Genomic DNA, 71,612 nt, shown 5'->3' on the forward strand with positions numbered 1-71,612 from the left:
ACTCCTGCTCTTGCTCCATGCTTTGGGACCATGCACAGCATTGCAATGGGCAGGAGCCATTCTGCCCACCCCATTTCCTACACACAGCCCAGGGAACGTGCATGAGCAAATGAGCAGTCACAGCAGTTGTGCTTTCCTGTAGGAAAGGCTCCCTGGCAAATCTGGTCACAGCGATTCAGGATGATGCAGCTCTGTGGTTCCCTGTGGCTTTTTACCACATGGAGGGGAAAGGAAAGAGTAATGCACTCCTTCCCCTCTGTAGAAAGAGGATGAGGCAGCTGGGCTGACAGCTCCCAGGTAAGAGCCATGGCAGCACTCACCCAAAGCCCAAAAAAAGAAGGTTTACAACAAACACTGCTACTTGCTTGTTGCTAAAGTCTCACCACAGAGGGAAAACATACAAAAATTACAGAGCTTTGCAGGTGTACAGGTTTTGCTTCAGGGAACTGATGGGAAACATGACCCACTTTGGGGTATAACAGGAGAAACACACATACTTACCCTTTCCTTTTTGAGGTTGCTAATTTTGTATGGCTAAATTAGCTGAGGAAACGAGATTTAAAAAATCAAGCACTGGCAAAGTTCCCGCTGGCTCTCGGAAAAGCAGGGCTGCGTTCTGCATTGGTTTATCTTTTGTTTCATTCACAGCCCTGAAGTGAGCAGAAGGTTTAGGAGCGCTAACCGGGGACCAACACAAGCCCCTAAATAATTTTATGATGATCTGTATTGTTTTGTGTGTGGAAAATAGAAAGAAAAAGAAATAGAAAAGAGCAACCCAAACACACACCCCCCACCAATGGCAAACAGGCACCTAATTCATAAATTCCAGTCACCTCAGACATTTCCTACTTTGGCAGCCTATGAATAATTCTCCAGATGAAGGATCAGGGTCCACTTCACTGTGAATTTGTTTTCTGGAGCTGTTATTAAGCCCTCCAAGTGCTTTTACTCTCTACAGTTGCTGTTACCCTAATACAAGCCATCATTTTGCCTACTGGTGTGACATAGGCTTAAGCATAGCTGTCCCTAGGACAGCTTTGCTCTCCTAGCTGAGTGTTGCAACATCTTATAAGCGGTGGCAGCCAGCCTGTAGCACCCAAGCTGCAATGTACTGCACCTTGGGCTGTGGAGGCAACTGTCAGCACCCAGGGCTGACACTAGCACCCAGGAACTCAGACACAGGATGCCTAAACCATCCGCCGCTTCTCTTTGTCACCCTATATCCCCAGCCTCCGTAGGGTATGCAAGAACAATGCTCCTGATGTACAGACACTTAGATACAGTGAGCTTACACTGTATTTGTGGAAGGTCTAGGACAGATTTCCTTCCACTCTTATAGCCTATGCCTCAGAGAAGACTTTTGTCTACTGCAGAAATCTCCCTGTGCCCTACAGTCAGGGGAGCAATAAAAAAGCTATCTAAAAATGTGTCAACAGTGCACAGTCAGCAGTGCTTGAAATCAGAACAGTCTTCAGTGAGGAAAGTGAGCTTCCCACCCTGGAAAAATTCCTGTTCCCCAGTTTCCCAAAAATGTGGTGGCAAAACATTATTATCTTGGCTCTTCCTATCTCTAGCATGTGTCATTGAAATGGCTTGAATGAAGTTGCTATTTGTAGTGTGTAGCTCATGCAAAACTTGTATCAATGAAGCCACTTAATTGCTCTTCTTTGGGATATTACGCAATTGGCTCTTCTGTAGTAGTTCTCCTTGTCAACGCAGAGAACTCGTGACTCAGTGTCATGAGGAAGGCTTCTCCTTCCTGCCAGCCAGCCATAATCGGCTCATTACAGAGTCTCTGCTTGCTCCTGCAGACTGGAGGACACCTCCTGTCTTTGATGCTAGCTTCAGGAATGCATCAGAAATTACTGTATTCAAATGAAAGTAGCAAGGTAAGGCCCCTTTCTCCTTCAGGAACCTCTGCAGGATGGAGGTAATGGTAGATAAACTTCCTTATGCTATTCATGAATATTGAGTAACTGGAAGTATTGCTGTGGCTTGATTTGAAGACTCTCTGGCCAATCTTGTGTTTCTAACAGATGCTAAAGTAGTGCCAGATAGTTCTGTCACCCAGAGAGGTCCAGCATTTCTCTTCTTACTGCAGATTTCTCAGGTCTCTCCCCTTTTGCATCCTCTGCTGTCTCCCTTTTTACATTCCTTCCTTCTAGGTCCAGGGGAGGTCCTTGCCTCCTCACCAGGCGCTGAAGCTGTGTAATGCCTCCCGCACTTCACAGGAAGCACTTTGTATTGGGTTATAAGCCATCTAGCAAAGGGTGTTTACTTCAGGCAGGCAGTCAATCTGAAACACAGCTTCTGGAGGAGATCTGGTTTATACTGAATTTTATAACAGCTCATGCTGTCTGCTCCATCATGGCTGTTCTCTTATGGCCAGACAGCTTCAGTGAGCCAGAAGGAATGGTAGTTTTGCCTGTGATGCTATCAGAGCAGCCTCTGTCAAGGCTTGCTGGTTTTGCCAGCTACCAGAGCCTATTATGCTGCACACCTATTTAAAAAACAAACAATCAAACAAACAAACAAGACAGCCAAGGAGCTGTTTTTATATGGGGTTGTCCATGAACCACCTTTACAAGATGCACATGATGCACACCCACCTCAGTGGTGGTGGAACAGAGCCCAGCAAAGCTCTGCAGGGCACAGATGAAATGCTACCTGGTGCATGGAGAGACAAAAAGGTGGTAATAGCAGCACCTGGGGAACATTCCCCTTCCCACCTACTGCAACTAGCTTCTCTCTCTCTGGAAAACACAAACAAACCAACCCAATTTGCATTTTCATAGCTAGGAGTAGGTGATTGCTAGATTAATGAGCACTGCCTTTTGTATCTAAATAATCACAGTCCTAAACAACTGCTGGAAGGTGAGATTCTGCACTGTGAGTTTAAGGGACTCAGGCAGTGCTTGTCATCAGAAGATAGAAGACACATCCGAACTACAAAATTTCTTTGCCATAGTTTTGACAAACTGAAGCAAGCTGGAAGAAGAGACCTGTGTGAGCAGTGTATGCAGACTTGGCTTGCCTACAAGCTTGGTAAGCTGGTCTTAACACTATACATCATGATTCCTTTTGCTGAACATCTTTCTTTAACCATCTTACATGCCACAACCCTGCCGGGGACTTTGGCACAGGCTGTACTGCCCACATCCATAGGGTACCTGGCATCATTCTGCCCAGGCCCAAGTGCGTGAGCAGTCTTTGCAAGCCAGCTCTCCCCTCACTGCCTCTGGCTGACTTTCTGCAAAGTGAATCTCTTGGCTCACTGCAGAGCTTGTGAGGCCACTTAAATCTCTCTGACCCCTTAATGAAGTTTTTAAAGGGGCTTCATAAATCTTCATCACTAAGAACTGCTTAAAGCCCTGCAGGGTTTCTCTAGTGGCATTAACCACTAAAACAAGTAGACAGGCTCAGGTATATTTATTGCATTCATCTTCATTATTCCATGGGTTTTCCTTCTTTCTTGTCTTTTACATAAGCTACAGCCAGGAAAGGGAGCACAGGAAAGGGAGAGCTGAGTCAATACTGCCTGTCTGGCAGCTTGTAATGACTGTGTCAGATCAGTCTTCTTCCTGGGAATGCTCTCTGTGCAGGCAGCGACTGTATGCTCCCCATTTAGTCTTCCATATTTAAATTATCGTGTTGTACCTCATTTGGGAAAGAATACGTTTTTTGCATTTCCTCTGAAAACATGCCTCAGGTCACAACCAGACAGCTCAGAAACAGGCTAGAAACCTGCCTGCCTTCCTGGTTTTCACTTGAAATTTTGGCAAATTTTGGTAATGGCTTTTGTTGAGTAGCATGAGTCTTCTCTGCAGTAACAGCCAGCTTGATGGATACATGAGGATTACTAGGAAAACACATGATTTAAAAAAAATAAATGTTTACATACCATAATCTGCAGTCTCCAGACAAGTGTGTAGATTCTGTGCACTCTGTATGTGATGTCTGATGCTTCACCTCTGAGAAATGAGGACACAAAAGGCATGAATGAAGTTCACAGACAAACAGAAAAATACTCCATTGCAGGTAAAGTCACTGAAATCAGTGAGAGCATATTGTTCCTGTGTGATGGGAAGGAATTCAGAAATGATGGATAAACATGAAGTAGCTGAACACGTAGGAAGTTTATACCTCACCATGGTTTGAAGAAATGGTTCCAGGGCTAATTCTGCAGACAGTGAAGGACTAAGGCTCCACAGAGCTCTTGAAGGGTTGCAGGTCCTTGTGGTCCAACCTGGTCCAGTCAAGCTCGGGACACCCCATTACATCACAAAGTTACATTTTGCTGAGCTAGATGACATTCAAGGGTGACTTTTCATTAGGTATTTTGTTTATGCCATCAAGATACAGTAGAGTGCCATGGAAGTGCTCCTTTAAAGCCATTGTGATGTTATTTTATTGTAAATTCAAAATTTATTTGCATTGCAAGAATCCTAGTAACCTCAGGAAGGACTGGAACAGTGTGTGTGGAGAAGAAGAAAAACAACATGCTTGTGCAGGTAAGCGAGGTCTTATTGAAAAGTTTGATGCTGAAATCTTTAATCTGCCAAAAGTACAAATCATGAGTAGTAAAATCTTCTAGGTCCTTAGGCTAGGACAAGATCGGAAGGAAAAATAATGGCTAATGAACACAGTGGAGGTTCAAAACTCAGATTGTGATATGTGAGTTACCTGACACGTTAAAGGAGAGGTCCAAACCCACCTGAATTGATATTTCTTTCATTGACTTCAGTGGGTTCTTGGTAATGCTGTGCAGTGATGATGATACCTGAGAAAGTCAGATGATTGCTTTTAATACAGGAACTGTAGGATGGGTTGTAAGGTGTTCTGTGACGTTCTGCTCTAGAATGCATTGGTTAATAATGTGCTAGGGACACTTTTACCCTAATGGTGAGAAAACCAGATATTATCTAACTTCCTACATGCTAAAGGCTATGCAAGTTCGCCCCAGTACTTACATAGCTGTATGCAAAAATTCAAATTAGTTTGTAGCTTTTTACTCCTCAAGAGACAAAAATCACAAGCAGAGGACAGAATAAATCAAAGGGCCACCATCACCTATGATCCATGGAGTGGCAGGAAGTTGGGGAGATAAGAAAGGAGATTTCAGCAAGTGACTCATGGCCTGTGCTTTAAGTAAAGATGGAAGAACCCCAAATCCTGGCCAAATGGCCCAGCAGTTCTTACTCAGTCCTGAATCAGATATACAGCTTGATCCTTAGCATGTAAGCAAAGCTTGTAAGTCTATGATCAGAGGCCTACAAGTGAACACAGCTGAAGCATGTTAGGGGGCTGTTAGGGCACTGTCCCTGTTTATATGCCTGCTCCTAACCCTGTACATGTAAGCCTTCCGCAGACTGCAAGTTAGACATGTAAATAAATGTCTTTACTGATATAGGCCTCATGGTTCAGCTGAGGCTTTGGCTACACTATGTTTCTCCATGCTATAACTCAAGGGACTGCCAGCCTTTAATGTAAGTGAACCAAGCTGGTGTAAGAAAGCAGCCCTGGTCCAGCATTTCTGTACTAGGGATTTGTAGCAAGGAAAGCAGTCAGGAAAGGCAAAGTTTAAGTTCATACAATGAACTATTACACCATAGTCCCATGATGCGCTGCCTTTGGCAGCTAAGCTGCTGCAACCATCTCCTGCCCCAGATGCTTGTTCCCACCTCTGGCCTGCAGATTGTCACCTCCTCAGCTGTGCCAAAACAACTGCGTGCAGAGCAGTGCTGAAGTCAGAGCATTGAAATGGTGGAAGTTAAAAATAAACCATCTGTGGGAGAGGGAGAGCTATTTTTAATTGTAATCATTTCAATGGTCTTTCTTCCAGTGTGGTCCCACAAGGAATTTCATTAACAAGTGGGAGAGAGCACTGGATTACTGTGCTGGCACTGGGGTTAATCCTCCAGGCAGAAGAGTCCTCCTGGCAAAAGGAGAGGATTTCTTAAGCCAGGATTGCACCAAGACAAGCACGCTGTAGAACTGTACCTTCCGATGTGTAGAACTACGACTTCCCTCCCTGTGTTGAAGTCAGAACCAGGTCTCTCACGGTCTCCATTTGCTATTCTGTCCTCTGGATCCTCATAGCATTCATTTTAAAAATTATTGTATGCAAGCCAACATTATTATTAATAAAAACAAATAAAGAGAGACTGAGGTTTTTTCCTGTTTTATAAACAAATACTCCTTAAAATCATTCTGAATATTAGCCTCCTCCACACTTTGCCATAGTATGGCTAGACATCACCCATTAAAATCTATTCAGATACAAACTGCAAAACTGCACAGTTAACTGTGAATAAAATACATCAGAAGAGATGCAAAACAAACTATTTTATTTAATGAAGTTTGTTACATGATCAAAAAAGAAAGTATTTGTACATTCTTTAAACAGCATTAAACATTTGAAAATCATTTAAAAGGTTGCAGTGGAGCTACAGTTTGGAAATTCACAGTAACTCAGCTATTTGCTTTAGTTTTGGTCTTGGTCATTTCTGTGCTTTGATGGGCTTCACCATGAGTGAGTGAGTTATACGTGCACATGCTGGATTATTATGTCTTATGGTTCAAGCACCTCAGCTGTTTGCTTCTGTTTGAACGTGAAACATGTTCACTTACATCCAAATGCTTCTGCTGCATTACTGCAAAGAGGCGCTGCATCAGTGAAGTACCAAAAATACAGACACCCTTCAAACTGCTGTCACATTTTGAAATAAATAATTAAAATGGTGCGTGATTAACTCCATTAGATGTTTGCTGTGGTACTGACTGAGTTTCAAAGTACTTTTTGGCAAAATGGGGCAGTAGTTTAATATCCGGCGCATGGGAACATGAAGTAGTATCCTGAGCTCCACACCTCCTTCAGGACTCCTGATCCATGTGCTGGATCACACCAGTTCCTGGATGCTTGGGTGTACAGGCAGGGTTTAAATTTAAATTACTAGGCTCTGCGTATGTTTAGTATGTCCTTCAATTCTCTTCTAATAAATAGAGCCAAGGGCATAGTGAGTCAGTTTCGTAATTAAGTGATATAATTGTCTCACGAACTCTGTACAAATTACCTCTTCTCTGTATTGTTTTTGCAGTGTATTGTTTTTCTTGAATAATATGGCTCATATCCAGTTTATATTGCAGTCAATAAATTACCCTGGTTTATAGCTCCATGGCCCACAAATTAATAACTGACATCAGCAAAAATAATTAAGTCATTACTGTTGTTAGTGCTGTCAGTACTCTTCATTTAGATGGTTATATTTATTTGTAATTATTAACACATTTCCTTGAAATCATCTTTTTGCCTTTCCTTTTTTTTTTTTTTTTAACCAAAAGTTAACCACTTTGCTCAGCTTTTAACAAATTTGTGATTCTAAGGTTGACACTTGGGGGTAATGATGTAAAGGAAATTGCATTTTAATTAAATAAGTCAGCTTGTGTAGGCCTTTCTCTATCAAAACTCCCACTGGAGTCTGGTTCTTCATTGTTAGACTTTACTTACTCCTTGGGCTTCTCGCAGCAGGTTTCTGCTTTGCAAGTAGAGGGCTGATAAAATAATTTAATCCATTAAATGGTGTATTACTGACATTCAGACTGATAGATAGTGGGAATCTTCATAAAAAGGGGTGGAACTAGATGATCTTTGAGGTCACTTCCAACCCAAACCTTTTTGTGATTCTTTGATAATGTTGAATACCATAAAGGATATGCATTGTTATTCCTTTTAGTAAAGTCTAGCTCCAAGTGTGCTGGATTCTGCTTTTATGCAAAGAGTTGGGTGGGTTCAAGGCAGCTCTGAAACTCCATGGGGTTGTTGGCCATAGCTCTGTGCCTTCTTTCAGGGTATGGACCCAGAGTGGCACTTCTTCCTTTTGCTGACGAAGAGCACATCTTGATGCCTCCTGGGCCCTGCTGCCATACTGACACATAGGGGCTGGGATTCACATACCCTCCTCCAGGCAGCAAGTTGGTGGCTAGGTCCTTCTCCCTTTGCATCACACCCGGGCAATGGCACCCCCCTGTTACTGCAGCTCTGGTCTGGTGTAATGACTTCCTGACTCCAAACGTATTTCTTCTGTTTGCTTAAAAACAGTCATGGGGTCCTGAATGAAATTGTCCCCATCAGTCCCCCACTTCCTGACCACTTAGCATTCCTCTCCAATTCTACTCTCATTCATAATGAAATAAGCAACATATTCTGCTTTTGCTGTAATAACGCTGTCTGTATTCAAAATGCCCAGACAACATGAATAATTCAACCAAAATACATTTAGCATTCAGCCAAGCTCTTCTAGGGCCTGTCCTGCTCATTCGGTCCAACCCCATTAAATTCAGAGGGCTTCCTTTTCCAGTTGACATTTAATTGTTTGCTTTCCCATTCTGTCCATAGATTCATCCTAGTCAGCTCTATGCTCCACAAGTCCAAATGCTGAGCTATGGTTAGAATATTTCTGTACAGAATATTTTCAACTGTTAGTGGCTACAGCTCATAACCATTAGTTTCTTCTCTGTGCTTACTGGAGGAAATACTTGTGGAAGATGTGTCAACTTCTGGGCCTCAGAGACACATACAGTTCCAAGCAGGCACAAGCAAAATATGTTCTCTCTATTGCAAACAGAAATTAAGTTAATGTGTTTGGAAAAGTCCTGCTAAAGGAAATGTCATTGAACAATTCTGTTGAAGCTATCAAAAGCAAAATCAAGCAGATTTGAAAACTTAGCACAGGTCACAAACACATTTTGTAAATGAGTACTAATTATTCTCGTAGGCAGTGAGAACTAGAATAAAAGTATGGCTTAAATTCTGGTTTTAGGCTGAATTACTCCCTCCTCCAGTTCTGTGAATGAAATATCTTGGAGTATATTCATGTTAGCCCCTACATTTTCCAGTAAAAAAATGTTCAAAACATTCAACCCAAAGCACAGACAGCAGTCTAAGCCAGTTCAGGGGCTGCTGTTTTCTCTGTACCCTGCTGATCAGTTTCTGGTGGCTGGGCAGGGATGAGGTGCTGAGATTTTGGCTTCTGATCCAGGCATGAGAGACCTTTCCTGATACCTAAGGTGTGAGACCATTACCTAACTGAAAGAGAGGCAAATGCAAAACACTTTGTCTGCAATCTCAAGATGAACTTTGTTGCTAAATTGTGTCTAAGTTGATCTTTTTCTTTAAAGGGTTAAATAATTCAAAAACAGTATGAAAACTTTTATTTTGGATAAAAGGAAATGTTTTGGCTGATATGAGCATTTTGGAGGGAGTTTGGCTTATTTCAGAAGCTGAAACACTTTGATCTATGTAATGTTACATAAAGCTGTGGTCACTATAGAGGAGGGGGTGGTCTGCAGGGAGTGGTGCTGTATAGGTTGTCACATTAGGGCATTTGGGACAGGGAGCGCATCTGCATTATCTTCCCTATTATTAAGTTCATTAGAGGAACTACAGGAGGTGCTGAGTTAGTGCTGATTGTGTTTGTTTGGGACCAACAGCTCCCAGGCTGTAACAGCAGACAACTCTGTATTAGCTGTCCAAATATTCATCTGGGTTTTGGGACAGGATCTGCTTAGAGCCAGTTTAGTTAAGATGCAACCATGACTTGAAGGGCTAAGTAGCAATTCTTGTTGCTAACCTAAGAATTGATCCATCTACTGCTTCACAAGTTTTTTCCATGGAAGTCTGTTGAACTGGCTCTTCGTGCTTTGGTCATCGTGAATGAGGACAAACTCCAGCTGAATGAGTAACCTCAGACCACTTTAGGAACTGGACAAATAAGCAGTGACATAGAAGCAGGCTTTTTTCATAAGTGCTGGTTCACAGGCACTCAAATCCGTACCAGAAAAAACAACCTCCAGCAATATTACAAGGAAAACGTACTCCTGCAAAGCAAATAATGTACATAAACTTACAGTAAAACTTTCCCTATTACAGCTGTGTGTGGCTAAACTTATGTTTAATCGTCATCAGTAAATGCTAAGTGCGTGATCCAGCTACCATCCTGGTTACTGATGGGTGTTATCAGCAAATCCCCAAAGTTACCCTGTAATTCTGTTTCACGGTATTATGGTCAGAGTTTATTGAAAACACCTAGGTCTCTTTTTATTTTTCTTTGAAGTCGTAGTTACTGTACAGCATGCCACGGCATTGATTTCCTCTGAGGATTGGTTATTTCAGAAAGAAGGATGCTAACTTTATCCATATTATGAATACTGAAAAGAAAAAAACCACAAAAATATTGGGGTTACTCCCATATACTTCACCACTACTGTGTTACACATTTAAATACTAAAACTATTGTGCCCATCGAGGACGTTAAATTAAGAAATTCTGTATATAAAATATATGTTCAAAATGGAAGAAATTATTACAGCTTAAAAAAAATTCTTACGTCTATCAGATTACACTACTTTTTGTTCGTATTCGTCTGCTCGGAATTAAAATGAAGTCCTTAAAATTCACTTAAAATGACTCCTTATAATTCAGTCATCTGTGACCTTTTAAAATAAGACAATAGTTAATAACAATAGGGGAACAATAGGTGATAGCCACCTAGTTATAAGCATCTTTTGGGACAATCGGCTTTTCAACCGTTCTTTTTATTGCTTGAAAATACTGAGGTCCTTTAATAATGAATCATAAATTCAGCTGGAGCAGCAATAATGGCTTCACAAAAACACCTTTTCCTAAAGCAATCGAAATGTGCGAACTATTTGCACAGCCCCTTTGGTCCTGGGGTCTTAAGCGAAATGGATAAACACTGCCAGTGATTACACGAACGAAATGCGGTATTCACACTGTGAAAGTATATATTTATACTTTTCACTGCAAGCAGAGGGCTGTGTCCCCTAAGCCATTAACACCGAGGGGGGATAAATAGAATAAAACGACGAAAAAGGGTAAGAAAAGCATATAGAGAAGGGAGGCGTCTCCTCCCCGGAGGTGAATTAGCAGCATCTTATCCAGGGGCCGGTGGGGATGGGACCCACCCGGCCGGGACCTGCCTCCGCGGTTACTTCCAAGCTGTTAACTCTGAAGTCTCTATATCTGTGATGTGGTTGTTTTGATTTGTTGGGGTTTGTTTTCCAATTTAGTAGGACTTGCGTTTACAGAACTGGTCAGACTCGCTCTGAGGTACTATTTTAACGTTTTAAAATCAACTTTCATTCCAAGCAGCTACAAAATCCCAATTTTTTGACATTTCTGACGAGAGCAGCACCTGAAAATATTTTTAGTTCGGATCAAGAGAAGCATTTTGCTTAACACAGATTGAGAATTTCGTTTGTTTTATGTGGCGCTTGGTCTCCGACATGTCGGTAAGGCAGGTAAATGGCAAGGAAAACGGTCTCCAAAGGTAAGGCGAGGGGTTGCCAAGGTGCCAAGAGAAACGGAGCGGCTCCGCCAAGGCTCTGCGTGGACACGCGTGAAAAGCAGCTACCCCCACCAAATACCCCCTCAGGAGACATTTCTGTGGGAGGTTTTGACCGGTTCAGATAGTTGATTTTATTCCATGGGCACAGAAATAAGAAGACAACGATGCGCAGGAAGGGGGTTGCCGGGCGGTTTTCGATGCAGAAAACGGTATTTCCTTCCCGGTGTGCGGTACCGGAGACAACCGGCCCGGGAGATACTTGGTGATACGGGGTTACGCCTGTGTGGGGAGGTGTAAGTGAAAAAGAGCTAAATCTCCGCAACCGCTTCTGTGGGGGTGAGGGCGGAGGTAGGATACCTAGTTGCGAATCGGTTTTGAGATTGCCTAACATCCGTGCTAAGGACCGTGAGGGATGAGGAGAAGCCCTGCTCAGATGCGGTGGGGAGAAGTGCGTTCCTCCGCATCCACCTCTCTCCCACAACGAGCTCTCGCATCAAGGAGTCCGAGAAACTTTCCCCCGGGTTTTCCATGTCCGATCCAGCAGAAAGGACCCCTAAAAGCCTTCCCCGGCACCCAGACAGGAACGGGCAGGGTTATGGGGTCGTCCCCACGGGTCTCCCCGAGCGGCAGCGGCTCTCACCCGCTGCCGTGTCCCCTGCAGCAAGGCGGCGGGACCCTGAGGGGAAGGAGACTTTCCTTCTGGCCTCACCCTGCAGTTAAACATCACATATAATACCATATTCGTCACCACAAGGGATACATGGAGCACTGTCCCACCCCTTCCTAGCAAAGGCCTTGAGGGATCCGTTGATAAAGCATCAAAATTAGGCCACTGTAGTTACCGGCCGTTACAAACCTTTAAAACCGCAGAGCAGCAATAAACCCAAACCTTAGCTCCTCATTTTCAAAGCCTCTGTGTATGTGTTGGAAAGAGACAAAGCGCCTATGCGCCTGTTGGACAGACGCAACTAAATGGTAAACATGTTCCTTAGGGTGCTGCGTGGGTCCCGGCTGTCCCTCCCCGGCCACCGCGAGAGCTGGGGGGCACCTCCGTGGCCCTGCCCGCCCCGCCGGGGCTCAGTCTGCCGGTACCGTGAAGAGCCGGCTCCGGAAGTCAGGTTACGCGGCAACAGGAGCCTCTCCTCCGCGCGTTTTGTTGATTTTAATCCCTTTTAATTTTTTTTTTATTATTTTTTTTAAAGGCTGAAATCATTAACCAGGGGAGCCTCGGAGGGGAGAGGGAGGGCAAATAAAAGGAAAATGGGGGTCATTAAAAATCCATGCAGGCTCTCTGCTGTGTTGAAAGACAAGATGGAAATCACCCCAAATCACGGCGGCAAGCAGCAGGTCACAAGTGACGGGGAGGCCGCTTACTGCAGGAGGGAATAACCTCCTGCCGTGCTGCCCTCCGCCGGGCACGGCCTCAGGCAAAGGGGGAGCAGGGAAGTTTTCCCGGAGCCGGGGCAGGGTGTCCTGTCCGGGACGGGGGCAAGGTGGGGGCCCGGAGCCTGCCGTCTGCAACCAGCAAGAAAGGCTGGAGCTCAAGCCCTGCCTCTGGGCACCCGGCAGAGCTTCAATAGGAGTTTTAGGCAAAGAAAAAATATTCCCTCCTCATCCTTGAGTTGTGGCGGCTCCCTCCTTCCTACGGGACACATCGCGTCTCTGACAAAAGGCATCTTCAGCATGCCCCCTCCCTGCCTTGGTCTGGAGCAGGGGCTGCTTGGTCTGGAGGGGGCTGCTTTGAGGCGCGAGTTTCACTAACCGCCGGGTTAGCTCCCGAGGCTGGCCCGCGGGCCCGAGAGGGAGGTGACGGGCGGTGGCAAAGGGCCCTCTCTGTCGGCTGCTGCTGAAAGCCCCTTTTTCCTGGCTGACGCGGACCGCTCCGCCGGCTTTTGCCGCCGTGCTTGCGGCGGGGGCTTGAGCCCTTTGTGGAGGGCAGCAGCAGGCAGCCGGGAAGCGCGGAGCCGCCAGGGGGGCAGCTCCGTTGAACGCTGCCGATATCCCGATAGGTAAGTCCGCTTCAATGTCACAGCCACTGGGGAATGGAAACACTCCGTATCGTGGGGTGGCCTTGATAAAAGTATATTTTAAGTAGCGCGGATAAGCGAACGGGAGAAGAGAAGGGGAGAGCTGCCGGCACGTCGCCTCTAATAACCGCTACTCTTATCAGCCCGGCCTAAACTCCCCAGCAGTTTCTAAAGTACATTAAGTTACATAAACATGGCTCGGAAAAGAATACACTCCATCCTGCGATAGTCTCCAAAGTGACCCCTCAGTCCGCCTCGCACCGGAGCCCGCTAAGCCCCCACGGCCGCAGAGCCTCGGGGGCACCGGTGCCCGGCCCCAGGTGAATCCCGCTGCTCCCGAGGCTGCCTGGGTCGGGGGGAGCGGCGGGGATGCGGTCGGATCGGACCCTTCGCCTGCTGCCTAACGCACCCCTGCCTCATGCAGGGACCCGAGAGTGAATGACGGAGAAACCACAACGCCTCTTCACACAGCTTTCTCCCAGCCCTTTCCTTGGAGGCTGAAGTGTCCGAGTGCCCAGTGAGGGAATCTGCCTTAACCAGATACAAATTCACTTCTTTCCCACCCCCGATCTACTTCCTTCCCCCTCTGGCCACAGGGAACAGGAGTAATAGTTTCTTCACCGGCACCACGTCCCCAGCGGTGCCTTTCCCCACTGAATATTCCCTTCTCGGCTTTTCCCTGCAAAACCACCTTTGCACTTCCCGATGCAGATGCTCCTCGGGTGCCTACCCCGGCCATGGGGCAGAAGGTACCCGAGGGGTTCCCGGAGCCCCGGTGTGAAATTTGCGTCAGAAAAGAGGGATTTGGGAAGGGAGTGACATCATGAAGAGTTAGGGACCGAAGACTATATGATTTGAGTGATTCGAGAGCAAACCTGAACCGAAGAGGAGCGGAGAGGAAAGGGGTGATTGGGAATGGTTTCCCACGGTGGTTCCAGTTCAAGCTGGGTTTTCTTATCGGGTGTATCGGAGGAAATAAAATGAAACTTGTAGCCTGGCTGTAACGTAAACAGGCTAATCAGCGGTGAAAGAAAAAAACCCGAGGCGCCTGAAGTGTAAAACACTGGTCGCTTTGGAGCCAGAGAAAAAGGCGCCTGCCAGGCCAGCGCGGCCGCTCTTCCTCTCCGCCATCCTCATCTCCTGGGCAGGGGCACTGACAACCCCCTCCCAGCCAGTAAATCCGGTCGCTTCAAAACAAAACCAAACATCGACATTTCTGGCGTTATATCCACCCTAACACGTGTTTGAAATACCTCAGGGTTTAGCTCGAGAAGGGGCATCCAAAACACTTAGAGGAAACGCGGAGCTTAAAGCCGGTCGGTCGGCGCTTTTCAGCACAGAAATTTAGAGTGGCAAGCAGGTCCCCAGGCAGGGGAGAAGTGTATTGGGCATCGACACCCTCGACTTCCCCTGCTTTTGTCGCGTTTTTCCAGGTAAAAAAAAAACCATGGGGAAATGTTTTATACTGTAAGTTCGGGTCGGAAGGCACGCCGGGCGTTTACAGACAACGAGTGGCTGCTCTCGCTTGCAATTTTATTTTCTATTTAATATTACACCCACTAAAATCCATCTAAAGAGAGTAAAGAAAAAAAAAATCGTTTCAACCTGGCAGGGTGACCAAAAGAACGATATTATTTAAAAAGAACTGACAAGAAAAAAGTAGCGCCTTTAATTATACAATTTAATGGAGAAACAGTTTCTGGGGCAAGTGGTTCTTTCCCGAACAAACCCCGCCGCGCTACAGCACCAAAATTCACAAGCGCAATAAAACCTGGAGGTCGCAACCGGTTCCTCCCCCGCCATCAGTGGATGGCTGCAGCCGGGGTTCTACCGTACCCTCGGCACTGCGGATTCTTCACCTCTCATTCACCTTGCCTGGAAAGACGGAAAGAAAAGCCGTGCCTACCCCAGGAGCGACAGCACCGCGCACCAGCAGCTTTGGGCTCGGGTTCTGCCGGGAGGGCTCATGTCTTGCCGGCTGCCGAGAGCCGGGCTCTGTTCTAGTCCAGCCCTTCGCCGCAGATGACTCTTTCTGTACAAACTGATGATGACAGATATCCAGCTGATAACCTCTGGTGAACGAAGTTATTTTAATTTCCAGTCACTTTCCTGCTAAGTACCATATCAGTTTGTACACAGCTGAGATAAGAGGGCTGGGGAGGGGTGGGGGAAAGAGAATAAGAAAGAAACAGGAAAAATGCCTACTGCCTGCTTCTGGAGTAGACACATCCCACAGCTCTCTTTGGCTTCACCTGACGGTTCGGGCAACTCTAGGAGGAGCCACATTTTTTCCCCTCGGTTAGCTCTGGCTTTAACGAGTAAAACTAAGGAGAGGGTTTGTTGGTTTGGTTTTTTTTTTTAATGAGACATTCACCTGGTTGCTTAGGGCGAGAAATATGCATACATCCTTCCGGGCCGCTGCCAGGGACTGTCTGCTGAGAGGGCGGGAGGCAGGAGGAAGAACACTTACAGAAGGGGAATAGTCACCTTAAAGAAGATACGTGTGTGTGTGTATTATATATGAGTTATTAAACAAAAAGAAGAAGAGGAAAAAGACTGGCCATCTGAGAGGGGGAGTCCCCCTCTGCTTTTGCCCGAGGAGGGGGTCCGCCCCCCCCCCGCTGCAGGCACCCCGAGATGCCATCTCCCTGTCCCCCGCTCCGTTCTCTTGACCTCCCCCGCCCCGACTGCGCACTCTCCCGCCCCCAGCTGCGGGCCGGCTGGCCGCGGGACTGGCACCCCTGCGGAGCTGCGTGTTTGTTTAGGGCTCGCCGAGCCCAATCAGGGCCGGCTGCCTGCAGTTTTCCGGCAGGGCTGCGAGAGGCGCCTCCTCTCTCCTTTTTATACATGAGCCTCCGACAGCAGCCGCTGGACTCGCCGTCGCCTCTCGCTCCCGCCGTACTGGATTTACCGCCCGCAGCGGCCCCGCGCCTCAGCCCCATGTGGGACACTGGCAACAGGTTTGGCTCCTCGCTTCTCTTCTTTCTCCTTTTCCACCGCGATTTCTCGTTTTCTTCCCCTCTCTCCTGCCTACCGGCCTCCCCCGGAGGGAAACGGCGCGGCCGCCGCTGTGCCTGGTTGGGGAAGCCCAAGGGGGACTTTGCGGGCAAACATCCGATGCCGGTGCCTGGAGCCGTTATCTGCCGGAGCCTTATCTCCCAGTTATCTCGCAGGAGGGAGAGACGTATTCGGTGCCTATCAGTGAGGGGGCTGTGTGTGTGTGCATGTGTTCTGTCTTCATGTGCCTACGGTTATCTGGGGAGCCCCGAAGTGAGCTGAGAGCAGAGACGCTCACCGCCCGCTTCTCTTGCTGTCATTTCTCTGCATTCCCTTTCCCTTTCTGCCCCTTTTCTCAGTGGCTGGGCACCGGGGCTCTCTGTCTGTCTGTTTGTTCGGCCTCTCTCACGCCGCCGGCTCCGGACCGCGACCGGTCTCGGCGGGGGCCCCGATGCCGCGGCTGGCTGCGGGACGGATGCAGCCCCCAAATGTGCTCCGCTGGGGCTCGGGGCAGGCCCACAGTCCGGGCCGGCAGCCTGTGTGCTCCGGGCACAGCCCACCCGGCCCTTGCCCCGGCGCCCCAGCGCACACGTCGGGGCCCTGCCCGTGTGCATCTCCCTGCTCCTGAGTGCCTTTTCCTCCTCTTCCTCCTTTTCGTGACCTTGGGCTGGAAATTAGCAAACAAGCGAGACGATGCGCGGAAAGGCTAACATCGCTCTCTAGAGAAGTAACCTTAAAGGGATCGCCTTCCTGATTGTTTTCTCGGTGGAACCGAGTCAAATGACTCATTCATTGAAATAACCATAATAATAACAACCATAGCAGCCAAGGAAGGGGCTTAGGCACAGACAAGGGAAAATGCCCCTCTTCCCTCTCAGTCCCCTCTCTCTCCACGTCCTCTCGCCCACCTTCCTTCCCCCCCAGCGCGCTTCACGTTCAAATCCGTAGCAGGGAAGGCGGGATAGGCGGGGGGGAAGGGAAGAGGGAGCAGCTCCCGGCTGCCCGGAGAGCGGCCCGGATCCCGCAGCCCTGGTCCCGCGGGACCGTGCTCCGTGGCTGGCGGAGCACGTGTAGACCTGGGCTCCCTGATCCCATTCCGCCGGGGCAGGGGACACTAGCGCAGAGGGGACATGACTGACTAAGCGCTCAGTGGGTCCAGATAAGCCCTGATGAATCTCATTAAGGGAGGGAGACGGGCTGTCCTGTTTGCAAACTTTGTTATTATTTTTTCTCTCACCCCCCCTCCCTTTTGTGTCCTCCTTCCCCGCCCTGCCCTGCGGACCCCCCCACCCCCCACTCTTCCTCCGCCTCCCCTCCTCCCCTTCCCCATCCACACCCAGCGGTTGAAGGGGACCTGGATGGCCGTGGCTGAAGTCGGCTGGTGCACGGTGAAGAGGTGCGCTGCGGCCGCCGGCGGTTCCTCCTGCCCCTTCGCGACCAGGGAGCAGCGTCCGTCTCCTCCTTCGCCCCCTTCTTCCTCGTTGTCCTCCTCCTCAGGCGGCTCCTCCAAGACTCCTCTGCCGGAGCCCGACGGCAGCCACCGGCCGGCCCCTCCGCCGCCCCCCGCCACCGAGGGCAGGTCGCTGCTCGCTCCCTACGTGCCCTTTGGGGCCGCCCACCACTCCGGCCTGCCCAGCTGGGAGGACATCCTGCTCTTCGCGGATTTAGACCAAACCAACAAGCTGATCTGGTCCAGCCGCGGCCCCAAGCTGAGCGCCCTCGGCGCCGAGCAGCCCGAGGAGATGTACCAGACCCTGGCAATCTCGGCCGCCCAGGGCCCCACGCCTTACGACGGATCTCCGAGCGGCTTCATGCACTCCACGCCCAGCTCACCGGTCTACGTGCCCACGACCCGCGTGGGTTCCATGCTGCCCACTCTGCCGTACTTGCAGGGCAGCGGGGCGACCCAGCCCAGCCACCCCGGAGGCGGCCATGCCGTCTGGTCCCAGCCAGCTGCAGAGAGCCCCTCGTACAGCACCGGCAGCGGCTCCCACCCCTCGGGCCGCTTCCCCTACTCCCCCAGCCCGCCTGTGGCTAACGGGGCCTCCCGGGATCCCGGCGCCTACAGCAACAGCCTGAGTGCTAGGGACCAGTACAGCCCCCTGGCCCGGCCGCTCAACGGCTCCTACCCGGGGCCCTACACGTCCTACGTGGGGCCGCAGCTCACGCCGGCCTGGCCCACGGCGCCCTTCGAGAACTCCATGCTGCACTGCCTCCAGGGCCGAGCTGCCCCCATCCCCGTCCGGGCTCCCAGCGCAGGTAAGACCCGTCGCCGGGCGCGGTGGGGCGGGCAGGACAGCGTGGGCAGGAAGGGCGGCCGCTGCACGTCGGGGCTGCCCACTGCCGGGCCCCAGGGGGGAGCGGGGAGGGGGCTGCAGGGCCGTTCCGGCGCGGGGTTAGAGGGCTGCGTGATGCGGTGGCGGGACGGCGACCCCGGGACCGTGTCTTTCGTGGAGTGGAGGTAGCTTTCGTCGTTAGCGGTGGTTTGGGCGGGAACAGCCCCCCCCTTCCCTTCCCACCCCCCCCCCCCCCAAGAAAAAAACCAAAATGCAAGCGGCGTTGTTTGGACTCTGGCAGCTTGGGTTGCAAACTGCGTTCACAAAACGAATGGCCCAGTGTAAGCCGGGCTTTTCATTTTCGTAACTCTGTACATTCTCCCTTTCCCTAAATGCAGCAGTCTAACCAATTAATTGCGAATTCACCTTTCTTGTAGACTATAGGAAAAGCACAGGGGCTCGCTTAGCCTTTTTGCATTATTTCAAATTCAAACCGCTTCGCTGTTCCGTTATAAACGAAAGGAGCAAAGCAAAACCTCGGATGTGAACGAGAACCCCCGTTTATAAACTGCTGTTAAAACATGGCACCTCCTGATGGTATTTTACTTTCTCTTCCGAGGTGTCCCGTCCCTTTTTTTTTTAGTTTAGGAAATTCTCGGTGTCATTAAATCAGCCGTAGAAGTGGAGGCTGAGCTGCGAAGATATAATCATAAGTAGAAAGATTAACGATCTTCAGCTTTAAAGTCTCTTCAGCTTTAGAATATCTGTATGTATATATAAATATAGATGCACATAGAGATGTCTGTGTTTGTGTATTTATCTAGGTATATTTATAGGTATATATTTACATGTATTTATGCATATTTATATATACTTCTGTATATTTATGTATATATGTGTACGCATACACACGCGCACAAACACATTTGATCAGCATTTGCTCTAATCATAAACTACCCACCAGGTAGGTTTATTTTCTATACACTGTGATTTTCTCTTTCAGTAGTGTTGCAGAAAATTACTCGATGGCTTTTCTCTTCCCCATAGGGGTGTACACGATGCTCCCTCCTCCTGTCTCTCGATAACACCCCGGTAGATTTAGGCATTTTAAGCCTCCCACTTGGTGTTTACTAACATAAGAGAGGGAAGACGACTCAGTTGTAGTGGTGGTAGAAGAAGCAGAGAGTAAACCCGAGAAGCCATATTTCGGGGCGATATGAAAGTCAATTTCTGAGAGTTACAGTGTAAAAATAGGTGATGAACGAAAAAAAATAATAACCTTGTTATGGATATTATTATTACTTTTTTTCTTTTTTTCCGGGGTAGATGTGAAGTTGCAGAATCTGAAGGAAGGGAGGGGAGAGGGATGGGGCAGAAGTGGCACAGGAGGGAGCAAACAGGGAGCAGGAGGAGGCTGGGGCAGGAATGCCAAGCGTTCTGAAATGAAGGGCATAGAACTTCCACTTGCTTTGGGGGTAGTCTCACGTCCTCCCTTGTGCCTCTGGAGCTGCTGAACCCGGGCCCAGCTGGGAAGGAGCAGGCAGCGCAGGGAGTATAGGCAGCGTGAGCAGTCGCTGCGCTGGGGCTGCTTCCTTGCTTCCTCCTTTCCAATAATCCTGTCAGCAGTCAGGAAAAGTATAGCCGTGATACATACATACATACATATATATATATATATATAAAAGTATACCCGTGGTACATATATATATATATATTACGGCTAAATATTAGGCAGTTTGATACAGATTTCTCACCATTACTAAAACCGTGTGTAGCATTGAAACTTTAATTTGCTTTCCTTGGAGATAAATCTATTTCTCGCGCACTTAGGGGAAACAAAAAATATTTTTAAATGCTTGAGAAGTATTGTCACGGCAGGATTTCTTTCTGCAGACGTGGAGATAACGTTATAAAGCAAATAGCTGAGACAAATAACTGTTTAACTTCCAGCGTCCTTGAAGCCTTAAGCATTTTCCTGATTACAGCCCTCAATGGCGCTTTTAGTGCAAAGATTAATAAATCTTACCGATGAGCTAGAGGCTGACAACGTAAGCTGAACTGTGCTCTCTGGACTCTGCCGTGTGCCCATTCCGGTTTAGCGCCTAATAATTTCCAAACGAAGTGAGGTGAGAAAAGCATTTCTGTGGGTTCGGGCCTTTGGGCCCGTTCTATCTCAGCTGGGTACCTTCGTGTCACCGCAGCACTGTCCCAGAGCAGCCTGAGGTTAGCGAGCTCTATCCCTTCACAGCTAGTGAGCGAAAAGGAAAACTAACCCAGGGATGAATTAAAGCAGGTAGCGGAGGGAATGGAGGGAGCAGAAATATCAGAGGCGAAGTTGTGAGTGAAACAGACTTTCCCAGCCTCCACTCGAAAGCTACTGCAGAAATACAGACACCTACTTTTATTATTTCTATTTGTAAAATCCGTATTTATTCCCGCTGCCCCGAAATATGGAGATAATGAGTCAGAACAAGAACATAAGGATTCGCAGGGATGAAGCTGTTTGCTTTTATAGCTCGGTTATCTTAATTTTTTTTCAGTACTTTTAGACCCGTTTCCCTCAGTGTTCAGTAGCTACAAGAGCGAGAGGCAGAATACCACATATTTCCCCATTCCCTCCGGTTTCTACCACCCAGCTCAAATTTGACCAAATAGCCGAGGCAAAGTGCTTGCTCCCCGTCGCCGCCTTTGACATACCAGAGTCCCAAACGCTGTCTCTAAGTTATACTAGTTACAAGGCATTTGAAATGAGAGTCGGGGTAAAAACTCCTTGCCCAGCCGTAGCCTAGGGGAATGAATATTGGGCAAGACCACCGCACCCTATGCCCTTAAGTATTTATGTCTTTATATATATATCCATTATATCCTTATATTTATACATATATATGTTTATATTTTTATATATATATAACCGTCTATATCTTTATGTATTTATGTCCTCAAACCCTTACACGCCGTTCCTTACACCCAGGAAACGGCTGTTCTGGCCGTTACCTAACGCTCTCTGCCCCCTCAAAGGCAGGTACCCCCCGTACTGTGGGCACTGCGACGGGGGTTGAAACCCCTCGAGCACACCTCGGGTCGCTCCTGCGTCGCATCCCGAAGGGAGTGCGGGGTGCCGGGGCTCTCTGCTCCATATGGATGATAACACCCCTCTCCCTCCCGCCGCCTTCCTCAGCCTGTCCTGGGGAGCACTGGCTCCGGTTCGTGAAGTAAAAGTTGCACCGGGTCTGGCAGCGAGCCTGGTACATTGGAAGAAACTAAAAATTAAAAAAAAAAAAAATGTATATAAAAGTAAAAAAAAAAAAAAAGGAAAAAGAAAAAAGAAAAAGAGGACTTTGTTAAAAAATAAAAAATAATAAAGACGCGCAGTAGCGGTCACTCCCGGGGAATTGCTTTTCCGAAGCTGAACAGCGCCGGTTTCTTGCCGCCCGGGGCCCCTCTCACAGTGCGGCGGGGTCGGGGAAGCGCTCCGCGGAGATCCGCGGGGCTCCGCGCCCGCCGGCGGCCGAGCCCCACCTCCTGTCTGCTGCTACCCTCTAGAGCTGCTGGAAGACCTGTCCGAGAGTCGGGAGTGCGTCAACTGCGGCTCCATCCAGACCCCGCTGTGGCGGAGAGACGGCACCGGGAACTACCTGTGCAACGCCTGCGGGCTGTACACCAAAATGAACGGCCTCAGCCGGCCCCTCATCAAGCCCCAGAAGAGAGTGGTGAGTGGGGATAGAGAGGGGGGGAAGAACTGCGCTCCGCGGGGTCCCCAGTCAAAGTTTGCTAGGCGGAAAGCAGGGGCAAGCTGAGTGTGTTAGCTCTGTCATTCCCCAGGCTCCTGACCACGTTGTCAGCCCAAAGCGATCACCGTGAGGGGCGACAGCGCTGGTAGCTCTGTGCCCACCTCTGAGCCTTATGCTGGCGAAATCGGCCTATGCTCCCCGTGAGCCCCACACCGGGCACGGACAGGCCTGGCTGTTTGAGCTGATGGACTCTGTTGGTGAGGGGGCATCGGTGGCTTGGAATAAATTTGTGCTGCTGATGTTGGATGTTTCCAACCGAAAAAAAAAAAAAATTAAAAAAAAAAAAAAAAAATCAAGGTTGGAAAGTGTTTGTTCAGAGGGCTCGGAATTTCTCCAGACCTGCTTTGTTTGCTGAGAGCTCGATCCTTGGGAATGTAAGCAAGTTTTGTATATAATTCAAAGAAAACCAATTGTTTAAACAATGATAATAGCCTTTGTTTTGTTTCACTCCTAAGAAATGAGCGGCAATTTTTCTAAAAATATACTCCTAAAAGTAGGGGGGAAATAAATAGCACAAACCAGAACCCCTGTTTATAACTCCGGCTGGCACTGAATAGGCAAGGAGAAAATTTAACAAGCCAGAACTGCACATTATGTTTAGCAAACCTGGGTGGAGGTCAGCAGAGAGAAAGAATATGCTCTTCAGTAATGGCAGTTACTGAGCGAGCCACAATAAATCACGCTGGTATAATCCAAGCTGATGTTCGGACCCCTGTGTATGAAGACAGTGTATCAAACTCACTGGCCTTTCAAGGCCCTTTCAATCGACAGTTGCTTTGCTCCGTGCCTGATTTCTTGGCATTAAAATACATCCCAGTCTTTATTTCACAACCGTTTTAATTTAATGCCCTTACGGGAGCAGGGAGGGGAGCAAAAACCAAATGTGCAATGATCACAGCAAACAGTAAGCGCTCAAGAACGCACACCACCTTTCTTTAAGCCAAAGAGTTAACTTAACTGTAAGCCAGATGTTAATTATTGTTGGCTGCCCATTTTTTCTAGCTGGTGGTTCACTATATTTCACGACACAAGGTGTTATCTCATTACTGGGGGCAAATGCAGCAGACGCGCCAGATCTGCCACTTATCTGAAGTGTCAGAGCCTGCCTGACCGTGGCACCCTGGCCCAATGCAGATTTCAAGTAGCTAATACCCGGCTCTGGCATTTCAGTGTTCCTCCTGTTTTTTGGAAGGGGATTGGGGGTGAGGAGACTAAACCAGAGTCAAACCACAGCCTGATTTCAGCCTGACACCTCGGTGAAATAACTCTGAGATAGCTCTGTGTAACAATCCCTACAGAGTACACTGGCCATAACTATAAATCAAGCATGAGTGTGTATTCATACAATTGGAAATATGTAGGTGAGAAGGGAAAATGTTTTGAAAATGCTAAACATGTTTAGATTGCCTTGAAGTTTCTGATAAAGTTCCTGCAACAGAAAGTTGTTTTAGCTTCAAAATGTGCCAAAACCCGGTGTCTGTTTAGATATGGGAATGAGCAAAAGCTATCAAAATAGAATATATGGAGGTTTATACCAGACTGCATAAAAGAAAGATTTAATAGAATGAAATGTCTGATGGCATTTCATATGCAAAGAAAGAAAATTAAGCATATGTGTTAAGACCAGCTTTTTTACCCAATATATGTAAAACTTGCATTTAATCAAATCTTAATTTAATCAGATGCTATATGCATACATATTAATAGTGAGGTAAAAAATGTTTTTGTGAGATCTGTATTTTTAAGATTAAAAAGCATATGTGTGTACGTCAGCCTATATTATTCTTGGCTGTGTTGTTTTTCTTTTGCTGTGCAATTAATAATGGGTTACTGATTCAAAATTACAGAATTCATATTTAATCTAGATTTCTTTCTGATCTGTGGTGTAAGATGACGGCTTACTGCTAAAGAAACTCAAATGAGTAAAATTCACAAAACTGGGTTATTACTCTGGAATATTCTTCATTCTCACAACATTTTTATCGCTTTCCCTAGTGGCAGGCAGCTTTGCGGTATCAAAGGTGACCGAGTTACTTCTAACAACCCAGCAGTAAATGATTCAAGAGGAAGGGCATTGTACCCTTAAGCTAGTAGTTTCGGTTATGGGTGCTTTATAGTCAGAATAAGATTAATGCAATCCTCTAAAACTGACTTCTCCGTGTAAACTTGTTCTGCTGCCAGACACAGAGCTAGGCACAGATTTTTTTTTTTCTATCTTTTTTGACAATGCAATACTTTGAAAAAACTAGATTTATGATGTAGCTGGAATTCTTTGCTTATGATGAACGTAAAAGAGATCACTCGTTACAGGGACTTTTATAACCTATTCACCTTCATTTCACATGTTTATGAGGACTGCCTTCACTTATGATATACAGCCTGCAGCCATAAAGTTCCAGGTTATACAGTTATTCCTGATACAAGGTTGCTTCATCTTGGCTCCAAACTCCACGGAAGTGTGTCATAAATGGCTTGTTTGCAGTGGGGACCTTGTTGTCACCCACCACCTTTTCTGCTGGCCAAGGGGGAGGTCTGCTCTGTAAAACACACTCCCAGGACACGTTGTTTTTTAACGCAAGGATAGAATGGGTGCTCATAAAAGGATATTTTACAAAGATGCCGCTGCTGTATGATGCCCAGGAAAATTTCCTCTAGTTGTGGTGCTGCTGAGGGCAGGTGGTTAAAGGGGTTTATTTTTCTGATGAGTAGGAAATATTGCTGGCAGGTTCCGAGCTGCCTCAGCAGTTAGGGTTGGAAAGGACCTCATTGCCTGTCACAGAGGGGAGAGGGCATTGAACCAGCTGGAGAGGCGGCACAGGAGTGATGTGCTTTCTCCTCAGCTGAATGGAGGACATCCTAGCTGTCCTGCTGGAGGAAAAGTCAGTGCCCAGTGGTCTCAACAGAGGTCCAAGTGTCAGCAGCCTCTGCTGTGACTGCCCAGAGCTGCAATCTCACAGTACCTCTTCACACCAGCTTACCCATCTCTGAAATGATGTTAATCTCATTTTAATTCTGGGGTGTCACTGATAGACGGTATAAAAAAAGCTTCTACTGTCCCCAGTGTGTGTTAAATTACTTTTCATAAACTCCAAAGGCATCAGTCATTTGCTCCTGCCTGCTTGTTTGATGCCTATGTTTGCCTGTTCTTGCCTCTAGCCCTCGTCGCGGCGGCTGGGCTTGTCCTGTGCTAACTGCCACACCACGACCACCACCCTGTGGCGGAGGAACGCGGAGGGTGAGCCCGTCTGTAACGCCTGCGGCCTCTACATGAAGCTCCACGGGGTAAGTGGCTGCTTTTTCACCTAGGGGTATTCCCCACAGGCTCTGAATCTCCTTGGGGGAACGGGGTGTCTTCCCGCTAGCGGGTACCTGGTGGCTTTGAGGAGTGGTGTTGGGTTTCCTCAAGCTGGGGCAATGTTTCTGCTAATGCTAATGATCCTGGCTCATAGTATGGGCTGTGGAGTTAAAAAACAGTGAACAAAATGGATAAAATGACCAAAAAAGCGTGACGTTGGCAAATGGTTAAACCATTTTAGCAGTTATGCCTGTGACAAGTTATGTGTTTGCTATTGTGGCTTTCCTGACAGATCTGTGCAATGAAACAGATGAGCGGCAGAGGTCTTTTTGCCAGTGGGATTTAAAACAGCTCATCAGTGGTGGTGGGGGGAAAAAACCCTAGACCTCTAATAAGACCATTTTTCATGGGCAGACATAGCTATGCCAGCAAAAATTTAAACGTAATTCAAGTCATAGCTATGCCAGCAAAAATTTAAATGGGATTTCAGTCTTTGCTAAGCAATAATAGAGGAAGAAAATAGCTGTATCCTGAATGTGATGGAGTATGTTTTGTGTGAAATTCAGATCCTGTTATGCTTCAGTGGATTAAGTTACAGTCAAGCACAAGTGTTTGAAGAGCACAGGCATTAGGAGTGTTTGGGGCTTGTTCTAGCCCTCAAGAAAAGAAGTAAATTATATTGCAGGTTTAAATATTATAATGATAGTAAGCATATGCCTGAATTGTATTTTCCCAAACTCATGTCATCACTAAGTTAAAACACTTTTTTTAATCAGTGTTTTCTTATAATGATTATATTTGTGGAGACACAGAATACAAATCTGATCCTAAAGCACATTTTTCCTATAAATATAAATTTGGATGCTATAAAGCTGTATTATGGGCTGAACTGCTTATGAAAACAAATATGGCCTAAAGCTTCTTTCCTAAGACATGGGTGATGAACTGGTTTATGTAGTTGGTCCACTGGGAGAGTGGATATTTTTTCCTCTCATATGCATTCCTGGTTTCCAGAATCAGTCACTGAAGATAATTCCTAAATGATTGGAAGAAGGAATCAGGATTCAGATATACCCTGTTCAACACCTGTTGGCCAAGTAATGCAGTAATGCTGTTTTCCTCTAAAAGTGTGCTTTTTATCTGTGGATTGACTGCTCAGTTCACACAAAGAAAAAGGTTTCCCTGCTTTTGTTATTTAGCTAAAATACCTCCTGAAACAACCCACTGCTTTGCCCAAATAAAAGGCAAAGGTTTTTTTAATTGGTATTATAACAGAAAAAAATTGATGTGCTGTACAGGCATTGTGAATATCACCATTTGACCTTGTTGTGTGTTTTGGTTTTTGATATTAGAAAACGTATACAACTCTGTGATTAGTGTGCAAATCTAATTTTTTCAGGTTCCCCGACCTCTTGCTATGAAAAAAGAAGGAATTCAGACCAGGAAGCGAAAACCTAAGAACATAAATAAGTCAAAGGCTTGCTCTGGTAAATATAAAAAGATAAGACAGTTGAGCTGCAAGATTTTTTTTTCCCTGGTGGAAAATATTTGTTTCAAATACCAATTCCCTGTCTTTCAGGTAACAGTACTACTGCGGTTCCTATGACTCCAACATCCACATCTTCTAATAACTCAGATGACTGTAGCAAAACCACTTCTCCCGGCACACAGACTTCAGCCTCTGGGGTAAGCCATAAGCGGGTGTCTGTATCTGTAAGCAGGCTGATCACCGTGCAGTGTTATCAGAGCTTTTATCTTATCTGGCAGAACAATAATCTAAACAAACTTTTCAGTTTTGTTAGCTGATACTGGAACAAGATTTTCGGAGGATATTACATATAGCTGTAAACAGAGCGACAAGCTGAAGTACTTTACAAACCTCTTAATTAAGATCTATATAACTTTTATGATTAAGTTAACCACAGCTTAACCCCAGATACTTTGTTTTGAAACGTTCAGGTTGTTCCATTTCAAAGGTTTTCTTTTGGAGCAAAGACAATAAATCATTCCGGACCGATCCTTTCAAGAAACAATTCTGCATGTGCCCCCCTTCTTCTGAAGTGATCTGATAAGAATTTATAATTCAAGGCACTGCTGCTATGTTTCCCAAAAGCTGTTTAATATATATATATATATATGTGCATTTTTACACATTATCCCAAATTGCTGATAAACCCCAGCAAAATGTTATGCTACTGTATGAAAGGAAACATAAAGGCTTTTGTTTTAAACTAAGATATGCACTTAAACCATGACACAGAACCAGATGAAACCAGGGTGGCGTGCCCTGCTGATTGCAGTGCATAGGAGATTGGCGCTCTCCTCACAGAGGGTTCCTCTGGGACCAGATGCTCAGCATCTGGCAGCACTGATCTCCAGAGGAGCACCAGAGGAATGCTGATCAATCCCTTTAGTTTTGATCCTTATTTTACAACATGTAGTCAAAACCATCTCGAACTTCCTTTCTGCACTCAGTGTCTGTGATAACAAATACTACCGCTAAAGTTGTGAATCTTAATGTAGATTAATTTCTAACCCCTTGGCTATACATATCCATATCCACACTCACTCTTCAGGCCTTCTGTATCCTTTGCCCTGCCACATCATTTCTTTGAAAAGCTTTCCTAATGTGTCTTTCTCTACTCCTTTATTAATGATAAGTAGACATTGTTTATAATAACTATTTTTCAATATCTCAGCATTCCCAACATACAGATTCCTTTCAATAGTTTAATTCTTGATGCACAAAGTTTCATTGTACAAGGGGGAAAAAAACCCCATGTTTAGCAAACGCAACTGTTCATGAACTGACAGGGCCACCCAGTTTCAGAGGCATCGGGTTTTGGGTTTGGATGCTGCCGGACAAGGGTATTACTAAAAGGGCTTGTCTTTGACATGAGAAAATCCTGTCACTCCAATAAAATAAACAGATCACATCAAAAAAAGAGAAACACTAAGCAAAAAGTGAACTGTTACTGGGTTTCAGCGTCCCCCCAGTGAACTACTATGTACTCTTTTAGGCTCTCACCTAATATTTGCAACGGGAAGAATGCAGCCAGTTTTCCCTTAATATGTTGCTACATTGCCTTAAGCAGGATTACTGATTCTGAGGAATGTTGTGAGATTTATACAATGGACAGAATTGGAAGCACAGTCCCAGCTGAAGTGGAGGCAGTGGTGTAGGCTGTAGGCAGGACACTCGTGTGCTGGTCAGGGAAGGAGGGGCCATACAGACCTGTTATTAATAATCTTTGTGTTATAATATTAATAGCATCATTTGTAATATGATTTTGCCAGGTGAAGTTATGTGGGTACCAGGGAAGAGTGAGGTAGGGACACACTTTGTGAGCCAAAAGGCTGGTTGAGAGCTGCTTGCAGCTAAGAGCATTTCCCAGGGACCCTGAGAGTGCTCTTAAATCACCCAACAGCATCCTCCAGTGCCAGGACCTCAGTTCTCCCTGAATTTTCTGTAGTAGATCAGGCTGGGAGAGGGCACCTGCACACAGGCTTGGGAAGTCTGTCTCCTTGTACCCAGCAGGCAGCACAGTAACATCTGCACAGCCTTTTCACCACCATGATTTGATCAGATGTGCCCTGCATATGCAAAGCACTTGCAAATTACCTCTTGTGAAAAATTTCAATGAAAGGAAGTGATGGAGAGGCTGTGAAACATGCTGAAGCAGCAGAGACCAGACATCCGGGTATCCCCTGACCCTCCCTCCCCATGAAGGGTTAGTGCACCCCAGCCCCATATGTGTATAGATGAGGGATGGATTTTCAAGGAGCAGTTGTCAGAACATGACGTGGGCATGGCCACATCCTTCCTGGCTTTGCCCAAGCATCAGCAATTCTATGGGATGAGTGCTGGGGAGACTGGAGGTTGAAAGTGGAAGTAGTGGCTGTTAAGACTGGCTCGTGTTGCCCCAGACATCATTTGGGAACATGATCACTAGCTACAAAGGAAGTGAAATAATTTCTTATGGGCCTAAGTCCCGTGGGAGGGTCTAAGCGCTCATAAAGCCCATTGAAGTTGTCAAGAGTGGAGGGATGTCAGCATTCTGGAGCAAGGCAGCCTGTAATCTGATCACATGCTGAAGCGAAGATACTTTGCTAGAGTTCTGTTTTCCTTGATTATTTTTTCTTTTCCCATTTGAGTTGACCCATTGATAGCCTGAAGGTTTGTATTTATTCTTAGAACAGGCAATGGCTTTGCACAAGGAGAATAAACTTCTCCGGGCCATGTCAGGAGGGAAAAACCCCTGAGATTGATTAATCCAGGCTCTGTAATCTTTGGTCGCTTTAAGGGGAATGGCATAAATTCCTGCAAGCGGTGCTGCTGACATTGCCGAAACATGGACACCTGCTGGAAGAGTGACCTGGCTGATTCCCCATGCGTTACACAACTGGCATGGCAACTTGCTTGTGTTTTGCTCTGTTTCTACTTCTGCAGCCCTTATTCTATGAAAAGGGGAAAAATGCCAAACTGACATTAGGCAGAGAAATTTGATGACGTTTTAGAAACTGTTGTGTGAAATTCACAGCAATGTTGTTGCTAAATGAAACGGAGAAAACGAATTCCTCTACTGGTACAAAAGCAATTTATTATGCTTTTTATGGGAGGCTGCCAAAAGAGTTCCCAGTTATGTAGAAATCTAATGGAAATGAAATTCAGCAGAATTCATTTGTGTCAGTAATATTCACTTTTTGCCCTGCCTTTCCTTATCTCTTCTAAAGTAAAATAAAGAAAGGAGGGCAGAAAAAGAGAAGGGTGGCAATTACTCTTGGAAATGTCTTTGAGACTATCTGTTTCATGAAGAGAATCTTCCATGATGCCAATTTTGAGACAAATTAGCAAGAACCTTAAATGTTGATTTTATGTTCTGGGTGAAGTTTAAACATTTTAAAGATATGATTAATGAATTGCTGTGGATGCAAAGTTGATTTCAAACATCCCAAAATGTAGAAGTGTTTGGATCAGAGATATTTCGTTGTCCCATTGTAAAGGGGCTATTTGCCAAATTCACATCTGGATCTAGGATTTAGGGCTATTTCTGTTTTTTTAAGCACTGTAAGTACTGGGCGTCCTGTGTTACTAACATGGAAAAGGTCCAGCTGCATGATATATGAAGTTGCCTTACATCCCCATAAAAAGAAGATTTGAAGGTTTCAGACAGCCTGCATCTGCAGCTATACCTGCTTTCTCTTTGATGCTGCTGAAACTGTACAGGGAAAAGCAATGCGGAATACGTTGCTAAACAAAGGGCATGGTCTGTAGCGCACACCCATCCATTTCCATACAGGGGCTCCAACTACTGTGATTACTAGAGGGAATTTATTCCCTTATTAGGATAAAATGCAGTATGAAAACTGCTGTAAAATCTGCTTTTTATGGCAGGACATGGAGGCTCCTTGAGCCAGGACTGATGTCAGTAGAGGCTCAGCAGCACCAGGGGAGCTCTTCTTTCAGACAACCCCTCTTCTGTGCCCTTTGCCTTCAATTTGGAGCTTTCTCAGAAGTACTGTAACCACACACCATAGAATAACTTGGGATAGTTGTCTTGCAGGTAAAACCAGTGCTTAGTTTCCATGGAGATTTACTTTGAGAAGTTGTTCAGGACTGGATCTTCAGTGTTGTAGGGTGGAAAGTGAGAGGGCTGACTGAAATGGCCTTGGCAGGTGCTGAGACAGCAGGAAAATGCAGTTCTAGCCATCCCCCAAATGCCTGAAAACCTGGACTGAATTTTCTGAAGAGTGTCTCCTGTGTTTGCTTTATTTTGTTTTCAGAAGAGGGTTTGAGAGATGGTCAGAGGTGATGGTGTTTGCTCCTGTTTAGGTAGCAGATAGGTAGGGCATTCATGCAGACTACAGGGGAATCAGACTCCATCCAGAATCTCCCAGAGTCTGGATGAACCAGAAACTAGACCTCTTAAAAAAAGATCTTCTATTCACCTGGATATCAGAAAGTTGAATGTCTGAAGGGCTCTTCAGACTATTTAATGATAATATTTCAGTTGGTATAGAATAATTTCATAGCTGTTGGGACAGATTTTCCACGAGAAAGGTTCACCAGCATGGTTGGTAGGACTTTCACCTGGAAAATGGGAACACAGTGCCTCAGTCCTGGTATGAGTAAATATTTATCTAAACAGGTGGAATAAAATCAACAGGAGGCTTGAGGAACATGGCAACCTAAAATATCAAATAGTCTGGGAATCAGGGCATTATGCTGGGAGATCTGATACTCCAGTTTAAACCTTCTCTTGGTCTCCTACCTCTTCTGCAGTAGTCCTCACTCCTTTACAAAATAGGATGCTAGTTTCTTTTCCCCAGTCAGTTTCATGCATTCAGTCATTCATTTTCTTTGTTCCTTGTACACGTATCCGAAAGAGATAATTCCATTTTGTATCAAGCAGAATGAACCAATCCCTCTTTTTTGTTTCAGTGGTGAAATCGAAGATAAAAAAGAGTGGGTTTGGTTCTACCCTGGAGTTCTGTACGCATACAGACACATACATTTTGCTCTGTTTTGTTTTATTGCCAAAGCAATAAAGCCAATTACTCATACAGCCCTTGACAGCAGTGGGGTCATCTGCTTTCCCAAGCCACGCTGGAAGTTGCCTCCCTTAGGAAATTAATGCAGTATTAACCGCAGATTTATGTTGCTATAATACAAAGGAGAGATTAGAAGATATGTAAGCTTACACGTCTGCAATATAAACAAGAGGATCAATTGAACTGGCAAGAAATTACAATTTTTCGTACTAAGGGGGTCGTGAAATATAAAAAACAGCCATGGTTTTGCACTGTTGAGACTTGCCCTTCAGGAATCAGGGAGTGACAGTGGTGAGGAAGTGCTTTCAGTGGGGATGCCAGTTATCACAGGGAGGCTGAGGCTCAAAAATTAAGGACTCCACCACATTTTACCACAACACAGTTTCGCATATGCGAAAGAAGTTTTTGCAAGTGTGTTTCAGCTGACTATGGCTATCATTTAAGCACAGCAAAACTAAGCTAGGCTAACTGAAGAGGAAGAGAGTGTTAGCTGAGACTCAGCTTACTACAGACTCGGTGTAATGTCCAAAATTCATGGAGTATTTGAACCTGTGCAGTGGGTAGTGCAAAGGTCTATCTGATAGAGCAAAGGTCTTTGCCGCCCCTTTCAGCTGTTAGCACCGCTCCTCACTCAGAGCTTTTGCCTCCTCCCTGTAGAAGTGTGGGGAAAAGCTAAAGGGGGGTGTTCCTCCCCTCTCCCTGATCTTTGTGATGGGAAGACGATGCAGGAGGGATTGGGTGGAAGAAAGCAGGAATTCTTCAGCCAGACATGCTGATGCTCCTCCTCAAGTGCTGGTTTGATCTGGACCATTTTTAGGAGGGGGTAAATTTGGCTCCAGGGTGCTGACAGGAGATTTGGGCACGATGTACATGTCTAAGTCTCTCTTTGCTTTGACTGAGGTCTCCCTGTGAGCATGGTGGGCAGGTACTCCACACAAACACCATCTCCTATTCAGAAAACCTGCCTGGGGGCTGCCCCGTGACCAGCTTCTGCTAGTTTAGGTAAAAAGATACAGACAGATATATTTGGAGATACAAACTTCCACTGTTCGTTTGGGAGGCAAACTCTTCTCTACAGGCTTCATTCATTTTTCCTCAGGAAGTTGACCTTCAGTTGATTATCTATCCTATTATCAGATTTCAGCAATAAAAATAAATCTGTTACCTTTTTATTTATAGATCCAGCTGTTGTGAATTAGAAGGGCTCAATGACTTGAGCAGCATTGTTCAGATTATTTATTCCATCTGACAGATGTCCTTTAATAACTAACTGTAACTTCTGTCATCTTTCAAGCTGGAGAAGTATGAGCAGAGATAGGCAGGCTCAGAGCGGAGCTGTGATTCAGCTGCGTCCTTTTCATGAGCTGAAGTTTGTTTTCCATGTCTCAGTTTGGGAGCTGCCTGAGCTGCCTGAATTTGTCATGACATTACTGGGGTGGGGTTTCCAAGCCCAGCAGTCCTGCCCAGGACCTGCCCGCCCTGGCTCAGTGGGGCCAGGATCCGGCCTTGGTAGGGCAGGGATGGGCAGTCTTCAAACAGGACGTGCCTCAGTGTCCTCCCTTCTGGGGTGCCCGAGGGAGGGGTAGCTGATAACACCACATGGAAACTACGGGTCCCTGTGCCCCACCTTTGTATGGCTAAATCAGGAAAAGGGTGAATTACACTTTCCAAGCCCAGAAAAAACAGGTGGTGATAAGATATTTGCCTACCGGAACAACAGCAGCAAGTATGGGTAAATGGAAGCCTTTCAAAGCAGTTCGCAGTATTTTTAGCTCAGGTTGAGCAAACACTGCTGAGCTCTAATTTAAACCCTTCTTCCACTGTGGGGAGCCTCAGGCTCTTAAAAATTATGTCTTTTATGCTATGAGGAGTTTATTTGATGTATTAGTAATTAAAAATGCCTTTTTGGAAAAACAGGCTGATGAAAGACCAAAACTGGACCCAAAGGTTAGCATGAAAACTGCCTCATTGAATTTGCCACCTGTAGTTACAGGGAAAGAGGGTATGGAGATTCATTGTCACTGACTGATAAGCGTGTATTTGAGAGCGGTAAACCGTATTTCTTAGGACTAGAGCTATTTTGGCTGGTTTGGGGGGACAAGCAGTTGTTCCTTCCATGTCTGCATTTCTGGGTAGCACCTGATGGAGCTGAATCCTGGCTGATGACTAGGTGGAAGAATAGTGGCCATCAACCATTTTAATAAAAGCTAAAGAAAATACTGGAGTCCAGGTTGTTTCAGATGTGAATGACTACTGGCAATGAATAGCTCTTTCAGAAGGGGAGGTTTTCCCTGGGTTAAGCATGGCAACAAGAACCCTGCACCATTTGGATATTACCTTTGAATAGATGAAGCATAGCTTTTCCTATGTCAGGACTGCCAGGTTGGCAAGGCTCCAGGAGACCCAAGACCTCTACTCTTATAAAATGATTAAATATGTATACTTTTCACTTAAACAGCAGGCGGGAAGCTCCTGCAATCACAATTTAGGATAGTTTTTTTCCTTCTTTTTTTCTTTTTAAGGAATCTCATCTGAAGACTATACATTAACAAGTAAATTAAGGTTTTAAAGTTGACATATCCAAGAGTTAATTTTGCATGAAGTCAGCTCTTAAACATTTCCTTTATCAGGTGAAAACATTGCCCCTTCACTGTCTGGCACTGCAAATTTTTCCTCTTTAATGGATCTGCTCAGCCTCATGGAAAAAATGATGGTTTCTTTGTCTTTGTATCTCTCCATTTCTCTCTTAAAATAAATGGACTGGTTCCAGCACGGTTCAGAGATTCATCTTTGTGCCTATCAGGGCTCCCCTGTGTGTTGTCTTGTACGTGTAGGTGGGGGAACAAAAAGGCTCCTCGTTCAAAGGCATACCATTTCTCTACTTGAGAGGAAAAAACTCATCTCCTTTAGTGGCCAGTCTTACACAGATGAATGCTGTGGCTAGCATTTTGAGGGGCGAGGAGTGGTTTCTAGGCACTTCAAGGCCTGAGGGCCCCAAAGAAGGCTGATTTCCAGGAGGTGCTTCACATCTGCTGCTAGAGAATTGGGATATACTGGGGAAGAAAAACTATAGGTGCTACCACTCCTGGATCACCCTTTTGGTGTTGACATCTGTGTCCCTTCAGTAGGAGGGCAGCAGGACACATGCACGTTACCTTTCTCATCATGGTTTGATTTCCAGGTTTTTCTGCACATCCTAGACTTTCTTTTCCACCTTGCTGTGAATACAACCATGTCCCCATCTCCAAATACAGACACTGCTCCCATCAGCAGGGTTTAATGAACTAGTGGGCTGACCCTGAGGCATGTTTTCAGTTTCAGGATTTTGAGGCACAGAGGGCAAGCGGAGGACAAATCCTGGTTTTCCACCCAAATGCTGGGATAGTGGCTGTGCCCTGAGCTCACCACACTCCAGTTCCTTAACGCAACACCTTAGTGTGGGCAAAGCTTACCTGCTCAATAAAATCTCTCTTTACTCTTCTCCGACTCTAGGCAAGTTCGTCGGTGATGTCTGGCCCAGGAGAGAGCACCAGTCCGGAAAGCAGCAACCTTAAGTATTCAGGTCAAGATGGGCTGTACACAGGAGTCAGCCTGACCTCCACAGCTGAAGTGACAGCATCCGTGAGACAAGATCCCTGGTGTGCCCTGGCTCTGGCATGAAGGGAAGCTGGATCCTGGCACTGTGCAGCAGCCCCCAGACGTCGGCGCATGGTTTCTTCTGTGGAGCAGTGGCAGTGGCAGCAAGAATGCTGGCAAAGACTATTCCTCTGAAAATGTTTTTATGCCTTGGTGGCAGAGGTGTTTTTCAGCCTCCGAAAGAGATTCTGCCAAAGCATCCAGTTCCTCATCTATGCAAGCAAAATATATGGAAAGCAATTGCCCACCAGGGGACAGTTAATGTAGCTAATGCAGCCTTACATTCTCAAGGAGTAAAAAAAAAAAAAAAAAAAAGGAAAAAAAAGAAAAAGAAAAAAAAAAGAGAAAAATCTAGACCTATTGATAGATTCCAGAAGTACATCCTCAACCTGCCCAGCAGTGCTGCCTTTCTGATTGTGTAGTTGTTTTCACTCTCTCATTGCCTTCTCCCCCAAGAACCTGGCAGAAGCTTCCAGTGTCAAAGAGGGAGTAGCAAAGGCTTCAATTACCAGAGATAGCAAGATACCTTTTAACGAGTGTCAGAAGTGGGTACTGCTCAAGTCGGCGCAGACGTCTCACACCGAACATTTGATGTCTTTTCCTTGTCAGTCCTCTCCCCTGCGCTCTCCATCATCAGCGTGCCTTGCTCTGCTCCTCAGAGCCCAGCTATGCCCCTGGAAGAAATCACAACGTTTGGTACAAGTCTCTTGAGGTCCAGCTGGCTAAGGAGATTTTTGGGGTTGGTGGGGTTTTTTTTTTTGGTTTAAAATATTTACTCACTTTGCAAGACTGCGATATAACTTTTAAAGTACACTGTGACTGAGGCTGATGAAAGTTCGTATTTTCTGGCTGAACTGTATCAAGTCAGTCGATTTGTAAACAGGGTAGCAATCAGATATTTTTCTTCCATATATACAATAATTTTTTTAAAGAAGTGCAATTTGCGTTGCAGCAATCAGTGTTAAATCATTTGCATAAGATTTAACAGCGGTTTTTATACGAATGAATGAATGTAAACGTTTTAACTTAATGGTACGTAAATAATTTAAAAGAAAAACTTAAGTAGGCATCTTTAGGCTTTTTAGTGCAACAAAACCCCATCCACTCTCTGTATGTCCAGATGTTGAAGCAAGAGTTTCAAAGAACAAGCCTTCTCTCAGGAAAATCGCTATTTGCTCCAAAGTGTTGTACAAAAAGGCAAATGCATCCCAGGTATTTTTCTTTTTTGCCATCGAATAAGTGTGTGCTGGAAAGAAACAAATCACAATGAAATTTTACTACCTAACTGATACATATGTAAATACTCCATAAGATATTTAGGCATCTTGAAAATGTAAGATGCAATCTGTATAGTATGACTGACGCATAGTTAGGTTGGTTTCCATTGGTCTTCAAGCGGGATGTCATTTGGAATGTTATTTCATCAGAGCTTTACAAATAAAAGGGTATCATTTTGGGATATTTCTTTTTTCCTGTACACTGTGCCTTCTCCTTTGTCTCCAATGCAACTCTTAAGCTATATTAAAAGCTATGGAAATGTACCTGATATAGGCGGCGTGTCTGATGGCTGCAAGGAAGGTCTCCAGCTGAAGTCTAGCTTCTGTCTAGCTAAGTTTGCATTGCATGTGGCATTTCTGTAGCTCCCTTCACTGCGCCATCTGATGATATGTAAAACTAGGGCCTCTACCTACCAACACAAGCCCCTCATGGGTAAATGGGAGGTTTTTCCGATGAAAGCCCAGGGAACTGATCCAGTGCCTTGTGAGGACTGTCATGGATTTGCTCAGCCTTCACACCACAGCTAAAGGGTTTCACTCAGGTCCCCTGTGTGTGCAAATATCTGCTTGCCACCCACTGCAGATGTAACTGCTTAAGGCCAGATGGATGGCAGAGTTGTTTCATGCCTCCTGGCATCCTCTTGTGGCCAGAGGCATAGGGCAGCAAAAACTGAAGGTGCTGATGCTGAAAAGAGAACACAGTGAATTGAGGGGAGTGGACAACCTTTTTCTGGCTCTGAGGACTGGTCCTCTGCATTGCTCAGCTGATCAGAGTGAGGCTTACTGCCGGGTGTGATTTCCTGCTACACTGGCAATATTGTCAGACCAGGAAGCCGGGATGCCCAACCTCTGTACTCAGTGACATATGGAGTGGCTGCAACACATCTCTTCACCTCTCTGAGCCAGACCTTCATTTGGGCTGAACTGGATTAGCTCCTTGGCCTTCTGTGAAGCTACACTGATTTGCACCAGCTGAGAATCTGCCCCTTGGTTTTCGAACTGCCATCAGTCAAAGCCACTTCCTTATCCTGGAGGTGTTGTGAGGACTGTGGAATAGTGGTGCAGCACAGACCTTGGAGGGGAATGGCTTCTAGCAAAAGGGGATCAGGGTAAACTTCAGCTGGGGTTTGGGCTGTCCTGGCCAGCCAGGAGTAGGGATCCTTTTCCACTTGTGGTGGGGCCATCACACCAGGCTTGGTGCTGGGCCACCTCATATCCTTGCTCCCTGGGGGTTGACACGGCTGGGTACTCCAGCCCTGCTAGCCTTGGGGCCATGTGGGCTTCGAGCTTGCCATTGACTAAGAGAAATCATTATCTATGTGCAAAGTGAACCATGCAGACAAACACTGGGTTAAAGAAGAAAAAAGTGTGGAGAAGAGGGTGAATATCTTTCCTTTTGAAACACTTGTTGGCTAAAACACCCTTTTCTGTGATTTTCCAGTGCTAACACTTAAATGGACAAAAAAAACTGTTGCTAATGTATTGAAGTGTGTTCAGCCTTAGCTGGGGTCAGCATCCTTTCTGTTCCTTTTTGCCTTGCCAGGGGTGAAGTTTGGTGTGCCAATTCTGAAAAGCCTAGTGCAAAACTCACTGTCAGGTATGTCAGAGCTCTGTTGCTCGGAGTTACCATAAACCAGGAGGTTTAGACCAGTGTGTCCCAGTTCTGGGCTGCTGACCCAGCACTAAAAATCAGCTGGTTGCTGACACTCTTGCCAGCAGCCTGCGGAAGGCTGTGTTGCTTTGAAACCCTGCAGCACAATTGAAGAAGGCATCTGGGAGGCCCTGCTCCCTTCTCAGCAACACCTTAGCCCAGGGTCTGATTTGTGGTTGTTCCTGCAGATAGTAACTATTTCAGGGGGCATAAAGAGATGCCTTGTGTGAAAAGACTCCTCTTGTGTCTGAGGCTGAAAATGGTTTTTTTTAGGCTATAACAGGAAAAGAAAAAAAGAAAGAAAATATAAAACCGAGTATTTCATAGGGAAGGTGTTTCCCATTATTTCTTATCAGCAAAAACATCAAGAATGAAATACTTTGCCTTCTTGGACCAGAAGCAGGGCTAAATCAGGTTTTCATCCCCCCTGTAAGAGGCGGGGGATGGGGGGGGGGAGGTCTGCAGTACCATGTTGCCTTACTGTATAGATGCTGAGGAGCTCAAGGCCAGGTTCTGTGTTATGATTTTACATAGAAAAAGGCTAAGAACAGAACCTCCCTACTGACCAAAACTGCTCCCCGAGTGTACTGATTGCTAGAGCTCTGAGTGTGTGAGCTGGACTTTGCTCTGACTCACCATCAATGGCACTGATACTGATGGACAGGCTGGCCAGATGCTTTCCTCACTTATCCCTGTTTCTCTTCAGTGACAGCCCCTGGGATGGGCTGAGAAAGAACGAAGAGAGTTTGACCATGGGTTTCAGTTGCAAATGAGGCTGAACAAGTCACAGTTATCCTGGAGTGCCTCTGTAGTACCAGAAAGCAGCTTAAGAGGTGACATTTCAGGGAGGAAAAAGTGCGTATTTTTACTTGCCACCTTAGCACCTTTTCTCTGGAAACAGCCAAAATTAATTAGCCAATGACCCAATGCATCTGCTTCCCCCACTAAACAACACCAGAAGGCTTGTATTTGCTTGGGTGGCCCCTCAAGAGCAGACCACTCCTGGCCACTTGTGTTATCTTGGGCTGCAGGCTTCCCTAGGTCCCAGGCTCTGATTTAGTAATGCTCCTGCCACCCTCACCCATAATTATATTATTTTCTGGTCAAAGTGCTTGACATAAATTGAGATCCATGCCATGGTCCAGAGTGGTATTTTTCAGCATGGCATTGAGGGTGTCTACTGATGTGGTATGAGGGCTGTGGAGGTATGTGAAGGCCCAACCACTGCTGGGCTTTGTTGGTGATCTGGGTAAAGGGGAGAGAACCAGCCTTGGACAGGTTGCCCCAAGGGAGTAAGAGGTGCCTGGATGTTTCCTGAACTACAGGTAGGTTTTGTTACATGTGGATGATGTGAAGGCAAGGACCTGGGTGTGAAGTGAGGAGTCCAAGTGGCTGATTTGGTTTGATCTTCTTGCTGCAAAGCTAGACAGAGCCATGCACCAGCCCTGTAACTTTGTCACATAGAATGTGGGTAATTTAGTGTCTGTTCCTGCATAAAAATAGTACCACTTCAGCTCCTTTCCAAGAGAAGAAGGGGTTTAGGAGTGACACCATGTTCCTGCAGTCATGAGCCTTAGTTAAGCACAGACTGCAGAAACCCAAAATGCTTAAACTCTTCCTATATGCCCACAGCTCCAGATCTTCCTTATCTAACTGTCCTGCACTTCATTCCTCACAGATCTAGTTCCTAAAGCTGTATACACTGGACATTCCAGGGCTGTGTCAAACATGCTGAATCCAGTATTAAAATATCGGGCAAGAGTTATTACAATGGGATGGCGAGAATGAAACTCCGGGCTTAAGCAGCAGTTTCAAGTATCTTCTGCTCCACATGTTGCAAAAGGCTTGAGGTCTTCATTACATGTTTGTAATGTGTTTTGGAATCATTTCTTAAACTTTCCTTAAAAATATCAGATGAAAGTTGGCGTAATATAGAGGAGAATGGGGAATGTAGGTGCTCGGGTAGACATGCAGTCAACCAAGAGTTGTTAGAGCAATGTAGTAACCAAAAGTGCTAATGTACTCTTTGAATGAATAATTAGGAGAATACTGAGTAGGAGCGAGGAGGTAATTTTACTTTGGGATGCTGCATCCAGAACTGGCATCCACATTTGAAAAGGATGTTGAAAAATTGGCTAGGATAGGGAAAACAACTACAGAAATGTTTTAACGACTGGGGAAAACATCTGGCTTTGACCAGTTTAAAGATCACATTCCACTTAGAGTATCCAAAAGGAGACTAAAGGGTGACTGGTGTAGTAAGCCCCTTGACAGGGAGAAAATGGTAGGTGCCAACAGGTCTCTGACCTTGCAAAGAAAGACATAAAAACTCTATCAGACAGAAGTTGAAGCCGGATTAATTCAAAAGAGAAATTCAGCTGAAATAGTGCACATAAATAACAATGGCAGCAACAGCAAGGGATGAAGAATGCTCAACTTCTTGATGCCTTTGCAACAAAGCTGGCTGGAAGATCATCTTTAGCAGACTAAAAGTGGCTGGGTTCAGGGCTGAGCGGGTTACATCCGCTGCATTGTAATTTACAGGCTAGATTAGTTTCCATTTGGTCTGAAACCGTATTACTTTTTGGGATGAGACCCAATGCTGAGATCCTGAATTTTTCTCATTATTAAAAACCCCATGGCACTCTTCCTGAGAGCCGTGGTAGACACTGTGGTGTTTTGACCCAGTTTCAGCATAAGTAATAATTTTTTGCCAACCTAAAATGTCCTACTTCCTCTCCAGAACAGTTCTGTATCTTTATTGCTTCCTGTGAAATACATCCTGAGTTCCACAGAAGGAAAGGCCACATTTCAAAGTTGAACAAACAAGAACTGAAAAATCTGTCACCTCTTATGGCATGGCGCACAGGCAGAGGCTGCTAAGCAGCCTGTTGCTCTTGGAGAAGCAGGAAGGAAGCCTCCTCTGAAGACTGCAGTCTGCAGGTCTTCTCTCTGTGACCTTCTGATGCTGTGAAGACCACAGCCTGAAGAATGAACAGAGGCGTGTGGATCATCTTACAAGTGGTGTGATTCAGAAAAAAGACAGTGCAATGGTAGGTTTCTGTGGTACAAAGAACCCCAACTGTGATCCAAATCCTACTTGTTCTTCTCATCTGAATAAATAATAGTAAAAAAAACCAACCAAACAAACAAAAAGCTGCTTTTTGTGCCTTGCTTGTGCAGAACCCAGACTTGTGGCATGAGAGGGAGAGAATGAACCTTGTCTATTTTATCTGACCTCTTTGCAGTACAGAGGAGCCCCAAACCAGCCAGGCAGATCCTGGTGAGTGTTCACACTCTGAAGGGGTTTTGCATAGGCTTGGCAGATGTGCCTCCCCTGACTCCTGCACTAGAAGCAGAAGTGGCCTCACTGTACTGAGAGGGTGTGTGTATTTGGCTTGGGGAGGGGAGAGAAAAGGAGGTCTGGTGGAGGGGAGAGCTGCTGTGCCTCAGCTTCAGTGATAGGGTTGTAGCAGCATCATGAGGAGCTAGCTGCTTGTGGGCGGTCCCTGCTCAATGTGACTCGAGGTGCCTGAGGACCAAGAAGCTGAAACTGGCCTTTAGCAAGCCTGCAAGGACACCTGTCAAAGTGGGGACACCTGCCTTCTACATGTGTGTGTGTGTGCACACATACCTTCCTTTTCTTCAAATTGATATTTTACTCTTCTGTCCTTCTGCCATAACTGACACTCACCTATAGTTGTTCCATTTTGCCTGAATCCAAGTTTATTAAAGAAAAAAGTGCTGGCATGATGGGCCACCTTCAGACCAGTAACGAGTGAAGTATGTCACAAGATTCATTTAATTTTATTTTGTTTTAAACTACTAGGAGCATTTCAGCCTGGAGCAGGCTCCCAAAGGCAACAATGCTCCTTTCCTTATGACATGATGATGCCCCATATTTTCCAGTAACTTTGATTTGCCTTGGTTTCTTTGTTTTGTTTCTTTTGGGGGGGTTTGCTTTTTTGTATTGTTGTTGTTTTAGGGGTTTCTTTTTGTTTTTTTTTGGGGGGGGGTTTGTTGGGTTTTTTTTCAGATGGAAGCTGGGAATAATGTCGTTATTTTACCAGTGGAAAAAAAAAGGTGTTGTTTTAAAGTTTGGCCAACAAAATGTTTACTCTTCATTACAAGCACCAAGTGATTCCTTCAGGGCTTTTAAAAGACTTGTGGCTACTCTCAGAATAGGCATGGAGAAATTCTACTTGGGTAACTCTCAGAAAGTTAAAAAGGCAACTTCTCCCAGAGTACTATTAGGAATAACTCTGCACTAAGAAGAGGAAGGCCAATGGTGTCTTTAAATTTAGAGCTCCCACTTTATTACCCAGTCTTAAGCTTTGCTCACCGTAGTGATAAAATTCTTGGGACTAAATGGAAGCTTTGTATAAGCAGGAAATTCAGGAAAAACAGCTTGTCTTTCTGAGTCTCCATGATCAGTTTACAACAAAAGTAAGAAACTTCAAGCACAGATCCCAGCAGACTTGGGCTTTGTAAACAATACACCGATCTTACCATTTCTCTGTGGCTGAGTTTATCAGCGAAGACATGGATAGGTACTGACAGCTGTGTGCCGTACCCCATCTTCAGTGTAAACCAGTCCTGATCCGCCTGCCTATGACAGGGCATGCAGTTTTCCCCTGTGCAGGTAGATAGGGGTGTGAGCTGGACCACTTACTTGAGGATTGTGCAACAGAGTGAAATCTGTCACACAGAGAACCCCTTTTTTATCTAAAGCAAAGGATTAGCACTTCTGAAATAAACTTCAGACCAAAAACTGAGGTAAAAGCTGAAAGAAACTTGTATTTCACACCCATTATGTACTGAAGCACTAAGATAGTGATGTATATTCTGCTTTCCCTGTTCCAGGCAACCTAAAAGGTGGCCAGGATGCTTCACTCATAATTCACTGTACTCCACTGATGGGGAAACCTATGGAAATGAAACATTAACGTTGAGGGTTCAGCCATATGTGGTTCTGAGAAATCTTAACCTTGCCTTGCTATCCCTGCACACTTACACTAAGATCTTCCATATCTCTTCCAGTCCTGCACTTGCTCCGCTTGCAGTCAAAGAGTGAAACTCCTCACAGCTCAGTGGCAGAGGTGAACTCTGATTTATAAGGACCTTCTAAAGAGATGAGCCCAGCCCTAAATTATGACCAGCTAAAGCAGACAAACACATGGGAAGCAGCAAGCTGTCTGGCTCGATCTGAAAGCTGTGTTAGCTACAAAGTCAAGGAGCTTGTGTTTGACACCTTTGTAATTAATGAGGCAGCCACCTAGATCAAGCCCCAGCCGTTGGGAGGAGCCTAGTAAAAGGCAGAGGAATTCAGGGAAGGCTGCATCTAGCTTTCCCAGACAGCTTGAGTGGTGCAGCCTGTGGGTCAGGGGCTTGCCAGGTGCTGGAGCTATTAGGTAATCTTGGCCATAAAAAGCCCAGGCTTCCACTTGTACCTGGGGAGGGTATGTTAACTCTATGCTGCTGAGACATCGATCATGCATCATGGTCCAGTCTCCAAGGCCTAAGTGGTGGTGCAGGAGAGCAGAGCCCATCTGGGATGCCGCTGAGAGAACTTATACTTTGGACCTAGAAATTTTGTCTTGAATAAAAATTACCTTTTAAAGGAGAATGAATACTCCCTGTGGTTAATGGAATGAGTGTGTGATACCTACTCAGCATGTTGGAGAGAATCAAGGTAGTAACAGTCAGATGGGACTCTGCTAATAAAAAAGCATTGAAACAGAAGGCAGTGAGAATATACCTTTTCAGAGAGAAGACTTAAGATTAAGGGTAGCTGCAGCACAAGATAAAAGCAAGGTGACCCAGAAGCTGTAGTGTGATCAGATGAACTATTTCTACCAAAGGTTTTTGAAGAGGTTCTGTCTATTTTTCTCAATTCATGAGTTAAAACTATTTGGGTTTTTTCTTAATATTTTCAATACAACCGGGCTTCTTTGACAGGAATACAAACACTTTGCAGAACCTCCTTGGTTGAGAAAAGGGTCTAGAATTTTTTGTTATATTCCTGCATTGTACGTTTTCCAGCAGCAAACTTCCTAGTGGGGCTAAGGAAAATTTATAATCTGCCAAATTTATTAGTTATATTAGTTTAGAGATATGTAAATGGAAATAGCCCAGATTAAATGGATCTTTTAAGTAAAACCAGGCAGGTGATTTCTCTGTGGAAGCAGACAAGGCAAAAGCATTAGGAAGAGAAAGCACTGACTACTTAACTTCATCAGCCATGTTGTCTTCAGCCTCATCAGCAGGTGAATGTTGAAATGACCTGGCAATAAGTGCTCACAGTCCAGAAAACCAGCTGTGTGCTGGGCTGCATCAAAAGGAGTGTGACCAGCAGGTTGAAGGAGGTGATCCTGTCCCTCTGCTCTTGTGAGACCCTACCTGGAGTACTGTGTACAGTTCTGGTGTCCTCAAGATAAGAAGGACATGGAGCTGTTTGAGCAAGTCCAGAGGAGGGACATGAAGACAATCAGAGGGCTGGAGAACCTCTGCTGTGAAGACAGGCTGAGAGAGCTGAACTTGTTCAGCCTGGAAAAGAGAAGGCTCCAGGGAGACCTTAGAGCAGTGCCTAAAAGGGGACTACAAAAAAGATAGAGAGGAACTTTTTATAAGGGCGTGTAGTGACAGGACCAGGTGAAATCGGTTTTTTAAACTGAAAGAGGGTAGCTTTAAATTAGATATTGGGAAGAACTTCTTCACCATGAAGGTGATGAAGCACTGGCACAGGTTTCCCAGAGAAGTGGTAAATGCTCCATCTCTGGTGGTGTTAAAGGTCAGATTGGATGGGGCTTTGAGGAACCTGGTCCATTGGAAGGTGTCCCTGCCCATGGCAGGGGGTTGAAACTAGATGATCTTTAGGGTCTCTTCTGACCCAAATCATTCTATAATGATTGTATGATTGAATTGGGGAAAGAGGAAACAGCCAGCACAGTATTTCTGCAGTTTCAGGATGCAGTGTCTCAGTCAGCAGGCTTGGACAGACTGCTTGCAGAGAGAGCTTCCCCAGCTGTATGGAGAAGTGGGTCTCATTTTCCAACCACAGATATGATTAGATTCAGTTGTCTGTTCTGTGTGTACTATTGTGCTTCTATGAACTAAATATGTAGGCAGGGAATAGGACAGCATCCTTCTATTAATAAATACATAATAGATAATTGAAAGAATGAGTGTGAGTTTCATTGGTTCAAAATTTGAGTAGCGGACCCGAGGCAGGCAGTATGTTTTTGGTTAGCTTTATTATTTAGAGTGAGCAATAGTGAAAAGGCTCCTTGACTTCTCTGATAGCATATTCATTACCTAATCAACAAAGCTATTATTTCCGTTGAAGTATGCCCTATTCTGTAGTACTAAAGTGCACATGCTGATTTACTGGTCAGGGTAATTAAAGGGCATGTCATAAACACCACTGACGTCATGGAATATTATTCTTTAACTGTCTTTCCAGTTAACTCTTCCACATGGAAAACCAGATATTTTGCAGCTGACCCTCACCTGGTTCTTCATCTACCAGCATCACTGCAATTTTGTGATCCCCCAGGACCAGAGGAGGTAGTTGTGCGTTTCTGGCTTCCCACACCCATGAAGTACATGCAGTTGAAAGTCTTTCATACATCAGCCTTTGCAAAAGCCTCATTGCCGTGCAGAAGCTTTTTCTTAGAACGGTCTCGTGCATGAGTTTCAAAAGAGAGCCTAGACCTATGTAACCTACATTACCCACAGGTAAAGCCCTGCTGGGGGTGGTAACCTCTTCAGAAAATAACAGATTTCCAGCATGCTTCCTTTGCACTTATACCTCCCTGAAAGTGGAAATACAGCCTCTGGCTGGGCAATATAGGTGGTGTAGATACCTCTCAGGTTTTCAGTGGAGATCTGCTTATTGTGTGTGTAAGGGGAAGGCCAGGTAGGTCGGAAGAACTGTACATTTCAAGCATTTTATCTCTATTTAGCTCCAGTTATGGGGGACAACATTTGAGGAGCTTCAGCACCGAAGTCTGAAAATTGGGGGTGCTTTGCATCCTGCAGATATGCAGGCTTGCAAATGCTGTGATGGCATGTGGGTGCATGACTGAGCAAGGGAACATCAGCCCAGGTGATTCCTTCTTATGTGCTTTCCCTCCCTTCTTCTTCTCCTTCCCTATTTTTTCTCTTTTTCTCCCTCTCTTCCTCTGTTTCATTCTGTGCATTTAGTTTTGTTTCTTCCCAGGTACAGGGGCTTCTCACATATATTTCTGGACAATTGTGGGACTGGAAAAATCCTTAAACCCACTAAAGCACTGAAGAAAACCTCTTCCTGATTTTTTTCCACTCCGCTTACTAGGTTCCTCAGTATAGGGAAGTGGTAGCCCCTCTTTACGGAAGTTCAGTTACCATTCCAGGTAATAGCAATAAGTAGGTATTAAAAACAGAATGGACAATCGTCTTCCACTCACACAAATGAAAGAAAAAAAAGATATGCACCAATAGGAAATAAAATGCAAACCACTTGATCTCATAATATGGAAAAATATTTTTACTGCATATTTTAAAGATATATATTCCTGTTTGTCTCACACATGCCTGTTTCTAATGCAGATGACTAACTTCATTTGTAATCTAAAGCAGTGGCCAAAATTCTGTTCTGATAATGAATTAGACTGACTTAAGTCAGTATTTACCCTCTGCTTAAACGAAAATTATCAAATGCAATAGGTTAAACACAGTTGTACAGCCAGGGTACTCACATGCTTTCCCATTACTGTCCAGCTGCAATCCTCCCTCCACTGTTGAGATATACAGTGAGATTTATTATCCCCATTTTATGGATTAACAGGGATGAGAAAGCCTCTACAGTTTTCCCAAAATGTCCCAGGAGTCATTCATAGAGAAGACATTTACTGAGCACCATTGCATGTCCCAGGCAATGTCCCAGCCTGTGGACTCTGGCAGTGTCTCATCAGGACCTGGGCAATGCTGTGTGACAGCTCGTACTAATGACTTCTTGGTGTGCTTTTGGTCAGGATCATCTAGCACTTTCCCAGCTGCTGCCCGTGGTTAGGGAATAGCAGCTGCTCCCAGTTTGGATTGCTGCTGTGCTGCTTTGGAGGGCAAGAGAACTTAACTGGAAGGACATAGGCTGTGGTTTTCAGTACTTGTTTTCTGACTGTTCCCTGGCCCATATTATTTCCCAGCATAGATATGGCTACTTGGTGTGTATTTGCTGTGTGTGTCAGTCTGCTTGCACAGAAGTGACATATTTCAGGACTGGTTGGTGAGAAAAGAAGAGGAAACACGATATGAAATGTGGATGAGTCTTATGTGACCCTGCACCAAGTCCTACCTTAAGACTGGGAATATTTTTTCATGAAGGCACGTGATTCTCTGCCTATGCAGTCTCAGCACAAAGCAGAGATAGGCCCCAACATGTGACCCTTTAGTGACTAGTTTGAATGGAAATGTGTGATTTCTGAACAGATTTATTGTGCAAGCAAAAATGTATTTGCTAAAGATTACAGCAGTGTGTTTGCTCCGAATGCTGAGCCTGGGAAATAAAGACTGCCCTATGTGACTTTTCATAACACGGTGAAATAAGGTCTGTGGTGTCAAATACCTGTTTTAACTTTGTTATCCCTGTCCCATGGTCTACAGCACGGGGATCAAGGCAGTGGAAGCAGAGCAGAGCCAAGGATGCAGAGATCTCTCTGTGGCTCAGACTCCAGCTCTTGCATCTCTTGTGGATGTGGGCAATCAATTAATCTTCTAGGTCAGGGGTATCATATGCTGTATAATTGCATACCTGGAAGTTTTTTTTTTCAGGAGTTAGTATTAGGATTCTGTTACTGTGACCACTCTCTCTGAAATGAGAGCTTTTTTGCAAGGTGAGTTCATGAGAATTTCCACTGACGATAACTTGTAGTCCACATAGTGTAGTGAGCAACCAACGTCTTGGTCTGAAAGTGCATCGTGTCCTGGGAGTGTGAACCACATAGATGGGTGGGCAGATGTGTCTCAGGACCTTTGATGAAGGAAGGTGAATGCAGAGTACCATTTGGGGAATTTTCATGAGTCAAAACCCACCCTGTTTCTTTTGTCTGTTTTTAAAGCACTCAGGTGACTGATATGTATATGAGTATGTATACCTCAGTTTGGTTTGGAAGTGCAGGTCAGATGTGCCCATAGGCAAAAATTAAAACACAGCATCATATAGGCATACTGAAGGTTGGCTGATAAAAATAACCTTTTGCTGGTGTGTTGAGTCCAGTTTCAGGTCCCATCGCTCAATTTCCCTGGCAGAAACACTCCTGAGACTTTCTTTTGCTGATACTCTGCCGCACTGTTTGGAAAGAGAAACTCAGCCAACTGCTAAGTTATCTTGGAGTTGTCCTTGTACAAGGGTAAATTTGGCTTGATTTGGTCTGGCAGCCTGCTAACATTTGCTGCCATGGCATTTTTTGCAGGTCTTCATGACGCCAATGAATGGAGGAATGCTGCAGCACATGTATTTAAGGGGGTTTGTTTAGTGTAAAGGTGTCTGTAGGAGTAGTTTCCTGAAAGGAACAACCACAGTGACTGACCTTGCACTGATTCTGCTGACAGTTCCTGCTTGAAATAAGGTTGCCCTGGTTTGGTGCAACATCACTCACCTCCAGCAAGGGAGTTTCAAACTGCTAGGAGACATGTAAGTGCTATATAAAGAGTAATATATTCACAGGGATCTCTCTGTGCTGAACATGGGACCTGAGCACACGCAAGCTTTAAAGGAACTCAGCTCCAGACTGAAAGTTGCAGTGGGTTTATAAAAGAAGCCTTCACTCTGCACATCTTCAGACATCAGATCCTGGGTCAAGTTAAAGGCAAATAAAGGAGAAATATCCTGAAATAGGAATCAGAATGATCTATAAAGTACCTGTTCTACTATCAGGGGCAGCATCTCCGAAGCTGTTACTTAAAAACACGAAAATCAAAAAGCACTGCTGAAAACTGATTTAAGGGGCTGGTCTGATTCAGGTGCAAGGCAGGAGATTGAATGTTTTGCCTCTTTGCCCTCCTCATGCTTTATGCCTTGGAAACCTACCTACGTCTCTGCCTGTTAATGAACATCTGCTTTTGATTGTCACAAACCCATATATTTCAGTAAAATAAACATACCTGATCTCCACTTGGGAAACAGCCTATTGTTTCTGCTGTACCAGGTTCAAATATTGCTTTTAAATCAGAGATGGACTTTTTTTTGCCTACTAGTTACCTTTAAGTGCTAAATGACCTCAACAGGATTTATGCTTCTGTGTTTGGACTAGCTGCAGGACATGGGCTGAAATGTTTCCTTTTCTTTGGTGTCCGATCTATCCTGTGTTGAAGGACTATCTCCTGGGTATACCAGCTGTTGGTGTTAAAGAATCAATATATTTTTCCTATCTCTGGCTAATTCTGTGTTAGTCTGGCTGGAGACCGGACTAAATGCAGATGACAACACTAGGCCTAAAAAGCATGATTTTACCAAGTCCTGTTCATCTCACCTGGCAACACTAAGCTACCATATTTACTGGAGCCATGGAAGTTGTTACCATTGTGGCTGTCTGTCTGTAAGATTTAATGCTAATAAGGGCTTAAGAAACCTGCACAATACCAAATAGGAAGAAAAAGCAAACAAAAAATCCCCCCATGTGCACAGTCACCATGAAAGTTGTACAGGGCAGGAGGTCCTGGTTTCCCAGAGCAGATAGACCTTCACATGTTGTGACATGGTGTCTGCTGCTTGATAAATTACTGATCTTGTCATACAGTATGAAAATCACTGTTTCTACACATGGGGGAAATCAGCATCTGTTGATTTCCTGTTGAGTAATGGACTATACAATCATGACCATTTCTAGCATGGTTATGGTCTTGCTTTGTAACACTGCTGAGAGCAGCTGAGATTCCTCATCTTCACCTTTTCAGTCTTGGTTTCAGCTAGCCTCCATAACTAGCTGTGAAATAATGGGGGTGGGAGTGACTTTATGCTCAAGGGAGTAAAAGGTTTGAGATTTAATCCCTTTAAAAAAAATAATAAGAATTATTATGCCCTACCTAGATGGCAGGAAAGCATTGAACAGTCTAATTGTAGGGAAAATCTCCATGTAAATGTACTGCTTCAGACAACGTAGTGGTTCAGGCCACAGATCCTTCTAGCCCAATACTCTGTCTCTAAAACTGATTACAAAAAACTGGCCACACACCTGGGGAGTGTGACAATAGGGCAAATGTGTATGTTTTCCTTTAATTCTCTTTAACACTGTCCATTTTCAGCTCAGAACATTTTGGACTTTCCTAGCCACTGCAGTTTGTTTATGTAGTAGCTTGTAATGGAACTCTTGTCCAGGGCTTGTGCTGCTCCTCCCTGAGCCATGTAAACCGTATTCATCCACAGGATCCTTTGACAAGAAACTATAGACAACTAGCACCTGCTGTATGACAGGCCCCTTTAGCTTGTCATGAACCCAGTTCTTAGTATCTTAATTTGATGGTCCCTAGTTAATCTTTTGAAGATACTTGGACAGCTAATCCCTGTCAAGCCACTTGTGGCAGAAGACTGTTTCTAATGTCTCAAAACTTGGATCCCCTAATAGCATGCTGTCCACATCATGTTGAAAATGCTTACTGGTATTTGTGAGGAGTATGGCTGCCTTTCTGCACTGTTATGTCATCCTCCAGAGGGGGACACACGAAGTCCACACTCAGCTTGGGAGAGTTGATAGAAAATGGAGAGAAGTGATTTTGGATGGCAGCTTGTGCTGCAGAACTTGCCTGTTTATGCACAGTGGATTTCTCAGGGACATCCAAAAGCATCAGGCCAAGAGCACAGGCACACTGTGACTGTCCCTCTCACTGAACCTGCCCAAAGGCACTGGACTTGCTGCTGAGGAGAGCAGTTGGCCAAGGGGGTGTGGGAGAAGCCCAAGCTCTGCCTGGACAAAGTACCAGCTGAAAATAGAGGATCTCTCCAGGATACCCAGCTATCTGCTGATAGTTCTGCTTAGGTACAAGTATGTGCTGGGAGATAGTCTTCACCTTCTCTGTTTTATTGTATGCTTGTAGGACTCCTCAGCTTACTGCTCACCAGTCGGACCTTGCAGGCAGTTTCTGCTTTGCTGTATTTGATGCCATGGCTGCTGTCAGAAAAACGTCTCTGATTTCCCAGATATTGGACAGTTCTTCACCCACATCCCAAGTCTAGGCCATATTAAGGTAAAATCTGTGCTCAGATGAGCATTCTTCCACCCCTGTCCCCTGCTTTCAATTCAAAGAGAGTCCAAGCTCTTTGCTGAAAGGTAGAGATACGTCAGGCTCTGACCAGCTGCCTGACCTGTAGGACTGGGGCAAATACAAATATAGTAAGACCATAGAAATGTAGTAACTGACTGCACGTATCAGTATGGATCAGCCAAAAAGGTGGCTGCTGGTTAAACCTTCCTCTCCAAAGGGAAAGTCAGTAGCACATGGTGGATGCTGAGGAAGGCTGGAAGGGATGCAGGCATTTGGTGCAGACTGGTGCTGAGTTTGTCTGGGGTCATGATGACGTACAGAGACACGTGTGTCTTGACGTGGTGTCAAAACATCTTGGATGCAAGAAAGTGAGTGTCAAGAAAGAAAAAAAAAGGACAGCACTTTTATTCAGGCTTCATTTGGGATGAAAATGTTCATCGTTCCTTTTCTGTTCCCCTTCTCAAACATCAAACATTTTGCATCACTTTTGACTCATGCAGCTGCAAAAATACAAAGGCTGTGGAGTGGGCATTGGGGGGGGACACTGCTGTTACTTGCTGTCACAGCCACTGAGAATACCTTGTGGAATGATTCAATGAACTAGTATTACCTCAAGGTTCTCATTTCAGCAACACAAGGTAAAGGCTAGAACAGCAGTGCTCACCTTCCCCTACCCCCAAAGGCAAATGAACCATTAATGCTGCAGTAAAGTAGCAGAGCAAAGGTGTGTTTGCTGCACAAGGCTGGTCTCATAAAACTGAACTTTGCCCAAGACCGAACAAAGTTGTAAGAAAGACACAGTCGACAATTAAAGACATGCTTTTTATAAAGACAAGTTATTTATAACCTTCATCTGACATTTTATAAGGCTTTAATTTTGTTACACAACATCCATTCCTTTCATGCTTTGGCAGGAGAGATGTCAGGGCCCCAGCACAGATAAAATAACCACTTTTTTTATGCTTACTTGTTACTGAGCTACCTTCTCCCCTTTAAAGTGTTTTATGGTCACATTGCTCTATTTGCATAATTACTGCCACATCATCAGTCAATCAATTTTATGTGCTTCTCTCCCAAACCAATCTAAAATGATACATATATAAAAACATCACCCGTGATCATACAGACTTCACATTTATTATTGCTTCAGGTCAAAGAGATATGATAAAACTACCCTCTGTTATTTCACCCTCTTCCTCAGCTTCTTTCATTCACAGCTCCAAATACTTTATATCACACAGTAGTACTGTTTATCAGCAGTTTTGTTTTTCTTCGACTGTGAGACAAAAGAAAATAAGTAATAGAGCAAGCCAAAACACAGCAAGTAACTGCTGTAGGCAACTGTGAGAATTGCTCATTTTTACAAGCACGTACAACCACAATCAGCTGTACAGATTGCTAGGATTGTCCCACAGGCATCTGCAGGAAAACCAAAAAATACTTGTGTTTTCTCTGTAAATTCCAGACTTGGAGATAGGCGGTTTCAATGGATCGTGGACCTCAATGGCTGGAGAAACCTGGTGGCTCTATTTCCCATCTTGGTGAGATATAAAAAAATCCTAAATTCCAGTTAGATCACAAGACTGACACAAGTGTTACCAGAAGCCAAGGTGGACATATTCTGTTACAGATTTTAAATATCAGTAAAGAAGTGTGACACAGGTTGTCACTGTTATGAGTTACACTGGCTGGATCTTGCCACCAGTCCATGTGATAGGGAATAAAAACAGAGATAACTACAGTCTTGATAATAAGAAGTAATTCTTGATTTCTTGATGGCAGGAGTTAGCTCCCAGTTATGAATTATCATAAAACTAACAACATGATTAGGTTCTTTAAAAGCTTTTTTGCTGGTCCTTGCTATTCTTCTGCCTAAGGCACATGGCAACAGACTTGAGTCTTCATCCCTTCTCTATGCAAATTTACTGAGTATAAAATCACTTCTGAACATTTGAAGGAGAAACATGAAACTCTCGTTTCCCGCATAAAGTAAATTATAAATAGAGTTGCAAAAGTTTTACCACCCAAATATCCCAGAGACAGAAAAGAGGTAATATCTCATTTCTGCCAACCAACTGACTTATCTCATTCTCCTCAGTATTCAAAGAGTCAGTGCTATACTTTTTCCATTTAGAATCAAACTCTTACGGATCAGACTGTAGCCATTTGAACTGATTTTCACCAAACAGGAATTTATGTCTACTTTAATAAAAGCTTTATTGGTTCTTGCTGCCCTTGTCTGGGTGGTGTAGTCCTCTGCTTCCTTGTGCTTTTCTCTAGCTCGCTGTTGATCCAAGCTCTGCATTTGCTAGGAAATAATCCATTGTGCCTTAAATAGGAAAACTTAAGAAGGAACTGAAAGGTGAGATGATTGCTATTTATGGTTTGAAAGTAGGTTCTTCATCACTGATTAAATTGTTACAAGCAAATAGGGATTTCTTGCAAACAGCTTTCACAGCAACTTTTGACAGTTTCCCTCAGAAAAGCCAAGCCTCACACTAGCTACTACGGAGAAAATTGACACAACCCCAATAAACCAGCATAGTTCTATTCCAACCTCAACCACTCTGTGGTTCTGCAGGTACTTAATCCAAGAGACCACTACCCTCCCAGCTGCGCCATGTGTATTTCTCCTCTCCAAGAAGCGTTTCCTACCACCTACTAATTTTGCAAGCATTACTTACTGATGGTTTTAGACCCCTTCTTGGATCGTGACAGTGTGCTCACTTGGTTGTCCCTGAAAGGCAGGGGACATGTGCTTATCTATGCACATACAACAATGCTCAAACATAACAAATGTGTAATGCAAAGACTAATCTGTCTTGCAGCGCATTTCCAAGTGTAATGCAAGTGACTGCTGTGTTGAGCCAGATTCCCTTAGGCTCCAGGGTGATTTCTTGGACTACTCTTTCTGGAGGGCTAAGCAAGAAATCACATTAACAGGCTGTAACTCTGTACTTCCCTGGGTTGTGGGCAGGGTCTCTCAGGAGAGAATCCTCGATTCAGGAATTCACTTCCCCCTTTGTGTGAGAGAGCCTGAGTTTGTTGACTTTCCCAACACACTGCACAGGCTATCTATTTACTCAGGCTTTTTCTGAGCAGGTGGGCTTGCTGTGGAGGATCTTCGATGTTTCCTTGTGCTTTCATTTCATTGACAGATACCCCCCAAACGCTGACAGTTTCCAGGCTTAACTACTTCTCCCTTTAAAACTCCTAAAAAAATGTGGTAGATGTACAAAGCTGCAAAACTAATTAAAAAAACCTTCCAAGAATTTGCTCTCCTCCCCACACAAGCCTCTGTACCAGTTCTTTAGTAATTAAGGGAGGAAGCCAGACTTCCTCCTTCCCAGTGATGCCAGACATTGCTGGCCCAGTCCTTGGCAGTGCCGGTGCAGGAAGCATCCCTCATCTTCAAACACTCACATTCCCATGGTCTGAGGAGAAGCTGGCAGATGAGTGCATCAGGGCCAGCCTTACCAACAGGAACAATCTATCTGCTCCTGTGGAGCAATTTGGAGATCAAAAAGGATATGCTGTTATTAGCTGTGCTCCCCACAAGCTGCATCACGCCAACATGGGCTGAGGCAAGACTGATCCTTCTGCCTAGGGAGAGGAGGGAGGAATGATGAAGGGAGCAGGGAGAGGGAGATTTTTGGAATGAGTTGATAGCAGAATAAAATATTTTTCAAGCTGTAAATCTATTAGATAACCTAATCTCGGGCTTTATGAGATTCCAGATGAAATGCTGGAATATGCCAAGCTTCTCATTTTGATTTCCAAATGTTGAGTTAATTTGGATCCAAGCAGAGCCAAATTTTGCCTTAGTATAAGCAGGTGCAACTCCACTGGCCTGAACAGTTACACCCACTGACAAGAGAGCTGCATTTGTCCTGAAGTGATTTAAATAGGGCAGAGCAAAGCACAGATGTTTCCAGTGTTTCATCTTTGAACCATGAGCCACATGAATAACACACCAAAAAAAAAGGATTCTCAGTCTCTTTCACGCCAGACCGTGGCCTGGTGGAAGGCTCTGTTTAAGCACAAGACCTTACTATCTTTACTTTGTTCATTTACAGCCACTTTTACCCACTTGCTTTTCTTCCTCATCCTTACTTTTAATCCTTTAGTTGATCTGGTATGTTTTTTGGGAAAGACCTGCCACAAGAATGAATGAGAGTTTTGTTGATGAATTCACCTGGCCTAGATGTTATCTCATTTCCTTCAGATTTCAGTGTAATTAGATACTGGAATAATACTTAGGTTGTAATTTTCACTGCATTTTCTGTGGGCATTGTGTTTTTCCTCTTCTGTGTATTATTTAAGACATAAAGCAAACTGTAGTATTGGTAATACATGCTTCCCACCAAAACCAGTGGTTGCTGCTTTCCTACTCATGTAATAGTAAGGCTGAAAATAGAAGCAAGGTTATGTATAGAACAAACTAAATTGCCAGGTACATTGTTCTGGCAAAGCTACTTGGTTTCAAGACAGGTAATAGGTATATAACCATAGACAGAGTGAAAACCAATGCGGATACTTCGAGCAATTCCAGAGTAGGGCCATGAGGATGATCAGGGGACTGGAGCACCTCCCATATGAGGACAGGCTGAGAAAGTTGGGGCTGTTCAGCCTGGAGAAGAGAAGGCTGTGTGGAGACCTCAGAGCAGCCTTCCACTATCTGAAAGGGGGTTATAAGGATGCTGGAGAGGTGCTAGTCATTAGGGACTGTAGTGACAGGACAAGGGGTAATGGCTTCAAACTTAAACAGGGGAAGTTCAGGATAGATATAAGGAGAAGTTCTTTACTGTAAGGGTGGTGAGGCACTGGAATGGGTTTCCCAAGGAAGTTGTGAATGCTCCATCCCTGGCGGTGTTCAAGGCCAGGGTGGACAAAGCCATGGCAGTGGGGTTGGAACTGGATCTTAAGGTCCTTTCCAACCCTAACTATTCTATGATTCTATGTTCAAGGCCAGGTTGGATACAACTATTGTCTTGAGGGTTATTTTGTTTTTTATTTTTTGGGGGTGGAAGGGAGGAAGAGATCATATTTTTTCTAATTGGGTTATTCCCATCGCAACACCAAATGAGCCACCCCACTGCCTCCATGGGGTCTGCTTGAACCTGGGATGGACACACCACATAGTTTTGCCAGGCCCAAGTGTTCTGCCCCATGGTAGGATAGCAGGGCAACAGGACAGCAAGAACAGCAGGACAACAGGAAAGCAGGACAGCAGGATGCCAGGCGCTGCCTGGGTGGTGCAGGATGGTCTCAGCTCCTGAGCAGTTCTCACACACCCAGCAGTGGCACTGGGGGGGATCTCCGGCCCCATCTGGAGATTGGTATCACCTGGCTTTCATTCTCCAACCCGGATATTCACAGCCCACAACCTCTAGCTCTTCCTCCATGTCCCCCGGTGTGTGCAGGACGGGTGAGTGTTATCCGCTTCCTTCCTTCATTGCCCCCTGCCACTGCATGGCCAAGGGAGCCCCACAGCCTGCAGCCCAGCAAGGAAGGAAGCCACTAACACACCGGCCTCTGCCTCCGTGGGAAACACTCTCTGAGCCTTAAATCACTTCTTTGGTGCATGGGAAAAATGCATGCATTAGGTTGCCTATACACACCTGGTAACCACTGGTTCTTCTGACTGGAGGGCTAGCTATTTTTTGTGTGAATCACCACTTTTCCAATATCAGCAGGCCCATGAGCAGCCCCAGAAGTGTTCAGCATTGCAGTCAGGGCATCAGTGGGTCACTGCCTGCCAGTCATGGGTGCACGCTGGGACAAATGCTCGTACAGTCCAACACCAGGGCAATTACACTGGCATGTCATCTGCCAGTCTCTGGTTGGGTACTTCGAGTAACACTGATGGAGCTGTAACTGGGCATGAGCAAAGGCTCTGAGTCTACCCATGGGAAATGGAAAAACGCACTTGTCCCATGGGGCTGGAGGTGTGTGCAAGCTGAGACACTTTCTCTGCTCTGCAGTGTCCTGAGGCTCAGCTGACCAAAGCACTGCTAGCCAGTGAGGCTGGATACTCCTGCTCCTTCCCATTCCGCTGGACTGGACAGCACAGTTGTCTGATGGTCTGACTGGGTGAACATCAGACATTTTCAGAGCTTTTAAAGGACACTCACTGTTAAGGAATGAATGCTTAACATCTTGGACAACATGGGCCTTCGTAAAGATGCGTGAGACTATCTTCTAGGTATTTCCAGATGACAACACACACTTTTCACACTGTAACTCCAGTAATTTACTCTCCTTGAATTTCAAGTAATATAGGCAGGCTTGCTCCTGTGCCCCTGAACTAACAAGCTCTTCAGCAACAATAGCAGCTTTGGTGACAGAAAGTACTTTAGGTTCAGGCCTGGAGGATGTTAAGCCTCATCTTGCACTTCCCCTTCAGCCGTCCCTTTTGTTACTCAGGTTAATATTCTTGGCTAGAGCAGCTCATGCTGAAGGAAGAGGAACAAAGCATTCAGTCTTTTAAGCAATCAGCCTTACAGTTGTTTTTTTTCTTGCACTGCAAAAATTTTACCCAGTCTGCATTCAGCATAGGACCTTGCAGGATTTGTGTCCCAGGCACAAATCAATCTATGTGCCCTTGGACTTCAGTAATAGAGATATATGTGTATGCCATACAAAACCAGTGTTAAAATGAAACCCCAACCTTATAGCTCTACAATTTCTAGCTTTTTTTCCTATAATTTCAACACATTTGAAATAAAAACTTAAGAGGTGCTGAGCAGATATTCAGAATATGACATTGACCTGCTGAAAGACTCCCTTGGGATAAGTTTCCTTTAGAGGCATTCAGATTTTTTGCTGAGCTCTACCTAGAGTCCTCAGACAGTATCCTTGTTTGAAAGAAAACGTGATGTAAGTCCTTCCCACTTGGGATGTTAAAATAGATTCAACAGGGGATGGTCTAGACTCCATTGTTGAAACTTCACTTTCTTCTGTGACACTCTTTCAAATAATTCATAGTCTTAAGCATTAAAGCAGCTTTGATGATGATATGACTTACCTTTAGATGAGACAGGCAGTTTGTCTGAAAGCAACTGCTCTGACTTACTGTCATGCAGACTGCTCAAACAGTCACACGGGACATTTGTTTTGGCATTTTCATCTTTCATGTGTTCTTTTACAGGCAGTGGAGTCTCAGACATGGGCAGGATGCTGATGTGGAAGAGCATATGATATCTGTGTGACTGAGGTACAGCATCCTTGATCAAGCAACAACCAGCCTTACTAATCCATTTACTTTTCAGCCTAGTAATGCTCAGTAATTCCCAACTTTCACTCATTTAGAATAATTTAAATTATTCTATTAAATAACAGAATTTACTATCGTACTGTATTTGCCATTCCTATTAATCCTTCTAGGACCCTCAGTGGAACAAGCTATTGGTCTGTCAAGTCTTGATTCCTACACAGAGATCCATGCTTCAGTGACCCTGTTTTGGGCATGAGGTTGGGCCATGCACCCTTCATGGCTCCCTTCGAGTCTGGATGACTTTGTGAGTCTGAAATATTACTGTCTGAAATGAACATTAGTGCATTAGGCACTATGCAGGGCTTTCCTGACACCTGGTGGGATTAGCTTTTGTCACAGAAAATGTCCTTTGCACAGGGATCAGTGTTTTTGAAGTCTGTCATATTAGCCACTTCCTTCAAGACGCAATACCATCACCTGACTTGGCTCATGGGAACAAATGCTTCCATTAACATCTTCTCAATGGTTCATGTTTTTACTTCAGTGACTGCTGTCTTTGTAACTTTCAGGTAAAATCCTGTCAGGCCTGAAGTTAGCGTGCATTTGTTCTTGTTTCCATTTCTTGTGTCAGTAATGCTTTATTCTTTGGGAGATGCACAGGCTTTGGGGTCTCTGTAGTTCATATTTGAAGGTAGTGTCTAATCACTGGGAAGCGGCTCCTGGCATAGGCAGGCAGGGTAAGGAGACACAGAGTGTCTCCAGAACACCCAAAAGTCAGTTTTAATAATCAGTTTTAATACCTGACCCAACACACACACATTGCCATCTCTTTTGTTCAGAGCCTCCTTTAGAGGCACAGCAGAGATGTCTATCTCTTGTTTGCATGTGTAAAGCCTTTGTTTGGATTTTATCTCCCCTTAAACTCAGCCAAAAGGAGCAGCTTTCACTTTGCAAGTGACCTTTGATGATGGGCACAGGCAGAGTGAAGAACACCTCTGAAGGAAAGTGCTTGCTGTTGCCTCTGGTGTGTGAACAGAGCAATGAATTCCCATTTCCTTTGAGAACAAGCAAACTCTGCTTTTAAAAATAATGAGGTGTATTATATACATGCACAGATATTCAATTTACTGATAAATATGGATATGCATCAATCAGCAGGACACAGACACCTGTTCTGATAGTCAAATAGGGCTGCTATGAGTGAAAGAGGAATTTAATCTCATACTTTCATAGATCTGATCTGTCCCATTCCTCTTGTTTCTTTGAATATATATCACTGACTTTTGACTTAATATCACCGACTTTTGACTTAATATCACCGTCTTTGACTTAATAGCACTGGAAGACCGTCATTAGTGGCTTGGGTTGAAATTAGCTGTGAAACTGTGCACATTAACTTGCAGAGAACTGAGCGAACCAGAAACCCTGGGAACTGATTTTCTAGATAGCTGAGGAGCTTTTGCTAGATGCAGAGCTACGATGTTCCTATTTTCTTTTTAAGTACAGGTTTATCAAAGACAATTATGAGGAGTGGGAGAAGGTGAAAAGATCTCATTTTCTCATGCATTTCAAGACAGCTAACCATTTGGGAGATCTTGAAAAGCGCATTATTCCACACCTTCACTCAGCTGTCATCTAGCATATTTATTATCTATCAATTGCTCAAATTTATGAGTATAGCCTTATTGCTGGCTCTGCTCCTTCCTTCCTAATTTACCTGTTAGGCTGCAGTGTTTGGTTCTTTCAGCAAAGCTCCAGCAAGTGCTTGCTACAGGGATTTTTCCCTTCATGATGCCATAGACAGCATGGTGTGAGAGGACAAAAGGTGTCCCTGGACACACCTAAGTATAGGGAGCTGCAAGGGTAGACAGATGATTTTTTTAAACCATCACTGCAAAGAGAACAAGAAGTCACTTAGCAATGAGTAATTATCAAAAGAGTTGCCTTCGGTATTGCCTGTGGGGTGGAAAACGACTTACATGACTTGGCATTTTGCTGCAAAAATTGTTTTCTAGGAGATTTTCTTGCTTACTTATACTAATGCCTGCAGCATCTCCCCGTTCACTCCATGCCATGTCCACTCCATGTCTCAGACAGCTATCTGTTGAAAGAAGAAAAGTCCTTTCACTCTCTCACAAAAGTGTTGGGAGGAAAACGTATTAAAGATTAGGAGGTGGTGTGGACACTGCAGTTACTGGACCATGCAAATCCTTCAGGAATACAACTAGGACATTTTTATACCTTCATGGGTTAAAAAAAAAATTGCTTTCCTTTTTCAAGGAAAAGCTCAATGAGCAGGAGCAGAATTTCTAAGCTCTCACACTGCTGTTTCACCCTATTGTTGGTAGTTTGGCTCTGTCATTAAATAATATTGTAGAAAGTTAATTATTTTTAGTCAAGCAATGTAACACGGCAATAAAATTTTCACCAAGAGACCTGTTTGAAAGGTCGATGACCTCATATAAATTGCTAAGTGTCAATAAATATCTTTCAACACGGGTGGAACAATATTTGTATGGTTATGGACAGAGCTATCGAGTTTAGCCTGCTCAAGGCTATTAAAGATCTCATGCTTATAGCTGAACCATAAATGTCACCAATGCAACCTGTAAAACTATGCTCATTCAGACTTGATTTGTTCTGGTTTTGAAAATTGAAGGTCACTGTGAGAGCAGAAACGGTTTCATGTAAAGAAAAAGCTGGCAATTTTCTTAGTAAAGTTTGATCTTTTTTTTTATTTCACTGGAACTTAACTGCTGAATCTTTGAGCTTTATATTTTCCCAAACAGAAACAACACTGTAACAAGCAGTTTCTTTAGATTTGGGACTCCTGGAAGTAAGTTATTACACGCGTACTTACTAAGCTAGGAACACAGAGGAAACTTCTAACTCTTAATTTTCTCATGTCCAATATAATATCTTGGGCGGGATTTGCTTTTCTGTAAGATGCATCTATATCTGCTACTTACCATGCCACTGACAGAAATGTAAGGGCAAAGGCATTAAATACTCTTTCTCAGGACTTCCCAGCTTTATAGTGTGTTTGGATGCACATGTGCTAGGTGACCAACATGACAGGTCTTTATGAATGGAGGAGAGTATACGCTGAATTATCTCACTGGTATTCTGCAAGCAATTTCAAAGCCAAACAATGCGTGTCTTTTATATATGATTCACCTCCTAGGAATCCGTGCCTTCATAGCACCTTTTCTAAAACAGGAAATAAATACATGTTGCTAAGCTACTTTCATACTTTGAAAAACCCCACTGCTGTTTCCATTGTCCAGTTTGTGTTCTGAGAGCTGTGCTCCACCACAGGGACTTTTTCTTTCACCCGTAATGAATACCTGGTCTTTCTACCTTTGCCTTACTTTCTGGTGAAGGTAGAGCCACATAGATTCCCTGCATGCTTTGCTTTTTACACTTGTGCTCTGGCCTCACATTGTGTCACCTGGCTGGGAAGCACCTAGAAGATGCAGATGAAAATTCTCCAGGCACAGATGGAAATCCTTTGAGCAGCGAGGCACCAAGCCAGCACTGGTGACCTTATACTGCTTGCTGGAGCACTCCCTCAAGAACATGTTGATGTCTGGGCTGGGACACTTGATGCTCCAGCCAGCGCCAGCACTTTTGCCTTGCAGCTGAAGTAATCTGCATCTCGAGGACCCACTCCCCCATCTTTCCATCTTCAACTTGGCTGCACATAAACTTTATACAGCATACAGTTTATACACAGTTACTTCCCACCTGTATCTCCTAGGAGTGGTCGTATTGAGGTTAACTAGGTTAGGAGTCATAAATAGGAATGGCTAATGTGATTGTACAAGCTTCTCCCCAGATCCTGGTCAATATTGTAACTCTGACCTGTAATGCACTCTCCCAGCAATTCCAGTACTGGGCGTCTCTTAAGCAAATATGGCTAATCACTTCAACAGGTTGCTGACTTTTATGGATTGGATTGCATAGCAAATAGCTGTTGACAGTGTGTACAACATCGCCAGACAAGAAAACGACATCATTATGTAGGAAAGAATGTGCCCCATCTCAAGAGAAGAGCAAAAAAGTCTTACACTACTTGTTTTAAAAGAAGGGTGTTACTTGGGGGAAAGAGGGAGTGATGTGTGGAGTTTTTGTTGGGGTTCTTTCGATGTGTATCTGGGAAGCTGGTGCTGCAATGATGTGTCAGACACTCAGAGAGCTGGATTCTGGCTCTCCATTTACCAAGACCGGCACTTGATGCTGAATAATGTGTGACAGTGCAGTTGAGCAAAGGCAGATAAGAGGCAAACCCTGTGAAATATTTGGCTACTTCAGCAGTGGCTGGGAGAAGAAACCCTACACTGAGCAACAGTGGCTTTCTCCTGGTACAAATACCAGCTCCCCGCAGCCCTCTTGGCAGCTTCCTTCCCTGCTGTCCATGCCTCCCAGGCTCACAGATGCCCAGGGAAAGGCTGTAGGGGGGAGAGCTCCTCCCCACACCACCCTAACCCTGTCCTAGACAGGCTTTAACAGCCAAGCTAATCCCCTCATTAAAGGAAACATCCTATTTAACCAATTCTGCCATTGGCAATCTTCCCCATTTCCATTTCCACCTCTTGCTCCAGTTCATTTCAGTGACTTCAATCTTGTCACACCTAAAATACATTTGGCCACAACTTTCTTGCAATATGGAGGCTGGATTTACATTATAATAATTTAGTTTTCTGAAGGCTTTGAGATAATTAGCTAGTCAGGCCAGCTAAGCTGTAGATTGTGTTCTACTGTATGTTCAAAGAGCATTCATGGCAGTTGGAAGACTCTGGAAATCATTTCCCTGCAATTTTCAGCAATCTAATAGAAATTCTTGGTAAAATGATACATTAGTCACATATTACACAACATGGCTTTCTCTAATAGCTTATAGTTCATTTTAGCTGTACTAAAAATAGTGGTTATTGCCCTCATTAATTATAAGGATGTTGGATAGTAAATTGCTTCAAAAAGCTTTCATGCCAGGAACTGCAGCTCCCTTGTTTGTATTTGATGTCTGTATTATGAGACAAATAATGTTTCCTCTTCCAAAACCACAGGCCCTGACCTAGAAGATCTGGCAAAACTCTTATGAAAAAACCCTAGGGATAGACTCTGGGGACAGACAGGTTTCAGGGGGGTCTCTTACATGTGGAGTTTATGAAGTTCTTTTCCATCCAGCTGCCCTGAGCAATGGGGCACAGTTACTGCAGAGAAAGACTGGGAAACCTGGGAAGTCACACTGTGATATTGAAAAGGGGTTTTCCTCCACAGCATATTTTCTCTTTCATAATTTAAACGTGGAGGGGAGGATAGCGAAGTTGCTCCAGGCTCCGAAATGAGACCAAGAACTATCTGGGCTCTTTCTATCTCCTACACCTGGAAATAGAGCCTGCTGCCCAAAGGCTTCCTACACATGTGTGTGACACCCCATCTTCAAATTCTCCCTGGAGCAGCAGTGATGTGGCCTCACAGCACAGCACCAATGATGACAGAAAAGGCTTCAGCATGATCCAGGGCTCACCCCTATTTCTGTGTCACTGGCTTCAGCGAGGTCAGGCAGTCGGATGTCTGGGGTTGCTTGTAGCACTTGCAAGCAAGATCTTGATTAAGGCTGGAGAAAGCACGACTCTGCAGGGAATCCCATTGATTTCAGGAGGCTATTTTCAGCATGTGGGACCAGAGGTCATTAAAATTGGCAGTACTGCTCTGAGGTTAAACCAGCAATGTTCCTTCAGAAGAATTTTGTTTGGAAATCTATTTGCATCCAGTGGGAACACAGGCAAGTGAGAGAGAGATTATATTAGACTACAGAAAAGAAACTGGTGTGAAAAAAAGTGAATAGGGGATAACTATCACATTTCTACAGTGAAAGTTACATTTCTACAGCAGCAAACTGCCCTAAGGCAGGCCTTGGCCATCCTGTCCTCTCACACTAGGCTGGAAATCAAATAATGTAGATTGTCTCCTACTGGTCTAGCTGCGTGAAGAGCTGAGCTTGGAGCTGGATGAGCACCTCCTGAGCTTGCATGTGCCTGAGGCTGGGGCCAAACAGAAAGGCAGGGCAGAGCCCTGATGTCCGATCCCCTCCTCTCTTGGGGCTGGTGGGACCTGGCCACCCTTTCGCAGGAGGCAATAAAACCCCTGGGCAGCTGGCAGTGCAAACCCCTTGTCAAACACACCTGGTTTGAAGTCAAGCATCAAACAAACAAAAGGAGATCCTTTTCTCGTGCAGAAATGCAGAATGAAATGGTGGCAGTTGTTCTCCCCAGCATGTAACAAAGGGATGTAGTCTACAGGTCTGCGGAGGGGTTAGAGAGATGCAGGGGGGACCCATCCAGCAGTCAACTTCTGAAAGCTGAGAAGTTGTGCTGGGAAAGGATGGCTTCACAAGAGGTCTGCTCTACCCTGTGCATCACCTCCCAGCCCCTATGGTGACAGGCTGGGGGGCTGCTGGCAGGAGAGCTCAGACACTGCTGTGCTCATCATCTCTATCTCCTTTTTCACTCTGATGGCTCAGTCTAGTAAAGCATGCATAGAAATTCACCGTATCAGAAGAATGCAGTTTTTCTCCTTAATGCAGCTTCACCCTATGTCTCATGAGATAGGGGTCCTTGGGTATGTGTAGGGTTTCACTGTAGTAGTCATACCATATGAAAATCCCTGAAAACTAACTCATTAACTAATGCCAATTTCCCTGCTAAAACACAATGGTGTAAGCTTGTATAATAAGGCACTTCATGATTTATTGTCATTGAGGGACAGATCCAGAAAACTCTCTGTTATTGTATTCTTTGTCTCTCAGAGCTGATGGATTTTTCTGAATGTTCGGGGAGGGGGGTTGTTTTTGTTTGGTTTTGTCACCTAAGTATAGTGGTGATGATTGTTACAAAATGCAGAATTCGCTTCCTTTGAGAAGGCCAGTAAAATCAAAACTCTCTCCAGGAAACCTATCTTTTTGTCTTAAAAACTCGGAGGCTCCAACTGTGTTACTGGGATATATTAAGATGGGCTAAGCATTTGCAAAACAGGATCTCAGACATTTGTTTCACTAAAAGTAGTCAGAAGGCACAGCTCTAGCTCAACACATGGTGCAAAAAAGACAATAGTGCTCCAAAGCCTACATCAGATACACTTGTTAGTTTGCCAACATCTGCTAAGACACTAGGGTAATGGGACCCATTCATGGGACATTCAAACTTTAGTTTGGAACAGTGCCATCCCTGGACTCTTACATGCCAGGAGTCAGCTAAAGTTGGGTGTTGTGAAGTTAGTGAGTGCAACGCTGAGCTCCTTCTGCTCCTTGCCTGGCCACAGGGAACATTCCCAGACTCACTCCAGCAGCAGTGGCTGTGAGTAGAGTAGCATTGAGGAGAATTCCTCAAAAACACCCACTCAAGGACCACTTTGGCTCCTCGCTCAGTCTCCCGGTGCTCCTGCACTCCTGCTGCAGCAGTGACTGGGGAAAAAACATTGCAGAACCATTGCCACATGTAGGCAAGGGATCTGCTGCAAGCTGCCAGGTCCGGAGGTTGCTTTCAGGTAGGCGGGGAGCAGTAGCCCAGAAGGATGGCTAGGTCACGTTCTCATGCTCCATTAGATGGATGCTACCAGCATTAAAATCAGGGAGTGTGTGATTAAGGAGTTTTCAGGCTTCTTGGAGAACATCTCCCTGAGGGAACTAAGTGCTTCTGAGGGCTAGAAGACAGGTGTTTGCTTTCTCTTTTCTGCAACCTGGTAACAGGGTGCTGGTTAGCACACAAGAAGCTATTATTGTTTATTCTTCCAGGCTTGACCAGAATAGTCTTCTCAGTCAACATGCTGAAAGAAAGTCATTTGTGCAACAGTTCTTGGGGTGAGCCTTTTATTCATCTCTAAACTGCTAACCCAGACCTTACTGGATCTTTATCCTGACCTGACTGACAGCCCTGTCTGGGCTGGCAATGAACATAAACCAGGAAGAGGCCCAGACATGGCAAATGATGTTTCCAGAACTTCTTCATGATTAGAACCATTTTCATGTTTTCTATGCTCTCTGGTGCTGGACCTTTCACAGGGCTATGTGGCCCCTTTTCTTGTTCAGCCTTGGCCACAAGTTGCCTACAATTTCTAAATACAGGAATCAAATAAGCTGTAAGGAATATAAGGGTTCCCTCTTCCAACAAGGAAAGATGTCTGTAGGGCTCCTTGCTAGAAATGTCCCTTCTGGGATGGCCCTACCCACTTTTTTTTTGTGTAGGATGAGCCCTTTTTCTTGCCAGACAAGGAGAGCAGGGAGATTACCAAAGAGGAAAGCTACCAGAAGAATGCACAGCAGTCCCTAAAGAGCTGTGGTCTGGAAAGTAGGCAGAAGATATCTTGCAGCATTGTTTCTTCTGGATTTCCCTTTGCCACAGGGTTTGTGGAGGCTTTTCGTTTAATACAACTAGCAAGCAGCAGCTGGGGTAGTGGCCATACCAGTTAGCAGTCCCTGAAATAAAAAGCTCCGTACAACCTATTTATGTTGACTGCTTCAGCTGATAGAAATAATGAATTATGATTTATTTATACTCTTGTCATAAGATGACCACTGCCTCTTCCCAGGCAGCAAGTTATTAAAGAGTCATTCAGCAATCTGATGGCATTTAGGATAGCAAAGTCAGTTCTAAGTTGATGATGCTCAACTATCACGGAAATGAGATAAAACTGCAGTACGGCCAAGACGCTGCCAAGTCATTATGCTTAAGTGACAGCTCCAAAATGAACATACAGGGACCTCAAGCTTTTAAGCCCAAAACTGGGAGATAAGAAACATGTATTTAGCTGAGAGGTGGTGAATTAGTGTTTGGATCCACCTTGTATGAGTGCTTCCTGCTCACAGAGGGATTCCAGCTCAGCATGGATATTTTTTGGACTGTGCTTAGGAAGTACCTAGTCCTCTTCTCACATGATAGGAAAGTTCAGTCTTAACCCTTAACACTGCATTTGGAGTTCTGCCCCTACTACCCATTATACATGCTTAACTTATGGGCGCCTAGTCCTTTTCTGGATGTGTCCTAAGGTTTCTTAATTGCATTGAGTGAACACTATCCCACAACTACATATTTTAAAATAACTTTATTTGGCCAGTTTTGCATCTCTCCTTTACTGGCTTTTTGCAAATGATCTCCTGGCAGGCCAAACGACACATTGTAAGCATATATTGCAGATTATTCACACCACAATTCACACGCTATTCCAATGGGCCCTAGGGGGAAAAAAAATCCACTGGAGTAGGATGCTGGGAAACTGTCCTTTATTCACTGTTAACTTCAACGCTGGTGGGGTAGTCCAAGACGCTGGAGGAAAGTCTTGTGACATGTGCATAACATTCCCCGCTTCTCCATGGAAAAAAATCTGTGCTTATTAGACGGAGTAAGGGATTCCTGACTGATGGAAGAACATGACTCTGCTCTCTGCTGAACTCTGCATCGCAACTGGTCTGTGTTTGGGAGTCAAAAATAATTCTGTTTCAGAAGTGGCCTGAGAAATACATTTCTTACTGTCACCCTGTGCTACATCAGGAACCACGCCGCTCTCCCTCGCTTCGTTTTCTCCAATACTGATTTCCCTGAGAAACTAAAGGACACTAAAGGACATAGAATGCCTATTTCCATTTACCCCATCTATCAGAGTATTATCAGTTCAAGCCATTTAAAGCTGTTAATGTTTCTGCTTTTATTATAACGAACAGCTTACTTTTTGAGCTCATTCATGAAAACTAAATTAATTTCAGAGGCTAATAATGACAGTGTGCATTGTTTATACTGAAGGAAAGAAGTCTAATTCTAGGCGTACTGGTGGTGCTTATCGCTGTGACTGGGCTACAACCACTGGATGCTGGCGATGCTCCTCTCATGTCATGCCAGATTTTCCCCAGGGGAAAGTTTTTCCTCTTTTTAAGTACAAGTATCTGCCTAATGTGCTATTTATAACATATTTATTTCACAGAATCTTGTTTAGCACTAGAATTGTATTCAGAAATGCAATGAATGAAACGAATATACTTCTGAAAATACCTTGAATTCTTCGGGAATGATAAAAAAATGAGTAAAAAGACCCTTGAACACATTAATGAAATCAAGTCAGCATAAACAGCATCACATATAAATTCACTGGTTTTGGTGGCATTATTTCTGACTTTGATATTGACACTGGTGTAAGCAAGAACAGAATCAAGTCCTCGGTGTTTTCCAAAGTTTGGAAGGACAAATGCATAGAACTTAATACTTTTCAGACTTTGTAGCTGTGTACAGTCGTCTGAATTCTTCTTTCATAATGGCCAAGCCATTAAAAGGAGACCTTTTCTACCCCTCTAGCATGTAGCAGCATTAATAAATCAAGTGGTTTCTTGTGGGCCATAGTAAGTTGGCCTGAAAAAAAGTATGTATAATATGCAGGTTATATAGCTGTGATCTTCTTTACCCTTATAATATGCTTCTTTACGCTGCATGTGGAATAGTTGTTTAAAGAAAACATAAAATCAATATTCTTTTAGAAGACAGCTTTTTGGTTGAAAAGATGTGGCAATAGCCATGCATGCAATACAGTTTAACAATCTTAAATATTCCAGACAGGAAAAGTTTTTTGTCAAAGTCTCTGACAGTTTAAACTTTAAAGCTTCAGCAAAACTTTTAAACTTTTAAACTTTGAACCTGTTTGAACTTCATTTGATTTATGAATTATTAAATGTACCACTGAAATTCACCGTCTTTATTTTCATCTAGTAAAGATTTTTTGTTTAAAAGCTGCAGATGAAGAGTGGGAACTAAGGAAATGCAGCCTGAGGAGATTATAGCCCCGTTTTATCAGAACAGCATTCCTCTCAGCTGTATAAAACAAAACCCCACTAAAATATTTAGAAGTGGGAGAGATAAAGGGCTGAAACTGGTATATACAAAGGGTGGGGAAAATGAATGCTAAACTGGAAAACCAGATTAGGCAAGAGTTTGAAAATTAGATCTCTCTGAATTAATTATTTAACTCTTCCTTCACATGGTGCTCTGTTTTTCTATGTCAGGATTAAGAAAAGGGCAGCACCAGGTTAACAGTGTCTTTAACACAAAGTCGAGGGCAGTGGGAAGGAGGAAGGCATTACGTTAGCAAGTTACACCAGAGGAAACAAATGTCCAGAAAGGGAAATGCCCTGAATGGCTCCAGGGTGCCATGCCAGAGTGCTGGTTGTAATTTATGTCCCGGTTGATGGGGAACCTACTTAAATCACAGCACTGTAACCATATAGGCGTAAAATGGAGAAGGTAAATGTTTGGTGCCTCTCCCATAGGAGCATTCACAGGCTGCTAATCACAGCTCTCAGATCGTGTCCCAGAGTGGTCAGGGCACTGCACAAGGATCTTTCCAAAAGCCCTTTGGAAAGTGTGCCCTGGAAGAGGCACCCAGGGAGCGTGGTGGCAGTTTGTGCATAGGCAGCAGGTATTTATAGCCTGTGTCTGAATGAGCCTGTACAGATGCGGGTTATCTGGGAGTGTTAGATACTGTCCGCATATTGATGATCCCTTGCTAGCAGGATAAAAGAGAAATAAATAGAAGACCAACCTGCCCGCTTGCTATTTAATGATCAGTCTTCTTTGCTGGGCTGCTTTGGGGTATCCTTATCAGGGCTGGCTGAGTTCCCAAGGGAAGACACCCATCTCCTTGCCAGAGCATAGCTGAGCTGGATAACTGCGTGGGGAATGGGCATGGCAGCAGCACCGGCTCTCGTGATCTATCCTGCTTGGGTACGGTATTGCTATGAAGGCAGCATTCAGCAGAGACTGGGAAACGTGGGTTGCTCCAGCCCTCTTGTACATCTTCCAGCACCTGTTGCCACAGAGCAATTGCATTAATAATGCCAAAGATAAAAGGGATAAAGCATGCAGGGGAAACTGAATGAAACTGAAGCTGCATGAAAGCTGGAATACCAAAACTTGGCAAACTTGTAATGTCAACAGTGTAAGCTGCAACTGAGCTTCTGAACTTGCAGCAAAAGGAATAGAAGACAAAAGTTAAAGTGGGGAAAAACTGGGGAAGAGGGAAGGCAAGAACAAGGTACTCCTCAACCTTTGCATGCAGCTATTACAATAATCCACTCAGCAATCAGCATCAGGTTACTCACTGAAAACAAGGTCTTCATCGGGAGAGAAATTAGATATGTGAGTATTTTTCTCTAATAAGGAGCTTTTTGTCTGTTTCCATATTCCTGTTGAAGATGATGTCATACATGAGAAAAGGTGTAGTGATTTTACCTGTTTCCAAGTGGAGC

General features: G+C 44.8%; 1 protein-coding gene and 1 long non-coding RNA gene across 3 annotated transcripts; one reads left to right on the forward strand and one right to left on the reverse strand.

The window, feature by feature from the left end:
• Positions 1-15,039: 15,039 nt before the first annotated feature.
• Positions 15,040-17,871, reverse strand: LOC133216082 (uncharacterized). 2 transcript variants are annotated; one of them, XR_009726546.1, is made up of 3 exons: positions 17,745-17,871; positions 15,768-15,880; positions 15,040-15,663 (listed from the first exon to the last, which is right to left on the reverse strand). It is a non-coding gene; the product is annotated as an uncharacterized LOC133216082 (long non-coding RNA). The 2 variants fall into 2 exon arrangements; XR_009726545.1 differs by lacking the exon at positions 15,768-15,880 and having other exon boundaries at positions 15,040-15,698; positions 17,745-17,836.
• Positions 17,269-37,486, forward strand: GATA6 (GATA binding protein 6). Its single transcript, XM_061360488.1, has 6 exons — positions 17,269-18,649; positions 22,210-22,376; positions 25,614-25,739; positions 27,152-27,239; positions 27,332-27,438; positions 35,797-37,486. The coding sequence occupies exons 1-6, from the start codon at positions 17,560-17,562 to the stop codon at positions 35,962-35,964; spliced, it is 1,746 nt and encodes a 581-aa protein (XP_061216472.1). The 5' UTR covers positions 17,269-17,559; the 3' UTR covers positions 35,965-37,486.
• The last annotated feature ends 34,126 nt before the right edge of the window (positions 37,487-71,612 follow it).

This window comes from Neopsephotus bourkii, unplaced genomic scaffold (assembly GCF_033783945.1).
Source record: "Neopsephotus bourkii isolate Nb327-2 ecotype Australia unplaced genomic scaffold, CSIRO-AGI_Nbou_v1 NB_1027, whole genome shotgun sequence".
Taxonomy (NCBI): domain Eukaryota; kingdom Metazoa; phylum Chordata; class Aves; order Psittaciformes; family Psittacidae; genus Neopsephotus; species Neopsephotus bourkii.

Coding starts and splice junctions, on each gene's coding strand:
- GATA6 (XM_061360488.1), top strand. CDS start 17,560: ATGAATCTCATTAAGGGAGGGAGACGGGCTGTCCTGTTTGCAAACTTT. Junction 27,240..27,331: donor TAAGTCAAAGGCTTGCTCTG/GTAAATATAAAA, acceptor CCTGTCTTTCAG/GTAACAGTACTACTGCGGTT. Junction 27,439..35,796: donor CACAGACTTCAGCCTCTGGG/GTAAGCCATAAG, acceptor CTCCGACTCTAG/GCAAGTTCGTCGGTGATGTC.